The sequence below is a fragment of the Cherax quadricarinatus genome, chromosome 82 (assembly GCF_038502225.1).
Source record: "Cherax quadricarinatus isolate ZL_2023a chromosome 82, ASM3850222v1, whole genome shotgun sequence".
NCBI classification, from domain to species: Eukaryota; Metazoa; Arthropoda; class Malacostraca; order Decapoda; family Parastacidae; genus Cherax; species Cherax quadricarinatus.
Genome location: NC_091373.1, coordinates 3,848,577 through 3,920,665, shown reverse-complemented (window position 1 = coordinate 3,920,665; position 72,089 = coordinate 3,848,577). Strand labels below are relative to the sequence as shown.

General features: G+C 39.2%; 2 protein-coding genes across 10 annotated transcripts; one reads left to right on the top strand and one right to left on the bottom strand.

Moving 5' to 3' along the window:
- Nucleotides 1-12,072: 12,072 nt before the first annotated feature.
- Nucleotides 12,073-45,714, top strand: Sfxn1-3 (Sideroflexin-1-3). 5 transcript variants are annotated; one of them, XR_011394294.1, is made up of 9 exons: nucleotides 12,073-12,154; nucleotides 14,823-14,978; nucleotides 16,642-16,809; nucleotides 18,432-18,530; nucleotides 27,146-27,221; nucleotides 27,684-27,769; nucleotides 30,760-30,887; nucleotides 41,673-41,803; nucleotides 43,766-43,951. XR_011394294.1 is itself a non-coding variant. In XM_053797351.2 (9 exons), exons 2-9 carry the CDS (start codon nucleotides 14,830-14,832, stop codon nucleotides 45,407-45,409), a joined length of 954 nt encoding a protein of 317 aa, XP_053653326.1. In that variant the 5' UTR covers nucleotides 12,073-12,154; nucleotides 14,823-14,829; the 3' UTR covers nucleotides 45,410-45,714. The 5 variants fall into 5 exon arrangements, 4 of the variants coding, with proteins under 4 accessions (XP_053653326.1, XP_053653329.1, XP_053653325.1 ...); XM_053797351.2 differs by lacking the exon at nucleotides 30,760-30,887 and adding an exon at nucleotides 45,350-45,714 and having other exon boundaries at nucleotides 43,766-43,950; XM_053797354.2 differs by lacking the exon at nucleotides 41,673-41,803 and adding an exon at nucleotides 45,350-45,714 and having other exon boundaries at nucleotides 43,766-43,950.
- A 4,331-nt stretch (nucleotides 45,715-50,045) lies between these two features.
- CycH (cyclin H) lies at nucleotides 50,046-70,510 on the bottom strand. 5 transcript variants are annotated; one of them, XM_053797345.2, is made up of 8 exons: nucleotides 70,382-70,510; nucleotides 67,086-67,220; nucleotides 66,177-66,227; nucleotides 64,696-64,859; nucleotides 60,146-60,347; nucleotides 57,269-57,376; nucleotides 51,931-52,057; nucleotides 50,046-50,826 (listed from the first exon to the last, which is right to left on the bottom strand). In XM_053797345.2, exons 2-8 carry the CDS (start codon nucleotides 67,200-67,202, stop codon nucleotides 50,597-50,599), a joined length of 999 nt encoding a protein of 332 aa, XP_053653320.1. In that variant the 5' UTR covers nucleotides 67,203-67,220; nucleotides 70,382-70,510; the 3' UTR covers nucleotides 50,046-50,596. The 5 variants fall into 5 exon arrangements, with proteins under 5 accessions (XP_053653320.1, XP_053653322.1, XP_053653321.1 ...); XM_053797347.2 differs by having other exon boundaries at nucleotides 70,435-70,510; XM_053797346.2 differs by lacking the exon at nucleotides 70,382-70,510 and adding an exon at nucleotides 67,725-67,838.
- Nucleotides 70,511-72,089: the final 1,579 nt, after the last annotated feature.

Below are 72,089 nucleotides of genomic sequence, written 5' to 3'. Positions count from 1 at the left end.
GGCGCTGACTGTCATCTTATTGCAGTTTCTCTCCAGCATGCGGTCGACCGTGTTTCCACTTGGGCCACCACGCATGGGTTTAAATTTTCAAGTACCAAAACTCACCAAATTACTTTCACTAGACGCTCTGTTATCTCCGATCATCCTTTGTATCTCTATGGCTCCCGTATCCCCGAACGTGATACAGTCAGGTTTCTAGGCCTTCTCTTTGACCGTAGGTTATCCTGGAAACCTCACATTACCTCTCTGAAGGCAACTTGTCACAGCCGACTAAACCTTCTTAAAACCCTTGCTCATCTTTCCTGGGGAGCTGATCGTCGAACTCTGCTTCGCCTACATTCAGCCCTCGTTTTATCGAAACTCGATTATGGTGACCAGATTAATTCCGCGGCCTCTCCTGCTACTCTCTCTAGCCTTAACTCTATCCATCACCAAGGAATACGTTTGTGCCTTGGTGCTTTTCGCTCTTTCCCTGTTGAGAGCCTCTATACAGAAGTAAATGTTCTATCCTTGTCTGATCGCCGTGATGCCCATTGCCTTCGCTACTATGTACGCTCTCACGATCTACACAATCCTTCCATTTATAGAATGGTCACCGATATTAGTAGACATTCTTTATTCGTTCGCCGCCCGTTTGCTCCATCCCTTTTCTCTTCGCCTACATTCACTCTTGTCTTCCCTTCAGTTACCACCTTTATATGTTCATGTAGCATCTCACTTTTCCCTACCCCCTGGGAAGTTCCAGTTGTTCGGGTCTGTTCTTTCTCACTCCCTTGCTCGAAAGCTCAACTGCCTACGGTGGCTTCCCGCTCTGTTTTTCTTGATCACTTCCACTCCCATTCTCGTGCCACCGCTGTGTACACAGATGGCTCTAAGTCTTCAGACGGCGTCGGATTCGCAGCAGTGTTTCCGGACAGCGTCGTGCGGGGGCATTTACTATCTTCAGCTAGCATTTTTACTGCTGAACTGTATGCCATTCTTGCAGCACTTATTCGTATCGCATCTATGCCTGTGTCATCATTTGTAGTAGTCTCAGACTCCCTTAGTGCTCTACAGTCTATATGAAAATTTGATACATCTCATCCCCTAGTTCTCCATATCCAACTTTGGCTATGCCGTATCTCTACCAAACATAAAGATATTGTTTTTTGTTGGGTCCCTGGTCATGTCGACGTACAGGGCAATGAACAGGCAGACACTGCTGCGCGGTCAGCAGTACATGACCTACCAATTTCCTATCGAGGTGTTCCATTTCTGGACTATTTTGCTGCAATAGCTACCCACCTTCGCACCCGTTGGCAGCAACGTTGGTCAACTCTGCTCGGTAACAAACTTCATTCTATTAAACCGAGCATAGGTTACTGGCCGTCTTCTTGTCATCAGTGCCGAGGTTGGGAGACCACTCTCTCCCACCTTCGCATTGGCCACACTCGTCTTACTCATGGGTATCTCATGGAGAGGCACCCTGTTCCTCTCTGTGAGCAGTGTCAAGTTCCAGTATCGATTAGCCACATTCTGTTAGACTGCCCTCTCTATCAACGAGCACGCAGAATTTACCTCCAACGTCGTCTTCGTTCTACTACTCTCTCTTTACCTTCCCTTCTTGCTGATGGACCCTCCTTTAATCCTGACTCTCTCATTGACTTCTTGACAACGACTGATTTACTCCACAAACTCTGATGATACTTTTCGCACTCCCCTCAACCCTTTCTAGTTCAGTCTCTTGCTGCCCTTTACCCTTTCACCATCCACTACCCCGCTGTCATCCGTAACCTATTACTCATCCATCTCCCTTTTGCCACCTGATGCCCTCACTTCCTTCCTGCCCTGCAGTGCTGTATAGTCCTTGTGGCTTAGCGCTTCTTTTTGATTATAATAATAATAATTAACATATTTATTATGCACCACATACCCATCCTGCGGGCGGTAGTCAAAGGATTAGAGAGATACATAATGGGTTCAGGGACTGGACCCCAAAGTTTTGATAGCTGAACACGTTAGTGGTAATGAACTATTTACATATTTATATCCGGTCATAATCGTAATGAGTTATTTATGGAGACATGTGGATGGGCGCACACCGCTCTCACGCTATCTTAATAATGCAAGACAAGCCTCGGGGGATGAAAATCTTCAGTTCAAGATCTTTTACATGTCTCCGTGCATCATCAGGAGCTATGTAATGTTGCAAGAGTAGGAACAGCTGGAATAAGAGGAAGGCAGTGTGGTGAGGCCAACCATTTCTGAGAGGAGCTGGTTGTATTGTTTGTTTCTTGGAAAGGGCAGGTGGACGAAGTGATATAAAAATGTTATCTGCCAGTGTGGGAGGAAATGCTTGTCTCCTAGCATTATATAGTTCATATAATTAAAATATTTTACACGTGTTGCTGTAGTTCAGTGCATATTGATTCACTTATCCCATAACTTGTATGCTCTAGCAATTCAAAACACACTCCTGTTTTTTCTGCGCCTCTGACCATTTTTACAACCAATTGGTCGTATCCGGGGCATCTTATAAACGTATGTCGGGTAGGTGTATAATACCTTCATACCCAGGACATCTTGTCTTGTTGACCAGGTACACCTACTTGAACATCATTTCACCTCTGCCTTTGGCTTTCCCGTCTTTCAAATACAAAACCACCTGTTGGGAATTCCTGTTATTTTGGGCTGCCTTTCCCTGAACACTTGATGCAAACCTTCGTCTATCAAGAACTTGAATCATCAGTTTCGTGTCTTAAGATAATTCTGTCAAAGCTCCTGATTTAATCAGCAATTCCACTCGGTCACATCTTCCACCAAATGTTCTTTATTTCATAATAGAGAGTTTTAACAATAACTGCATGTTTTCCCTGGACAGGAAATGTGCCCAGAGGAAACACGCAGCAACGCAACCGTTTTCAAAACCAGGCAAGGATGTCCCGTAGCTCGATTGCTAGCGTACTCAGCTCACATACTGAGGTCCGGAGTTCTAATTTCCGGTATGGCTGGAAAACATTAGGGACGTGTTTCCATTAGACACCTGCTGTCCCTGTTCACCCATCAGTAAAATGAGTACCTGGGAGTTAGTCGACTGGTGTGGGTCGCATCCTGGGACAAAACTGACCTAATTTGCCCAAAATGCTCGGCATAACAAGGGGTTTTCTATATAGTAGTATGTCAGCTAGGCCTGTATACCATATACATGTACTTGTAGTAAATAAAGATATTATTAAGGATACCTCCGTCATCTCGCCATACCACTCTTAGAGCGGTATGGTGAGATGATGGAGGTATGGAATGGTGTCTGACTGGAGGTAGTGAAGGGAATCAAACTCCATTCTCAGTCTCAAGTTTGCTTCCGACAAGGTCGAAGTTTTATAGATACTATGAAATTCCCCTAGCTTCATTCATTAGTTTGCAAAATACGTTCATCTCTGCTCCACATTTAGTAGTGTTGCAGTCTGACTCGTCTTGGATGCACAGGGCAAATCCTGGGATGTGTTGCAGACATTCATTTACTGTCTATTTGATGGATATGGCTGTGAATACGTGTTCCTTGTTGTGTTGTGTTCCACAGTGATCAGTCCTTGACCCCATCTTTTCTCTTTCGCATCTTCTTAATCCCCTTATACTTACGTTATAACATGTACGAATGACAAAACTGTCTTCTGTCGTTTTACAACTCTTGCTACTGTGCAGCAGCGTCTCAAATTAGCAGTAGAACATAGTATTGGATGGTTTCTTACTTTGGGTCTAATGGTGAATGTTGTAAAGTGTAGACTAATGTACTTTCCTTCATAACGCCTCAGGAGATTACCCAGGATATCATTGTATTCCATACTGTATTGTGTACATTAACTATATGAAGTAATTGCAAAATGTGAAATGGCTAATATTTCTTTATAGTGATGTAACAAAGCTCTGGAGTCTGACAGACCCATTGTGACCTGTGTAATCCTGATTTTTGCGCTACCGCTCACGGGAAGAGCATGGGGTGCACAATAAACTAGCCTCTTAAGCGGCACAACTAATCCACTGTTTACTCTACATCTTTACAATTAATATCGTTTCACAAACGACTTGGAATGTTGCTAAACAGTCTTAATTTAACATAGGCAAAGCATATTCACGTACCGTGAATGATGTTCAAACCACCTGAACATCATTCACGGTACCTGGAGTTTACCTGGAAAGAGTTCCGGGGGTCAACGCCCCCGCGGCCCGGTCTGTGACCAGGCCTCCTGGTGGATCAGAGCCTGATCAACCAGGCTGTTGCTGCTGGCTGCACGCAAACCAACGTACGAGCCACAGCCCGGCTGATCCGGAACTGACTTTAGGTGCTTGTCCAGTGCCAGCTTGAAGACTGCCAGGGGTCTGTTGGTAATCCCCCTTATGTGTGCTGGGAGGCAGTTGAACAGTTTCGGGCCCCTGACACTTATTGTATGGTCTCTTAACGTGCTAGTGACACCCCTGCTTTTCATTGGGGGGATGGTGCATCGTCTGCCAAGTCTTTTGCTTTCGTAGTGAGTGATTTTCGTGTGCAAGTTCGGTACTAGTCCCTCTAGGATTTTCCAGGTGTATATAATCATGTATCTCTCCCTCCTGCGTTCCAGGGAATACAGGTTTAGGAACCTCAAGCGCTCCCAGTAATTGAGGTGTTTTATCTCCGTTATGCGCGCCGTGAAAGCCCTCTGTACATTTTCCAGGTCGGCAATTTCACCTGCCTTGAAAGGTGCCGTTAGTGTGCAGCAATATTCCAGCCTAGATAGAACAAGTGACCTGAAGAGTGTCATCATGGGCTTGGCCTCCCTAGTTTTGAAGGTTCTCATTATCCATCCTGTCATTTTTCTAGCAGATGCGATTGATACAATGTTATGGTCCTTGAAGGTGAGATCCTCCGACATGATCACTCCCAGGTCTTTGACGTTGGTGTTTCGCTCTATTTTGTGGCCAGAATTTGTTTTGTACTCTGATGAAGATTTAATTTCCTCATGTTTACCATATCTGAGTAATTGAAATTTCTCATCGTTGAACTTCATATTGTTTTCTGCAGCCCACTGAAAGATTTGGTTGATGTCCGCCTGGAGCCTTGCAGTGTCTGCAATGGAAGACACTGTCATGCAGATTCGGGTGTCATCTGCAAAGGAAGACACGGTGCTGTGGCTGACATCCTTGTCTATGTCGGATATGAGGATGAGGAACAAGATGGGAGCGAGTACTGTGTCTTGTGGAACAGAGCTTTTCACCGTAACTGCCTCGGACTTTACTCTGTTGACGACTACTCTCTGTGTTCTGTTAGTGAGGAAATTATAGATCCATCGACCGACTTTTCCTGTTATTCCTTTAGCACGCATTTTGTGCGCTGTTACGCCATGGTCACACTTGTCGAAGGCTTTTGCAAAGTCTGTATATATTACATCTGCATTCTTTTTGTCTTCTAGTGCATTTAGGACCTTGTCGTAGTGATCCAATAGTTGAGACAGACAGGAGCGACCTGTTCTAAACCCATGTTGCCCTGGGTTGTGTAACTGATGGGTTTCTAGATGGGTGGTGATCTTGCTTCTTAGGACCCTTTCAAAGATTTTTATGATATGGGATGTTAGTGCTATTGGTCTGTAGTTCTTTGCTGTTGCTTTACTGCCCCCTTTGTGGAGTGGGGCTATGTCTGTTGTTTTTAGTAACTGTGGGACGACCCCCGTGTCCATGCTCCCTCTCCATAGGATGGAAAAGGCTCGTGATAGGGGCTTCTTGCAGTTCTTGATGAACACAGAGTTCCATGAGTCTGGCCCTGGGGCAGAGTGCATGGGCATGTCATTTATCACCTGTTCGAAGTCATTTGGCGTCAGGATAACATCGGATAGGCTTGTGTTAATCAAATTTTGTGGCTCTCTCATAAAAAATTCATTTTGATCTTCGACTCTCAGTCTGGTTAGCGGCTTGCTAAAAACTGAGTCATACTGGGACTTGAGTAGCTCACTCATTTCCTTGCTGTCATCTGTGTAGGACCCATCTTGTTTAAGTAGGGGCCCAATACTGGACGTTGTTCTCGATTTTGATTTGGCATAGGAGAAGAAATACTTTGGGTTTCTTTCGATTTAATTTATGGCTTTTAGTTCTTCCCGCGATTCCTGACTCCTAAAGGATTATTTTAGCTTAAGTTCGATGCTTGCTATTTCTCTGACCAGTGTCTCCCTACGCATTTCAGATATATTGACCTCTTTTAGCAGCTCTGTTATTCTTTTCCGTCGCCTGTAAAGGGAGCGCCTGTCTCTTTCTATTTTACATCTACTCCTCTTTTTTCTTAGAGGAATAAGCCTTGTGCATACATCGAGTGCCACCAAGTTAATCTGTTCTAGGCATAAGTTGGGGTCTGTGTTGCTTAGTATATCTTCCCAGCTTATATCGGTTAGGACTTGGTTTACTTGGTCCCACTTTATGTTTTTGTTATTGAAGTTGAATTTGGTGAACGCCCCCGCGGCCCGGTCTGTGACCAGGCCTCATGGATCAGAGCCTGATCAACCAGGCTGTTACTGCTGGCTGCACGCAATCCAACGTACGAGCCACAGCCCGGCTGGTCAGGTACCGACTTTAGGTGCTTGTCCAATGCCTGCTTGACGACAGCCAGGGGTCTATTAGTAATCCCCCTTTATGTATACTGGGAGGCAGTCGAACGTAGTACACATCACGCAGAAGATATCTGAAGTGAGGTGGGGTACGGATCACTCCCTGCTTCTCACTCTTTATAAGGCACTAATAAAAAGCAAACTTGAACATGGCACTGTAGCACATGACTCTACGACGCCCTATTAAAAACTAGACCCTTCATATAGCATTAGGAGCGTTACCTTCCTTTCCAGCGGTAACTTTCGGACCTGAGTCTGGTATTTAACCACTTCACTATGTCCGAAGACCAACAGGCACAATACTGCGACTGAAACAGTACACAAATAAGCCGCACATATGAGAGAGAGAGGTTTATGACGACGTTTCGGTCTGACTTGGACCACTTACAAGCCAGTGTAACTTTTTAATGTTCCAAGTCGGGCTGAAACGTCGTCATAAGCTTCTATGTGCAGGTTATTTGTGCATTGTACACTGTCCGACTACAGACGGAGTACCTGCACTAAAAACTCCTTACCCTGCTACCTACCTACCCTATGCATTGTGCACTGATAGATATGCACCGTCTTTTAGCCTCAACGTGGAGATCCCGCTGTATGCCATTTTTTACCTGGTCGTCTCCTTGATATCGAAGTGCGTCCACATATTAGACATACCCAGCCCGTCCTCTTTACTACCAACATCATGACAGTGTTGTTAAAATACTCAAACAGGCGACTGTAGAAGACACCTTGGATAGTAGTTATCTGACTGTATTGCTCTAGCCACACACAGTGGCTGCCTGTTTTCTGTTCCTACCGCAGACTTTTTTATTACATTTTATCTTATATTTATAGTTGTGATGTTATAATTTATTACTTTTATGGATATTGGACAACCTAACCTTAGATGGTGAATTAGACACATGTGCAACATCTGGATGTCTTTATTTTGTAGACGTTCCGCCATCCAGTGGTTTTATCAATACGTAAACATAATCTGAAGACTGCAGAAATATATACAGAAGACAGTAGATAAGGTAATCAATCCCTTTGCCTAGGAGCAGGTGATGAGCACCGTGGTCTTGAAGAATCTGAAGCACAAGAAGACTGGCGCTTATACACTGGAGTCAGATAAAGTGCAGCAGAAGAAAGTAAGGCGAATGTCTACAAAGTAAAGATGCCTAAATGTTATACATGTGTCTAATTCATCATGTCGGTATTGCATACCAGTAATATATAACCTATCATAATTTAAAAATGTGTTGTGAACCGATGTAAAGTGCCTCAAGTGCTCAGAGGACGACTGGCGGCTGGCGGCTGGCGGCTGGCGGCTGGCGGCTGGCGGCTGGCGGCTGGCGGCTGGCGGCTGGCGGCTGGCGGCTCAGTCCCTGAACCCATTATGCACCTCTGTAATCTTTTGACTACCGCCCACAGGATGGATATGGGGTGCATAATAAAGACGTGAAACTAACTAAACCTTAGTGTCCCATGCTGGACGATACTGCACCAGATTCCGTCGGGATTTAGCTTAGGATCATGGCAAGTTAATGAATTAACTAAACTAGCATTAAATAAAGAGAATGTCGAGTATTATTTGATTTTCAAATACAAATTTGAGAAACATTGCCAGAAAAGAGAGGAACTTGTAAACGAGCTTGAAAATAGTAGAACAGCACAGATAGGAACTAGAAGATCAATTTTTCTATCATTAAGAAATGTGTCAGATTAAACATATCTGTGGAGAAAGTAACAATATGATGTTACTGCTAGACTAAGGCTAGGTTATAAGTATCTCTGCTGTATAGCCCTTGTGGCTTAGCGCTTCTTTTTGATTATAATAATATAAGTATCTCTGGCAGTAGAGACAGGGCCATACACTAGAGTACTGTATCTTAGTGTGCCCAATTATGATTATTATAATTAAAACCAAGAGCTAAACCTTACCGTGCTCGAACATCCAACTTTTCAGAGACACCTCTATGCAAACTCTAAAGGATATGACAAATCATTCCACTGTTGATAGTAAGATATCAGAGATTTTGAGATTGTATACACATTTTGCGTCTACTAGATGAGAGAACTGGTTTTACTGATGAGACTACACCCAAATTATGGCAAATGTTTTAGTGGTAATAAGATAGCAAGTTTTCTTGAGATTGTATTTACATATTGTATTGCTAACATTTTCTGTATAAAGTGAATGTAATATATGAAGTAACTATCATTTTTTGTGCTTAACTATGTCCATTGTGGCTTGATGAAAACCTATTGTGACCACGGGGATCCTGTTTCGTGTGTCAGGCGGCACAACTGAAACAGCCCTTCTTTCGACCTAGACATTCCTGACCAAGTTCTACGTGTTGCTTATTTCTCTCTGCGCTTCACGGGTAGTTGGGCAGTAAACGCTAAGGAAATGCATAGATACAGACTTCTGGGAGAGATCATACGGCATATGCCACTGTATCATACGGCATATGCCCCCCCCCCCAAAAAAAAATGCAACAACGACAGGAACAAAATCAGCTCCCTCTGGGTTTGAAAACAAAAAAGCCCGTTGTAGGTGTGTGTGCCTACTGGAGCTTAGGTGAGGGATCCACCTGACTGAATTAGGAATGTATTCTTCCCGTTTTTTTCAGGATGAAATGTTCTGTCTTTATACTTCTCGCTCAAATTTGAGCGACATATTTTACTAAGGACCAAAGACACCAGTGGAAATAGGTAAATTTGTCTGACTTTTAATTTTGTTATCCTAGGTAATTTATACATAATAATAATCTTTATTTCTACAAGTACAAGGTATACAGGCCTAGCTGACGTCAATGACATACTGCCATATTGTTATTTACCTGGAGTTTACCTGGAGAGAGTTCCGGGGGTCAACGCCCCCGCGGCCCGGTCTGTGACCAGGCCTCCTGGTGGATCAGAGCCTGATCAACCAGGCTGTTACTGCTGGCTGCACGCAATCCAACGTTATGCAGAGTATTTCGGGAAAATTAGGTCAATTTTGTCCAAGGATGCGACTGACACCCAGGTACCTATTTTACTGATAGATGAACACGGACAATAGGTGCCTTATCGAAACACGTCCTAATGATTCCACCCGTACTGGGAATCGAACCATGGACGTTAGTGTGAGAGCTGAGTGCACAAACAATCGAGCTACGGGACACACACCCTTATGTTGTCCCGTGGCTCAGTTGGCAACGCATTCACCTCACACTGAATGTCCGTTGTTCAATCCCCAGCATGGGATTGTATTAACTTACGGGTGGAAACGTTGTGCATGTTTCCTTACACCTACTGCCCTAGTTCACCTAGCAGTAGGTAGGTACCTGGGTATTAGTTGACTGGTGTGATTCGCATCCTGGAGGACAAGATTAAAGGAACACAATGGACATAGAACAGACGGTCTTTGATGATACACTGACTTATCTTGGGTAACTAACTCTCTCCAGAGTTAAAAATCAGAACAAATCTAATATGTAAGACAATTGCAATCACCCAAAACTTGTGTCATTGTACCTTGCTAAACTTACTTCACAGTATAGACCAAGTTTTTCCCATACCTCACCTATGCTATTTGTGCTTGGGGATCAACTGCAGCAACACACCTAAAGCCAATAATAACCCAACAAAAAACTGCAGTAAGAATAATCACTAAATCCCATCCCTGGAAGCACACCCCCCCCACTCTTCAAAGATCTAAACTTACTCCCAGTTCAGTACATCCACACTTACTACTGTGCAATCTATATCTACAGGGCCTTAAACTCTAATATCAACCTTGACCTAAAACGCTTTCTTGATAGTTGTGACAGAACCCACAGGCATAACACCAGACACAAACATCTCTACGACATTCCCCGTGTCCGACTAAACCTTTACAAAAATTCAATGTATGTCAAAGGCCCTAAAATCTGGAATACCCTACCTGAGAACTCTAGAACTGCAGACACATTCATCACCTTCAAAATTACCATTAGAAAACATCTTATCTCCCTGATACACCCCGTCAACTAACTACACGAATACCACCTGGTGGTTCACACTTACACTCGCTCACTCATTTGACCATAAACAGAAATATTAATCTCAGTCTTAAAATAATGAATCCTGTGATACTCCAATACTGAAACTATATACTGTGCCAAAACAAAAGCATTCACATTGCTAAACTCATAAACTAGTATTTAGTCACTTAGCCATAATACCAACTTACCTCATAATTTGTAATATTTTACAATTAAGAATAAAACTAAGTATGCCCGAAATGCCTAGCCATGCTAAGCGTTCTAGTGGTACACTCTGTAATCACAATTTTACTACATGTAAACCAAACAATAACCAAATTTCTGTAAACTCAGCATTGTAATCCTTATAGAGAATAAACTTTGAATTTGAATTTGAATTTGAATAATGCTACTCGCTCAACAGGCCTTCAGATTACTGCATATTTTATACGGTAATTTTGAAATAAAGGCTTATATGTGTATTTGTACTTTATTTACCTGGAGGTTGTTGTGGGGATCAAAGCCCCTACAGTTCAGTCCATGACCAGGCTTCGCGGTGGATCAGAGCTTGATCAACGAGGCTGTTACTGCTGGCCGCATGCAATCCAACATACGAACCACAGTCCGATTGGTCAGGTACTGACTTAAGGTATCTGGCCAGCTCTCTTTTGAAGACAGTCAGGGGTCTATTGGTAATTCCCCTTATGTATACTGGGAAGCAGTTGAACCGTCTTGGGCCACTGTCACTTACTGTGTTATGTCTTATTGTACTCATGGTAGCCCTGTTTTTCATTAGGGGGGATGTTGCGACACCTACAGTCTTTTGCTTTCGTAGGGAGTGATTTCCGGCGGCACATTTGGGACTAGTCCCTTTAGGATTTTCCAGGAGTCAATTATGATGTATCTCTCTCGTCCCCCTTTCTCGCTCCCCAATGGAAATAAGTTACTTTGTCTATTTTTTTGGGTTATCCCAGGTTCTGTACACATATGCTGCTATGTATGATAATCTATGTAACTGTTTTTGTGTATACCTAAATAAACTTAGTTCCAAGGGGTACAGGTCCAGGACTTCAACCGTTCCCAGTAACTGAAGTGCTTAACTGTACTTATATATGTAGTGAAAGTTCTCTGTATATACTCCAAGTCTGCAATTTCGCCTGCCTTGAAAGGGTCGTTAGTATACAACAATATTCCAGCCTAGAAAGAGCAAACGATTTGAAAAGAATCATCATTGGCTGGGCATCCCTAGTTTTGGAGGTTCTCATCATCCACCCTATCATTTTCCTAGCAGATGTGATAGAGATATTGTTGTGATCTTTGAAAGTGATATTCTCCGACATTATCACTCCCAAGTATACTTCACATTAGTTTTTAGCTCTAATTGCATGGTTAGAATTTGTTTGATACATATATCCAGGTTTTATTCCTTAAGTTTTACTTATCCGAACTCCCAGGAGGAAGGATTCAATAAAGAGTAAGTTTTAGTGGCCCTTAAACCCCCAACATCAACAACAACAAGAGTAACAGAACTTAGTCCAGCCTTGTCAAGCTGCGCTAATTGTAAGAAAGATGGGTATAATTTACACTAAAAAAGAATTCAGTTAACGGAAGATAACATCAATTATAGGTCATAATCTGGAACCTGAGACATTTGGTTAAACTGGTCAACAGCTGTTGCTAGGGGAGCAGACGACGCCCTGTTGAGACACCGGCTTATTACTACAAAACCAGGTGTCATTTTGATTATAATAATACAAAACCAGGTGTTATGTAGCCACTGTGGTTTTGGAACTTTGTTACGAGTATAACAATGATAGCTACAGACATTGTACCCGTCGGTGGAGGTTCCTTGATGCTTGATCATGAATGGAATCTGAATTCCTTCCATTCCCTCAGGCGCTGGATGACCCATACGGGTTAAGCGCTTCCCCATTACTGCAATAATAATAGACATTGGTCATATGCCAAGTTACAATCGACATCATAAATAGCTGCTCAGACACACAATGTAGGTCTTAATAGTTTTCACTTGGTTTAGCACATAGTTTTGATTGTAATAATAATAATAATAGTTCTCACTAATTAAGTCATATAATATCAGTAAAACAATAAATCACGGTTCTGAAAGAATTAAAAGGAATATATAACACTCCTCCAAGGAAAAGAGTGTGTCTTGATGTTTGGGAGGTTCCTTGATGTTGAGGATGGAGTGCCTTGATACTGGGAAAGTGCTTGATGCCAGGGATGGGGCACTGGGAGGTTCCTTAATGTTGAGGATGGAGTGCCTTGATACTGGGAAAGCATGCTTGATGCCAGGGATGGGGCACTGGGGAGGTTCCTTGATGTTGAGGATGGAGTGCCTTGATACTGGGAAAGTGTGCTTGATGCCAGGGATGGGGCACTGGGAGGTTCCTTGATGTTGAGGATGGAGTGCCTTGATAATGGGAAAGTGTGCTTGATGCCAGGGATGGGGCACTGGGGAGGTTCCTTGATGTTGAGGATGGAGTGCCTTGATACTGGGAAAGCGTGCTTGATGCCAGGGATGGGGCACTGGGGAGGTTCCTTGATGTTGAGGATGGAGTGCCTTGATACTGGGAAAGTGTGCTTGATGCCAGGGATGGGGCACTGGGAGGTTCCTTGATGTTGAGGATGGAGTGCCTTGATACTGGGAAAGTGTGCTTGATGCCAGGGATGGGACACTGGGGAGGTTCCTTGATGTTGAGGGAGTGCCTTGATACTGGGAAAGCATGCTTGATTCCAGGGATGGGGCACTGGGGAGGTTCCTTGATGTTGAGGATGGAGTGCCTTGATAATGGGAAAGTGTGCTTGATGCCAGGGATGGGGCACTGGGGAGGTTCCTTGATGTTGAGGATGGAGTGCCTTGATACTGGGAAAGCATGCTTGATGCCAGGGATGGGGCACTGGGGAGGTTCCTTGATGTTGAGGATGGAGTGCCTTGATACTGGGAAAGTGTGCTTGATGCCAGGGATGGGGCACTGGGAGGTTCCTTGATGTTGAGGATGGAGTGCCTTGATAATGGGAAAGTGCTTGATGCCAGGGATGGGGCACTGGGGAGGTTCCTTGATGTTGAGGATGGAGTGCCTTGATACTGGGAAAGTGTGCTTGATGCCAGGGATGGGGCACTGGGAGGTTCCTTGATGTTGAGGATGGAGTGCCTTGATAATGGGAAAGTGTGCTTGATGCCAGGGATGGGGCACTGGGGAGGTTCCTTGATGTTGAGGATGGAGTGCCTTGATACTGGGAAAGCGTGCTTGATGCCAGGGATGGGGCACTGGGGAAGTTCCTTGATGTTGAGGATGGAGTGCCTTGATACTGGGAAAGTGTGCTTGATGCCAGGGATGGGGCACTGGGAGGTTCCTTGATGTTGAGGATGGAGTGCCTTGATAATGGGAAAGTGTGCTTGATGCCAGGGATGGGGCACTGGGGAGGTTCCTTGATGTTGAGGATGGAGTGCCTTGATACTGGGAAAGCGTGCTTGATGCCAGGGATGGGGCACTGGGGAGGTTCCTTGATGTTGAGGATGGAGTGCCTTGATAATGGGAAAGTGTGCTTGATGCCAGGGATGGGGCACTGGGGAGATTCCTTGATGTTGAGGATGGAGTGCCTTGATACTGGGAAAGCATGCTTGATGCCAGGGATGGGGCACTGGGGAGGTTCCTTGATGTTGAGGAAGGAGTGCCTTGATACTGGAAAAGGGTGCTTGATGCCAGGGGTAAGGCATCTTTTGGTACCTACTTCAAACTGGAGTACAGTACTGTATTTGTTAAAGACTTATGATTCATGCATCTTGCAGGATGCACTGTCCTGCATATTCAGTGCACAGAAAATGACAAATTTTTATGCTTAAAGGATTTTTAGGTGAGGGGGGAAATAAAAATCTATACTTTTGTAATTTTTATTTAGTTTTGGTATATAATAATAGTTGGTATTGATTTTGAAATGTCTGTTGAGCACAGTACGTATTGTAAAAGGTTTCAGTTGTTGCTGTAATTCTCATCTCACAATTACAGTATTAGTGAATTTTGCTTGTGGCAAAACCTTAATAACTTGTAAATACTGCACTTCTTGTAAATACTATAATGTGCAGACTTCATGTTATTGGACTGTAATGAAAAAAATTCAAGTTTGATGCAATTATTTAAGATGTACTGTACCAGTAGCATTTTTTTATTAGTTATGTATACTGTATTCTTTATTGCAATTTCAGAAACAAGATGAGCAGAATTAACATTGATGAGCCAAGGTGGGACCAGAACACTTACGTGGGCCGTGCCAAGCATTTTTTCACCATTACCAATCCTCTTAACCTTTTGTGTACACCAACTGAATTAGAGAGAGCCAAAAGTGTTGTAACCAGCTACAGGTGATTATATATCCAGTAGCTATGGTTAACTTTAGTTTTGACTCTATAAATCTAGGTACCATTACCGTCTCATATACTGTACATACAGTAATGTTTGGTCCCCAACTAACAAATGAAATGTGTTCTTGAAAATTGTTTGTAACTTGAGTGTCCAATGCCCTGGACCTGCATCCACATAGAAACCCATTTTACAATTATGGATTCATTCCAGGACATTAATATCCTAAATGTAGTTTATTTTTAACACTAAAATTAATACACAGTGCTCTCAGCTATTTTATACAAGCAGCACTAAGCCTTTGATGTCCCTTCTTCAGTATTTAGTCGATCTTAGTTTAAAGTTTCCATCAGTAGCATTGATCTATCACTCTGCAAAGGAAAGCATTCTAATGTCATTTCAGCAGCAACTCTTTCATAGTTTGTAGTCATGACCTTATCGCCGAGATCGCTAACTTCGCGAGAGAGTAATTTTTTTAAGTTTTCCATCAAATTTCGTACTTTTGGTGTCATTACCATCAGGAAAAGATTCTCTATCATTTTTTTTTGGGGGGGGGGGAATTTTTGAACACAGTGATATAAGGATCAGGGGTCTGAACAATGAAAGGGTTAAAGATACTCACTAATATTGACTAGCCAGCCATTAAAGAATTAACCTGTAATTGAGAAATGGAAGATAGGTTATATGATATATAGATCTGATTTTTGTCCTACTGTATAATGAAATCAGAAAAAAGTTTAATACAGCCTCTCCTTGCTTAATGATGGAGTTCTGTTACTAAGACCATGTTGGTAAATGAATTCGTCACTAAGTGAGGAGCATACTATAATGATAGTGGGTTTGTGTCATCCATCTCTGATGTTGTTTTAATGTCACCTTTACACCATTTATAACATTTCTGATATAATTTTAAATGTTTATACCATAGTGTACTGTATATTGTAATAAACAGAATAGAGGAAGTCAGCTCTAATATACATTATTTAGGTATGCAAACTGGTCAGAGAGCCCATTGTAAGTCCGAGTCGTCAGTAAACGACTACGTCCCTAAGTGAGGAGAGGCTGTATATTATTGCTTTCTTTTCTTAAGAAATGAGACAAGTCAAAGGTATCAAGCCTATCATTCACCTTGTACTTAATGGAAAAGGATCAACCCATATTATATTCCTTTCACAAATGTGACCTTGGGTTGTAATAATGATAGGGACAGATCTTGAACCCAGTTGCTAAAGTAAACTGATTAATACATATATTTGTCAGTGGGAATAAATTATTTGATAAATTGGGTATTCATAAAAGGTAAATTGGCAGTGAAAACCAATAATTTGAAGGTTCATTAACTTGTCAAAAATTTACCAGGTTTAGTTCCCCTCCTGCAACTATGAATTGGTAATTACTACTTCCTGTCATTACTCATAGATCTACCACCTTTGGTTTTCTCTGTATTTTTCACCATTTCTTTAATAATATTTTCTGTTACCTTTTCTATATTGTCTACATATTTCATTGTTTATTTTAGTTTAAAAAGACACATGAGCAAACATATGTCTTTTTAATTAAACCAATTTTTCGGTATCAGTTACCAAGGTTTATACCATTGTTTATTTTAATACAAATGATATCTATTAAAATATATATAAAGTCTAATATACCATAATTTTTCAGGAAAGGTGAGGCATTAAATTTATCTGAAGATGATATATGGAAGGCCAAAAGTATATATGACTCAGCATTCCACCCTGACACTGGAGAAAAGATGATGCTCATTGGCCGTATGTCCGCACAAGTTCCCATGAACATGACTATCACGGGTTGTATGTTAACCTTCTACAAGTAAGCCATTTAATACACCTTAAATTTTTCCTTTAGTAATTGTCTGTTAGTGCATGTGTGTGCACGTGTATAGTATTGTCTATGCTAAAATTTAATATCAAATATAACTAAATTCAGCCATTTGTTTTCATTTGATAATTCAGTACATACATACAGTGACTTTTGGCTTAGTGGTAGCATATTTGTCCCACAGCCACAGGAACTGGGTTCAATCCTGAGCAAGCTGATAAGCCACACTGCTTGGCTTTCTTGGGTTATCTTGGGTTAGTAGCCCTCCAGAGTTAACCAAAAGAAATTTTTCTTTTACTCTGAAAATTGGGGAGCACTGGCAAGGAGAGTAGAGTAGAGTATAGAGGGATGCAGTACCATTTTTAGCAGATAAAAAGAAACATGGCAATATGATTACCACATTCAAGATTATAAAAGGCTACAAAAGAATTGACACTGAAGACATCCTAATATCATAACAAGAGACCATAATTACAAATGAAAAGAAGTGCTGCATTTTTCCTTCACAGTGAAGTAGTAGATTAGTGAAAAGTACTACAATGGGAGATAAGAAGTGCTATGTTCACTGTAAACTTTTAAGAAACTTTACAGAGCACTTAATGCCATTATATCTGATTATTGCTAGATTCAAGGTGTACAATATGAACAAGTTGATGAATAAGATACAGATGCCTTATTCATCAACTTGTTCGTACTGGCATACCTTTGATCTAGCAATACTTGTCTGCCATAGCAACACCAGGGAATCTTGGAACAAAGGATAGCTATCCTGTGGCCCACCTTGTAGACGTGACCTATTTCTTCCAGTGGGTCCCAGCCATCTGTGACCACATCTACAACTGCTGCAACTGCCCACCTATTCCACTGGCTCCACCATAAATGTCTCAGATATCATGTCCCTCTATTATATTAAAAAAATAGCCTGCTGTGCAGGCACATCATCTCCTATAAAGATCTAATGATACATTGTGCTCAGTTTTAAGGCTTAAGGAATCTCTCATTTTACATATAAATTTATTCTCTATGTAAAAGTAGTTAGTATAGTTGAACAAATAGTTTTATCTCCTTAGTTTTGGATCTTGTTATATATTATTTCAATTTAATTGAGTATTTTATTTTTCTTAGTAGAATTTTGTGCCATAATCGATTTTCTGGCAGTCCAGTATTATTCAGTGGTGTTGTTCAGTCTGACCCATAAATAGATAAGTGGTAAAATGTAATGTGCAGGAAACGGAACCATAAAAAAAAAAGAAGGGATCATCGTGTTGAAAATCTGTCATACGTTTCCTCTCCAAAAATGCTTTATAATTAACAATTAATCTACTGTATTAATTTTCTCATTTTCTTTCTCCACTCAAAGATTTTCTTTTTAACTCTTATTTTTGTTTAATATTTATTCTTCCAATTTTGTTTGTTAGATATATGATAGCAATATTATTAAGTACTGTATGTCTTTTATTTTTAAAGCCAGTGCTACATGATCCTTATGGATTTAACACTTCTCCATTATAAAAAATTCTCTTTTTTTGTGTGTATTCATTTGTTTTTGGGTGTGCTATATGCAAAATTTTAGTTTATTATAGAGCATTTAATGTAAACATTTGCATTTATAGGACAACTCCAGCAGTTGTTTTCTGGCAGTGGATCAACCAGTCGTTCAATGCTATTGTCAATTACACTAATCGTTCGGGAGATTCACCTATTAGTGTCAAGTAAGTACAAGAAATTATCTTAGATGTAATTATGTGATTAGTTGAAGAATAGATGTAACAAGACCATGGCTGGAACATTTTACAACTCGCCAACAGCATGATGGCCAAAGCATTTAAAAACTAACTCATAATTTGGGTCAGAATGGAACAAAATTATGAGTTGTGAAATGTAATTAATTTATATCTACTATGCCATGGGATTTGGCTAATTATGATACAGGCTAACATAAAAAGTACCAGTATGTTGACATAAATATATAGTATAGTACTGGCACTAAATAGTATTTGTAAAAAAAAAAAATTAAAGCACATATATGTATATATTTTATTGTTTTTGTGTATAACTTAAATTTGTTTAAACTTTTAAAGAGTACTAAAGAGCTAGATGAAGATTTTAAAAGAGCAGGCAAGGAGTTACCAAAAGTATAATTGAGAGGGCTGAGGAGGGGTTGTTAAAATGGGTTGGCCATTTAGCGAGGATGGAGCAAAATAGGATGACTAGGAACGTATATAAATCTGGGGTGGTCCCAGGAAGGGTCGTAATGAGGGAGTAAAGGGTGTTTTGAGTGCCAGGGAAACATTCAACAGGCATGCATGAGCACATTACATTGGAGTGAATGGAGGACAAGTGGTTTTAATGACTTGACATGCTGTTGGAGTGTGAGAAAAGTAACATTTATGAAGAGATTCAGAAAAGCCAGTTCGCCAGACTTGAATCCTGGAGGAGGAAAATGCAGTGCCTGCATTCTGAATGAAGGGTGGGAATGTTGCAGTTCTGAGGGCTAATTGAACTGTGATGTCAACATGCTTCTGCCAAGACAACAATTGAATGAATGATGGTGAACGTGTTTCCTCTTACCTTTCAGATCACCCTATCTCAGTGGGAGATGACAATTGCATTAAAAATATTTTTTTCTTAAACTAAACCACTAAGTAGGGTTATTTTTTTATTATTATTATCACACTGGCCGATTCCCACCAAGGCAGGGTGGCCCGAAAAAGAAAAACTTTCACCATCATTCACTCCATCACTGTCTTGCCAGAAGGGTGCTTTACACTACAGTTTGTAAACTGCAACATTAACACCCCTCCTTCAGAGTGCAGGCACTGTACTTCCCATCTCCAGGACTCAAGTCCGGCCTGCCGGTTTCCCTGAATCCCTTCATAAATGTTACTTTGCTCACACTCCAACAGCACGTCAAGTATTAAAAACCATTTGTCTCCATTCACTCCTATCAAACACGCTCACGCATGCCTGCTGGAAGTCCAAGCCCCTCGCACACAAAACCTCCTTTACCCCCTCCCTCCAACCCTTCCTAGGCCGACCCCTACCCCGCCTTCCTTCCACTACAGACTGATACACTCTTGAAGTCATTCTGTTTCGCTCCATTCTCTCTACATGTCCGAACCACCTCAACAACCCTTCCTCAGCCCTCTGGACAACAGTTTTGGTAATCCCGCACCTCCTCCTAACTTCCAAACTACGAATTCTCTGCATTATATTCACACCACACATTGCCCTCAGACATGACATCTCCACTGCCTCCAGCCTTCTCCTCGCTGCAACATTCATCACCCACGCTTCACACCCATATAAGAGCTTTGGTAAAACTATACTCTCATACATTCCCCTCTTTGCCTCCAAGGACAAAGTTCTTTGTCTCCACAGACTCCTAAGTGCACCACTCACTCTTTTTCCCTCATCAATTCTATGATTCACCTCATCTTTCATAGACCCATCCGCTGACACGTCCACTCCCAAATATCTGAATACGTTCACCTCCTCCATACTCTCTCCCTCCAGTCTGATATTCAATCTTTCATCACCTAATCTTTTAGTTATCCTCATAACCTTACTCTTTCCTGTATTCACCTTTAATTTTCTTCTTTTGCACACCCTACCAAATTCATCCACCAATCTCTGCAACTTCTCTTCAGAATCTCCCAAGAGCACAGTGTCATCAGCAAAGAGCAGCTGTGACAACTCCCACTTTGTGTGTGATTCTTTATCTTTTAACTCCACGCCTCTTGCTAATACAGGTGAAAATAGAGTAAGAACTTTTGATAGTAGTGCACAATGTAATGATAATGAACTAATGATTCCATAAAAGAAATAAAAAATGAAAATAAAAACTCAAATAAATAAAGATGTAGTATTTATGAAGGAAATAAAATGTAAAGTGAAAAAAATACTTTGGTAGAGAAATTGAACCCAGGTAAAAAGAGATCTGTTTTTTCTGTGGTACATTTTTCTGTCTAGATAGTTTCTCACATTTTATTGTTCAATTTTTGACATTTTAATAAAAGTAATAATCAGTAAATTATTACTGGTTGGTAGACAGCAACCACCCAGGGAAGTACTACCGTCCTGCCAGATGACTGTGAAACAAAAACCTGTAACTGTTTTGCATGATGGTAGGATTGCTGGTTTCTTTTTCTGTCTCATAAACACGCTAAGATAACAGGGATATCTTGCTACTCCTACTTACACTTTGGTCACACTTCACAGACACGCACATGCATATATATATATACATACATCTAGGTTTTTCTCCTTTTTCTAAATAGCTCTTGTTCTTTTTTATTTCTTCTATTGTCCATGGGGAAGTGGAAAAGAATCTTTCCTCCGTAAGCCATGCGTGTCGTATGAGGCGACTAAAATGCCGGGAGCAATGGGCTAGTAACCCCTTCTCCTGTATACAATTACTAAAAAAGAGAAGAAGAAAAACTTTATAAAACTGGGTTGCTTAAATGTGCGTGGATGTAGTGCGGATGACAAGAAACAGATGATTGCTGATGTTATGAATGAAAAGAAGTTGGATGTCCTGGCCCTAAGCGAAACAAAGCTGAAGGGGGTAGGAGAGTTTCAGTGGGGGGAAATAAATGGGATTAAATCTGGAGTATCTGAGAGAGTTAGAGCAAAGGAAGGGGTAGCAGTAATGTTAAATGATCAGTTATGGAAGGAGAAAAGAGAATATGAATGTGTAAATTCAAGAATTATGTGGATTAAAGTAAAGGTTGGATGCGAGAAGTGGGTCATAATAAGCGTGTATGCACCTGGAGAAGAGAGGAATGCAGAGGAGAGAGAGAGATTTTGGGAGATGTTAAGTGAATGTATAGGAGCCTTTGAACCAAGTGAGAGAGTAATTGTGGTAGGGGACTTGAATGCTAAAGTAGGAGAAACTTTTAGAGAGGGTGTGGTAGGTAAGTTTGGGGTGCCAGGTGTAAATGATAATGGGAGCCCTTTGATTGAACTTTGTATAGAAAGGGGTTTAGTTATAGGTAATACATATTTTAAGAAAAAGAGGATAAATAAGTATACACGATATGATGTAGGGCGAAATGACAGTAGTTTGTTGGATTATGTATTGGTAGATAAAAGACTGTTGAGTAGACTTCAGGATGTACATGTTTATAGAGGGGCCACAGATATATCAGATCACTTTCTAGTTGTAGCTACACTGAGAGTAAAAGGTAGATGGGATACAAGGAGAATAGAAGCATCAGGGAAGAGAGAGGTGAAGGTTTATAAACTAAAAGAGGAGGCAGTTAGGGTAAGATATAAACAGCTTTTGGAGGATAGATGGGCTAATGAGAGCATAGGCAATGGGGTCGAAGAGGTATGGGGTAGGTTTAAAAATGTAGTGTTAGAGTGTTCAGCAGAAGTTTGTGGTTACAGGAAAGTGGGTGCAGGAGGGAAGAGGAGCGATTGGTGGAATGATGATGTAAAAAGAGTAGTAAGGGAGAAAAAGTTAGCATATGAGAAGTTTTTACAAAGTAGAAGTGATGCAAGGAGGGAAGAGTATATGGAGAAAAAGAGAGAAGTTAAGAGAGTGGTGAAGCAATGTAAAAAGAGAGCAAATGAGAGAGTGGGTGAGATGTTATCAACAAATTTTGTTGAAAATAAGAAAAAGTTTTGGAGTGAGATTAACAAGTTAAGAAAGCCTAGAGAACAAATGGATTTGTCAGTTAAAAATAGGAGAGGAGAGTTATTAAATGGAGAGTTAGACGTATTGGGAAGATGGAGGGAATATTTTGAGGAATTGTTAAATGTTGATGAAGATAGGGAAGCTGTGATTTCGTGTATAGGGCAAGGAGGAATAACATCTTGTAGGAGTGAGGAAGAGCCAGTTGTGAGTGTGGGGGAAGTTCGTGAGGCAGTAGGTAAAATGAAAGGGGGTAAGGCAGCCGGGATTGATGGGATAAAGATAGAAATGTTAAAAGCAGGTGGGGATATAGTTTTGGAGTGGTTGGTGCAATTATTTAATAAATGTATGGAAGAGGGTAAGGTACCTAGGGATTGGCAGAGAGCATGCATAGTTCCTTTGTATAAAGGCAAAGGGGATAAAAGAGAGTGCAAAAATTATAGGGGGATAAGTCTGTTGAGTGTACCTGGTAAAGTGTATGGTAGAGTTATAATTGAAAGAATTAAGAGTAAGACGGAGAATAGGATAGCAGATGAACAAGGAGGCTTTAGGAAAGGTAGGGGGTGTGTGGACCAGGTGTTTACAGTGAAACATATAAGTGAACAGTATTTAGATAAGGCTAAAGAGGTCTTTGTGGCATTTATGGATTTGGAAAAGGCGTATGACAGGGTGGATAGGGGGGCAATGTGGCAGATGTTGCAAGTGTATGGTGTAGGAGGTAGGTTACTGAAAGCAGTGAAGAGTTTTTACGAGGATAGTGAGGCTCAAGTTAGAGTATGTAGGAAAGAGGGAAATTTTTTCCCAGTAAAAGTAGGCCTTAGACAAGGATGTGTGATGTCACCGTGGTTGTTTAATATATTTATAGATGGGGTTGTAAGAGAAGTAAATGCGAGGGTCTTGGCAAGAGGCGTGGAGTTAAAAGATAAAGAATCACACACAAAGTGGGAGTTGTCACAGCTGCTCTTTGCTGATGACACTGTGCTCTTGGGAGATTCTGAAGAGAAGTTGCAGAGATTGGTGGATGAATTTGGTAGGGTGTGCAAAAGAAGAAAATTAAAGGTGAATACAGGAAAGAGTAAGGTTATGAGGATAACAAAAAGATTAGGTGATGAAAGATTGAATATCAGATTGGAGGGAGAGAGTATGGAGGAGGTGAACGTATTCAGATATTTGGGAGTGGACGTGTCAGCGGATGGGTCTATGAAAGATGAGGTGAATCATAGAATTGATGAGGGAAAAAGAGTGAGTGGTGCACTTAGGAGTCTGTGGAGACAAAGAACTTTGTCCTTGGAGGCAAAGAGGGGAATGTATGAGAGTATAGTTTTACCAACGCTCTTATATGGGTGTGAAGCGTGGGTGATGAATGTTGCAGCGAGGAGAAGGCTGGAGGCAGTGGAGATGTCATGTCTGAGGGCAATGTGTGGTGTGAATATAATGCAGAGAATTCGTAGTTTGGAAGTTAGGAGGAGGTGCGGGATTACCAAAACTGTTGTCCAGAGGGCTGAGGAAGGGTTGTTGAGGTGGTTCGGACATGTAGAGAGAATGGAGCGAAACAGAATGACTTCAAGAGTGTATCAGTCTGTAGTGGAAGGAAGGCGGGGTAGGGGTCGGCCTAGGAAGGGTTGGAGGGAGGGGGTAAAGGAGGTTTTGTGTGCGAGGGGCTTGGACTTCCAGCAGGCATGCGTGAGCGTGTTTGATAGGAGTGAATGGAGACAAATGGTTTTTAATACTTGACGTGCTGTTGGAGTGTGAGCAAAGTAACATTTATGAAGGGATTCAGGGAAACCGGCAGGCCGGACTTGAGTCCTGGAGATGGGAAGTACAGTGCCTGCACTCTGAAGGAGGGGTGTTAATGTTGCAGTTTAAAAACTGTAGTGTAAAGCACCCTTCTGGCAAGACAGTGATGGAGTGAATGATGGTGAAAGTTTTTCTTTTTCGGGCCACCCTGCCTTGGTGGGAATCGGCCAGTGTGATAATAAATAAATAATAAATCAGTAAATTGAAGTGACATTAAATCATGAGACTGCAGATTGTTTAACAATGATGGCTTTGTAATTATTGAATATTAGTAATACTCCTAGGTAGTAGGTTGGTAGACAGCAACCGCCCAGGGAGGTACTACCGTCCTGCCAAGTGAGTGTAAAATGAAAGCCTGTAATTGTTTTACATGATGGTAGGATTGCTGGTGTCTTTTTTTCTGTCTCATGAACATGCAAGATTTCAGGTACGTCTTGCTGATTCTACTTACACTTAGGTCACACTACACATACATGTACAAGCGTATATATACACACCCCTCTGGGTTTTCTTCTATATTCTTTCTAGTTCTTGTTCTTGTTTATTTCCTCTTATCTCCATGGGGAAGTGGAACAGAATTCTTCCTCCGTAAGCCATGCGTGTTGTAAGAGGCGACTAAAATGCTGGGAGCAAGGGGCTAGTAACCCCTTCTCCTGTATATATTACTAAATTTGAAAGGAGAAACTTTCGTTTTTCCTTTTGGGCCACCCCGCCTTGGTGGGATATGGCCGGTGTGTTGAAAGAAAGAAAGAAGATTAGTAATACTCCACTATTGTAGTGTTGAATATTAGTAGTACTCCACTATTATAGTAGTATCAGATAGTAGTTGCATAGTACTACTGTTTATATTACATTACTTCAAGTGTTGTTTTTATCACTGGCTATAAAACAAAATCAGATTAGTATGTATGTACGTTTTTGTTTGAGGATTCCTGCCATTATTACGATGATTAGTTACTAGTTGATTGTAGTGAGGACGAATCACTGCATTACAGTTGCTGTAATATATATACTTTAGTTCTGTACTGTTGACTGTTACCATTGTACATTTGAATACTTCTTCTTTTAACAAACCGGCCATATCCCACCGAGGCGGGGTGGCCCAAAAGGAAAAACGAAAGTTTCTCCTTTTAAATTTAGTAATATATACAGGAGAAGGGGTTACTAGCCCCTTGCTCCCGGCATTTTAGTCGCCTCTTACGATATGCATGGCTTACGGAGGAAGAATTCTGTTCCACTTCCCCATGGAGGTAAGAGGAAATAAACAAGAACAAGAACTAGTAAGAAAAATAGAAGAAAACCCAGAGGGGTGTGTATATATATGCTTGTACATGTATGTGTAGTGTGACCTAAGTGTAAGTAGAAGTAGCAAGACGTACCTGAAACCTTGCATGTTTATGAGACAGAAAAATGGACACCAGCAATCCTACCATCATGTAAAACAATTACAGGTTTCCGTTTTACACTCACTTGGCAGGACGGTAGTACCTCCCTGAGCGGTTGCTGTCTACCAACCTTCTACCTAGGACATTTGAATACATTCTAGATTAAATTATTTGCTTTTAATTAAACAAGCTTGCCAGGGTGTTTCTTAGACATCATGTCACAGTTAACTGACTGCATATGTGAAGAATAACTTTCATAATACCATGGCTGGAACAATTGTAACTTGTTGATGACCTGGGATTGCCCGAAGCATAGTCAAAAGTTTTCTCTCCAAATTCTGGGTTCCTTTTTTTTTTTTTCAACATACCAAACATTTCCCACTGAGTCAGGGTGACCCAACAGAGAAGGAACAAAAGATTTTATTCTTTTTACATATAGTAATTTATGCAGGAGGAGGGGTTACTAGCCCTTTGCTCCTAGCATTATGGTCACCTTGTATGACATGAATGGTTTATGCTGTAAGGATTCTTTTCCACTTCCTCATAGTAACTGCAGATGTAGTTAGGTTACCCGGAGGGTGTTCCGGGAGATCAGTGCCCCCTTGGCCCGGTCCATGACCAGGCCTCATGGTACATCAAGGCCTTATCAACCAAGCTGTTACTGTGGGCCACACACAAACCAATGTATGAACCACAGCCTGGCTAGTCAAGTGTCTGTCCAGCTCCCTCTTGAAGACAGCCAGGGGTCTATTGGTAATCCCGCTTATGTATGTTGGGAGGCTGTTGAGCAGTCTTGGGCCCCTAACACTTGCGTTGTCTCTAAATGTACTCATGGCGCCCCTACCTTTTATTGGGGGGGAAGGGATGTTGCACTGCCTACTGAATCTTTTTCTTTCATAGGGAGTGATTTCCATGTGTAGATTTGAGACTAGTCCCTCAAAGATTTTCCAAGTGTACATTATCATGCATCTTTCTCACCTGTGTTCCAAGGAGTATAGGTCAAGAGATTTCAACCGTTCCCATTAATTTAGGTGCTTTGTTGTACTTATATGTGCAGTGAAAGTTCTCTTTATATTCTCCAAGTCTGCAATTTTGCCTGCCTTGAAAGGGGCAGTTAGTGTACAGCAATATTCCAGCCTAGAGAGAACAAGCAATCCTATCATTTTCCTAGCAGTTGTGGTAGAAACATTGTTATGATCTTTGAAAGTGAGATTCTCTGATATTACTCCTAGTTTTTTGTTCTATTGTGTGGTTGTCATTTGTTTTGTATTCTGGTCCAGTTTTTATTTCCTTGAGTTTTTCATAGCAGAGTAATTGAAATTTGTTTTCATTGAACTTCATATTGTTTTCTGAAGCCCACTTAAAGACTTGGTTAATGTCCGTTTGAAGATTTGCAGTGTCTTCAATGGATGACATTAGTTTTGATAGCATTTTGGTAGGGAAGTCAAGCTAATAATCCTGGATTCTCAAGGGGCAGTCTTTGTAATGAAATTTTGCTGTTTTACAGGCAGCTTGGGACATCGTATGTACTAGCAACTGGTGGAGCTTTAGTTACAGCCCTTGGACTCAATAGTTTAGTTAAGGTACAGTGACACATTGTATCAGAAAATTTCTCCTCAAATTATGTTATTACTCATATTTCAAAATATCTTTTTTTTTGTGATTTGAACTGCAGAGCTTGTTATAGTTGTGTAGTATTATTACCAAATACATACTGCAGCCATTAAATTTTTCAAACCCATCTAAAAAATTAAATACACTTAACCCCCTTGTGTAACATTCCATTACAATTTTGTGCAGCACAATTGAAAAATATGTGACCAAAAAATTCATAGCAAGCTTTTAATTTTGTATGATATTGTCCCTCAAAGGAGGTTCTTTTATGATGGTAAAGGACTCTTAATCTAAGGAATTGGATCAGTGCTTCATTCCTTGAATCAAACCTGAATGCCCTCCATTACCTGAAGCATTGTATGACCCATATGGGTTTAGTGCTCTCCCATGAATATAATAATAATAATTGTATGATTTGGTTTGACTTGCAGAGTATGCCACCTTTGATTGGACGGCTAGTACCCTTTTCAGCTGTAGCAGCTGCCAATTGTGTTAACATTCCATTGATGAGAATGAAGTAAGTCAACTATAAAACTTTTTTTTCACTGATTTTTTTTTTCTTGTGTGTGTGTGTGTATGCACACACACACACACACACACACACACACACACACACACACACACACACACACACACACACACACACACACACACACACACACACACACACACACACACACACACACACACACACACACACACACACACACACACACACACACACACACACACACACACACACACACACACACACACACACACACACACACACACACACACACACACACACACACACACACACACACACACACACACACACACACACACACACACACACACACACACACACACACACACACACACACACACACACACACACACACATGGAGAAGATCATCAGGAGGAGAGTGGTGGGGCACCTGGAAAGAAACAAGTGTATAATTGACAACCAGCATGGTTTCAGGGAAGGAAAATCCTGTGTCACAAACCTACTAGAGTTTTATGACAAGGTGACAGAAGTAAGACAAGAGAGAGAGGGGTGGATCGACTGCGTATTTTTGGACTGCAAGAAGGCTTTCGACACAGTTCCTCACAAGAGGTTACTGCAAAAGCTAGAGGACCAGGCACACATAACAGGAAAGGCACTGCAATGGATCAGAGAATATCTGACAGGGAGGAAACAACGAGTCATGGTACGCGACGAGGTGTCAGAGTGGGCGCCTGTGACAAGCGGGGTTCCACAGGGGTCAGTCCTAGGACCTGTGCTGTTCTTGGTATACGTGAACGACATAACGGAAGGGATAGACTCAGAAGTGTCCTTGTTTGCAGACGATGTGAAGTTAATGAGAAGAATCGAATCGGACGAGGATCAGGCAGGACTACAAAGAGATCTGGACAGGCTACAAGCCTGGTCCAGCAACTGGCTCCTAGAATTTAACCCTGCCAAATGCAAAGTCATGAAGATTGGGGAAGGGCAAAGAAGACCGCAGACACAATATAGTTTAGATGGCCAAAGACTGCAAACCTCACTAAAGGAAAAAGATCTGGGGGTGAGTATAACACCGAGCATATCTCCTGAGGCGCACATCAATCAGATAACTGCTGCAGCATACGGGCGCCTGGCAAACCTACGGATAGCGTTCCGATACCTCAGTAAGGATTCGTTTAAGACTCTGTACACCATCTACGTCAGGCCCATACTGGAGTATGCAGCACCAGTTTGGAATCCACACCTAGTCAAGCACGTCAAGAAATTAGAGAAAGTGCAAAGGTTTGCAACAAGACTAGTCCCAGAGCTACGGGGATTGTCCTATGAAGAAAGGTTGAGGGAAATCGGCCTGACGACACTGGAGGCCAGGAGGGTCAGGGGAGACATGATAACGACATATAAAATACTGCGCGGAATAGACGAGGTGGACAAAGACGGGATGTTCCAGAGATGGGACACAGACACAAGAGGTCACAATTGGAAGTTGAAGACTCAGATGAATCAAAGAGATGTTAGGAAGTATTTCTTCAGTCATAGAGTAGTCAGGCCATGGAATAGCCTAGAAAGTGATGTGGTGGAGGCAGGAACGATACATAGTTTTAAGGCGAGGTATGATAGAGCTCATGGGGCAGGGAGAGAGAGGACCTAGTAGCAATCAGCGAAGAGGCGGGGCCAGGAGCTGTGACTCGACCCCTGCAACCACAAATAGGTGAGTACAAATAGGTGAGTACACACACACACACACACACACACACACACACACACACACACACACACACACACACACACTGATAAAGGTAGTTGTAATGGTATACCATTTCTCTAATTCAAGTTTCATGATCATATGCTTCTGTAGCAGTTGTATTAATATTTTTCTTTTCATTAATTTTGAAAAAATAGATATAATTTTATAATCTATATACATGTATAAGAAAAAAATTTCCTTAAGTTTCACTATGCTAATAGTATAGTAACTTAATTATGACTAATTAAATTTTCAGATTCTCTGAATAATTTATTATTATTACAAAACTTTTTTACAATACTTGTGAAGTTGGTGGTTTTATGATGGTAGTAGTAGTAGTAGTAGTAATGGGGTGATAATAGCAGTAGTAGTAGTAATGGGGTGATAATAACAGTAGTAGTAGTAATGGGGTGATAATAACAGTAGTAGTAGTAATGGGGTGATAATAACAGTAGTAGTAGTAGTAATGGGGTGATAATAACAGTAGTAGTAGTAATGGGGTGATAATAACAGTAGTAGTAGTAATACTGTAATAATAATAGTAATAGCAGTAGTAGTATTAATAGACAAAATAAAGCATGACATGTGATTTTGCTCTAATTAACCCTTAAACTGTCCAAACATAGATCTACGTTTTTTCAACATTAAAAAACATAGATCTACTTTTGGAGTGCTACGCATGTGAACGTAGATCTATGTTTGGACAGTTTAAGGGTTAATTAAAAGTATGATAAGGTTGATGAGCTTAATTAATGCTAAGTATTAACCTGTAAAATATCCAGTAACCATTTGTTTTTCTACATTTGATAATGAATACTTTGCTAAAAGAATGCAGGTTATGTAGTCCCAAATAAATATTGCACGACCAAATGCGAGATGGAGGAAGGCTTGTATAAACAGGATGATTCATATTGGCAAATGGTGATTAGTATTCTTTATTAGGTTACATGCTTAGGTTTATTTGCTAATTATATTATAAAATTATTTTGTATTTATCTTCTTTGATGTTAATTTAGTTTTATCTTTGATTAGTGTTGAAAGAAATATTTTTGTTTTGTGTCTAATATAATTTTCTGTGTGAAAAAATCAGTGTCATCATCCAGTCATATAAAATAGTATGTACCTGAAAGGCTGAGTGTACTTGATTAAAATATTGTACAGATTAGTATTGAATATAGAGCTTAACTTAAAAAAATTAATCTTGAGAACTATCAGCTGCAGTGATTGAATATAAAGTTTGTGTGTCCCATCAAATGTGTAAATCACCACATAGGGAGCTTCAGGATGGGGTGACACTTCTCGACCAGAATGGCAACAAAGTGGGCCAAAGCATGACAGCCGCCAAATGGGGCATCGGAGCTGTATGTGTTTCCCGAATCTTGATGGCTGCACCTGGCATGGGTTTGTACCACTTTTTCCTTTGACACTGGTTGTTTTAGGAAAAGAAGCACAGAATGAAAATGATACCACAAAATTAAGAAATGGACACATCTATAGAGAGTTTGAATCTGATGTCAAATGATTTCACAGGTGAGCATCCAGCATGCCGCCAGTCACCCATGTGTCAGTGATGGTGTGTTTACCAACAAGTGTTGATTTGAAGAATAGCGCTATACATTAATAATAATAGTGAAATTCCAAGAGCTTTTGTGATTTCTCACATTTTCATAGTTCCTTGATAGTGTGAGATATCACGAAAGTGCTTGAAATTTCACTGTTTTTTCACAGTGGTTATTCTGCATATTGTGATATCACCTGTTGACTGTGACCTTGTTGAATTAATAATAATAATAATAATAATGTTATAGTTTGTGATGAGAGTACAGGAAGGCTTGTCCCCTCATTTTGGCATTCCTCTTTTTGGCATGCCACTGTTTCAACAGTTTTCAATTGAGTCATTGTTCATTATGTTTGGCACTTTTTCTGCTTTTTCGCTGTTTTTGCGCAACAGTTGCATCAGGGAAGGGTGTCTGACACCGTATTTTAGAGTAAGTATTGTATGTACTGTATATTCATTTTACTTTTGTATTTTTTTGTTTTAGGCCTGGTTGGATTGAACACTTAATGTATGATAGTGTAAACATGTTATCAGGTATTTTTTTATGCATTCAATAATGAAAAAAAAAATGCTGTTTTCCACTTGTCAGTGATTTTTGCTTATTGGTAGGGATCAGGAACCTAGCTGCTGAAAAAATGGGGCCATCTTGTACATAGGATAGTTTTTAAAATGTGCAATTTTTTTTTTTTGTGTGTGTGCACGTGTGCGTATGCGTGCATGCGTGCGTGCATACGTATGTATGTACGTACTCACCTAGTTGTACTCACCTAGTTGAGGTTGCAGGGGTCGAGTCCTAGCTCCTGGCCCCGCCTCTTCACTGGTCACTGTGTGTGTGCGTGCACGCGTTTGCTCCATTTTTTTTAAGGAGACAAAGTTTACCCACTGCCACTGTTAACATTCGTTACTTACTAATGTTGGAATCTCATACAATAAGTTCATTCATCTAACCATTGTGGACATATCAGTATTTTAGGGAAGGGGTCGTCCTTGGAAAGGATGGAGGGATGGGGTAAAGGACATTTTGTGTGCAAGGGGCTTGGACATACATCAGGTATGTAGGAGCATGTTGGATAGGAGTGAATGGAGACAAATGGTTTTTGGGACTTGACGAGCTGTTTGAATGTGAGCAAAGTAATATTTTGTGAAGGGGTTCAGGGAAACTGGTTAGCCAGACTTGAGTCCTGGAGGTGAGAAGTACAGTGTATTCACTCTAAAGGAGGGATTTGGGATATTTGCTGTTTAGAGGGACATCTAAACTGTCGTATCTGTGTGCCTCTGGCAAGACAGTAATAATGTAAATGATGGTGAAAGTGTTTCTTTTTTGGATCACCCTGCCTTGGTGGGAGACAGCCATTGTGTTAAAACAAAAAATTATTTACAATACAGTGATTTACTCTTTTGTGTACTGCTTGTTTGGATATCCTGTTAATGGTTGAATGTTTGGACACTATAGTAGTATAGTGTTTGAGTGTGTGGCCCCTGTCCATACTCTGTACATTCCATGCGACTGATATCTCCATATAAACTGAATTGCAATACTTATATTATTATATTTAGGGTGCAGTTCTAAACCCATAGGGGTCATACAGTACCTGGAGAATGGGAGGAAAGGTTCAATTCAAGTAATGAGAGAACTTGTCCAACTCCTGGCATCAAGAACCCCTCATCAGCATTAAGAAACTTCCCTTGAGGAAAAAAATATTTAAAGCCTAGTCTTAATATAGCAGGGACAATGTCATGTAATCTGTACAATCAGTAGATCTGCTAGTTACTGTCTATTCTGGTATAAACCTTGGTAATAAATACCGACAAGTTGGTTTAGAAAGACACGTAAGCAAACACTATAACATATTTATTAGAAAACGTTTCGGTCCTGGGACCTTGATCACTTCTAACATGCAGAGGTAGGAAGACATTATATATAGGCGGAGAGTGAGGTGTGACGCACGTGACCTGAGGAATGTCATAAGAACATAAGAATGGAGGAACACTGTAGAAGGCCTACTGGCCCATGCGAGGCAGGTCCCCATCAAAAACAACCTCCGCCCATGATGAGGACGGGCAGACGATGAAATCACGTGACTCCTGTGTTGTTGGGTTGGTGCTGCTTAAGTATCATGTATGCCAATGTTTTTGAAATTTTGTAGTTTCCAGTGTTGCGTTCTATAGTGTCGGTGACGGCGATTAGTGAGGCTTCTAGGCACCGTCGGCATCTGAGGTCTGGTTCGGTGAGAACGAGTTGTGCCTCATTCCAGTTCATCAAATGCCCCGTGGAGTCTCTGTGGAGGACACATGCGTACCTTACATCGTCTCTGAATGAGCATCGAAATGCCTCTAACAGAGACGATGTAAGGTACGCACGTGTCCTCCACAGAGACTCCACGGGATTGTACAGGTCGGCCATCACTAATATGGCATCATTAGGACCTGTAGTGTGCCAGTTTAGTGAGTTTGCTGGATTATAGAGTAGTTAGGTTAGAATACACTTAATTAACCTATCAACAGAGAGACTTTCTGATACATCCTCATTTTCATCACTGCTTTCTCCTCCACTGGCTTTCTGCTGTGGATTTACAACCATCTGCACAATTACGTATTACAGATGCTTCACATGGTTAATCTACAAAATGCAGTATGGATTGAAATCAATTCAAATAACAGTTCAATCATATAGGTAATGCAAAATACGAATAGTCACAAATTTTCAAATATATGACAATTATTGGGTTATCCTAGGCTAAATTTATTTGATTATCCTAGGTTAAATCTATTGAGTTATCCTAGGTTATGTAAACATAATTTTTCACAGGTGTATGCTTATAACATCTATGTGCCTTCAGAACCATTACATAAATTTATGCTACTTTCTGTTAAATCATGTGCGAATTTCCTGAATAATGCTTATCTTACCACTTGAGATCTGATATCACACTGAGTGTGGACTGACCTTAATGCCAGATGGGGGTTACCTAGGCAACCACTGAAACCTGTTGTACAATTAGCACCTGTGATAGTCGTGTACTTTCGTTGCAGGACTGCAGAGACCATGTTCAAAATATGTCATACCTCTCCCTACCAGTTACTTCCCTGTCTGTTGTGCTCCAGTAAGCCCTTAATTTGTCCCATATCTCATCTTACCAGAGTGAGGCTTTAAAATACTCTGCATTTAGTAATAACAGTAGAATTACTATGTTAGGTAAAAGGACACATGCAACTAATGTGACATTTTATTGTAGCAATGTTTTGCTCTTCAGAAGCAAAATGTTGACACAATAAAATGTAACATTCGTTGCACATGTGTCCTTTTACCTAACATACTTTGCATTTGCTTATTGTAGAAAAAAATAGATGCGTTTTATTCAGAAAAAATCTCAAAACAAATCTTTGCAAAGCAGTTCATGTTTTATGAGGGAAAACTTATTGTTCCTCAAACATAAGCAAGGAAAAACCTTGTTTAAAAAATATTGGCCATTTCCTACCAAGGCAGGGTGACCCAAAGAAGGAAACAAATTCATTATTACTCATTCTTGTTGCTTTTTCAGAAGGCAGTTGAATGTAATGAAATATTGTACAGTGTGGTTGGAGTGTAAGCAAGGTAATAGAAGGGATTCAGGAAAACCAATTAGCCAGACTTGAGTCCTAGAGGTGGGAAGTACAGTGCCTGTACTCTGAAAGACAGTGGGGATATTTTCAGTTTTGAACTATAGTTTCAGAGCCTCTCTGGTAGGACAGTAATGATGAAAGTGTTTCTTCATTTTTAGGGTCACCCTATCTTGGTGGGAGATGGCCAGTTTGTTTAAAAAAAAAAAATTATGTTTTATGTGGTTGCAGGGGTCAAGACATAGCTCCTGGCCCTACCTCTCCACTGATTGCTACTAGGTCCTCTCTCCCCCCTGCTCCAAGAGCTTTATCTTACCTTGGCTTAAAACTGTGTATGGTTCCTCCCTCCACTACATACTTGCCAGACTACTCCACCTCCTGACAACTCTATGACTAAAGAAATACTTCCTAACATCTCTTTGACTCATCTGAATCTTTGACTTCCAATTGTGACCCCTTGTTTCTGTGTCCCATCTCTGGGACATCCTGTCTCTTTCCACCTTGTCAATTCCTCGCAACATTTTGTATGTCGTTATTATGTCTCCCCTAACCCCTCCTGTTCTCCAGTGTCGTCAGGCTGATTTCCCTTAACCTTTTTTTGTAGGACATTTCCCTTAGCTCTGGAACTAACCTTGTTGCAAATCTTTGCACTTTCTCTAATTTCTTGACGTGCTTGACCAGGTGTGGGCTCCAAACTGGTGCTGCATACTCCAGTATGGGCCTGACGTACACGGTGTACAGAGTCTTGAATGATTCCTTACTGAGGTATTGGAATGCTATTCTTAGGTTTGCCAGGCACCCATATGCTGCAGCAGTTATCTGGTTGATGTGCACCTCAGGAGATGTGCTCAGTATTATACTTACCCCAAGATCCTTTTCCTTGTTTGAGGGTTGGAGTCTTTGGCCACTTAGCCTATACATACTCTGTCTGCGGTCTTTTTTGCCCTTCCCGATCTTCATGGCTTTGCACTTGGCGGGGTTAAATTCGAGGAGCCAGTTGCTGGACCAAGCTTCAAGCTTGTTCAGGTCTCTTTGTAGTTCTGCCTGGTCCTCGTTCGATTGAATTCTTCTCATCAACTTCACATCATCTGCAAACAGGGACACTTCAGAGTCTATTTCTTCCATCATGTCTTTCACAGACATCAGCACCACACAGGATTGTGTGGTCCTGTGGGTTAGAGCATCATGTGATTTTTGCTCACCTCAACATAAACAAAACATACTTCATGCTTTTTGGAAACATAGCCTTAAATATCCAACTTAATATATTGATAAACGGTTCCCTTATTTCAAGACATACTGAGGGTAAATTTCTAGGCCTTCTCCTTGACTGTAATCTTAAATTCATTCCCTCATCCAACATATATCCAAGAAAATTTCCAAATCAGTAAGCATCCTTTCCAAGATAGATACTATGGACCACAAACAACACTCCTTACCCTATACCACTCCTTAATATATCCCTACCTCACCTTTGGTATTTGTGCCTGGGGATCAACCACAGCCAACCACCTTAAACCTTTAATAACCCAACGAAAAGCTGCTATGCAGGTGATTACCAGCTCCTGTGCTAGACAGCACACCCCACCACTTTAGAAAAGCCTGATGTGGCCTCTAATCTTTTAAACTTCTGCCAATCCATGAAATATTACTACTTGAATCATTAATTGTAATATTGTTTTTATTATGTGCAACTTCAAGATTATTATTTTTATAAACCTCCACCTTGACTACCTTGCATAAGTTTTAAGATTAAATATGATTTTAATAAAGTTAACCACTATTATCTTGTCTAGTTTTAAGTAGTTACTATGTACTAGGATTAGTCTACCCAAAATGCTCCAGCATGATAGTGGCTTTCTTTGTACTTAGCAGACCAAAATTGTAATTACACATTGTAATCTTTTATCTTTATAAACCTAACAGACCAACAGATTCTCTTGGTTTTTCTGCTACTGCAATCCTTCAATGACCATTTGAAACTCATTTAGGATGGGGTGGAATGTAAACTCATGTTATATCTGGCAAAATAAAGCAATATATGTATTGTACTTGTAACACTCACATGGGGTCCTAACTGTTTTGAAAGCACCAGAGAGCAAGTCTGTACTAGTGAGACAAGCACAAGAGCCCAGTGAGCAATGTACATTAGTGAAACACACCTTTGCTGAATCGAAGCGTGTTCTTGCTAGGTCAAATCACATGTAGTGTTGGCTAATTTGCATCATGCATTTACTGAACCGAGTCATGCATTGCTAAACTGAATCACAAATGTCACTAAACTGAATTATGCCTTTGTTGAACCGAGCCATTCATTTGCTAAGCCAAGTCAAACATTTACTAAAGAGAATCATGGATCTGTTAATCTTAATCATTCAGTTGCTAAACAGAATCATGCTTTTCCTACACTGAATTATCCCAATGCTAAATTGAATAATACGTTTGGTAAGCTGAATTATGCATTTGCTGTAACAGTATGGTATTTTTCCTTATATCTCCCACTTGCAGAGGCACACAAATTAGGAGCTATTTGTACTACAAGCTCATTTTTTTTTTTTTCATAATACCTCTTTTCCACCTTTTATGTTCTGCAAACATTTTGTTTTGGTTTTGACAACTTATCTCATGGATAAAACTTTATTTTTACTTAAGCCAAAATTTGGATGTTATATGCCTTTTGCAGTACTTTTCTGCTAATGATTTCCTAAAGTTATAGGAAGGTAAATACAGTATATACCCATAATTTTATATTGTTTAAATGCAGATAAGAAACAGTTTTTCATCGCTATGGTTACTGGATAGAATACAAGTTATATCTGTTTTATTAACTCTTAAAACCCTTTCAATCAGTTTGTTTGTGTTCTTCAGTTACAAGCTCACTCTTCTGTATAGATATTTCCATGGTTCATATTTTCAGTTATTAACCCGTAAACGGTCCAAGCAGATCTACGTTCACATGTGTAGTGCTACAAAAGTAGATCTACGCTTTTTTTAAATATTTTCAAATATAACAAAAAAAAAAAGTAGATCAAAGTTTTTTACACATTTTCAAATGTAAAAAAACAAAAAGAAGATCTACTTTTTTTACATTGGACCCCCGCAGAACGCTATTAATCCGTTCCTGAGAGCTCAATGTTATGCGAAATTATCGTTATGTGAATTAATTTTCCCCATAAGAAATAATGGAAATCAAATTAATCCGCGCAAGACACCCAAAAGTATGAAAAAAAAAAAAATTTTACCACATGAAATATTAATTTTAATACACACAAACTTAAGAAAACATGCACAGTTACATGACACTTACCTTTATTGAAGATGTGGTGATGATTGATGGGATGGGAGGAGGGGAGACTTGATGGTTTTAGTGTTTAGAAGGGGAATCCCCTTCCATTAGGACTTGAGGTGTCAAGTCCTTTTCTGGGGTTGCTTCCCTTCTTCTTTTAATGCCACTAGGACCATCTTCAGAGTCACTGGACTTCTGTCGCACAACATATCTGTCCATAGTGGCCTGTACCTCTCGTTCCTTTATGACTTGCCTAAAATGTTTCACAACAGTGTCAGTGTAATAGTCACCAGCACGGCTTGCAATAGCTGTCTGAGGGTGATTTTCATCCATGAAGGTTTGCACTTCAAGCCACTTTGCACAGATTTCCTTAATCTTTGAAGTAGGCAACTTCTTCAATTTCTCTCTCCCCTCCTCCGGTGTGGCCTCTTGCTGTTGAAGTTGATCTAGCAGCTCATCAGTGGTTAGTTCTTCATTGTCCTCCTCCACCAACTCTTCCACATCCTCCCCACTAACCTCCAACCCCAAGGACTTCCCCAATGCCACAATTGATTCCTCAACTGGCATAGGATTCTCAGGGTTAGCCTCAAATCCTTCAGAATCCCTTTGGTCTACACATTCTGGCCACAGTTTCTTCCAAGCAGAGTTCAAGGTCCTCTTAGTCACTCCCTCCCAAGCCTTACCTATAAGGTTTACACAATTGAGGATATTAAAGTGCTCTCTCCATAACTCTCTTAGAGTCAATTGAGTTTCTGTCACTACAAAGCACCTTTCAAACAGAGCTTTTGTGTACAGTTTTTTGAAGTTTGCAATAACCTGCTGGTCCATGGGCTGCAGGAGAGTGGTATGAGGAGGCAAAAAACTTCACCTTAATGAAGCTCATGTCCCCACAAAGTCGCTCTGCCAAGTCTGTAGGATGACCAGGGGCATTGTTTAACACCAGGAGGCACTTAAGGTCTAATTTCTTTTCAGTTAGGTAATTTTTCACATTGGGGGCAAATGCTTGGTGTAACCAGTCATAGAAAAAGTCCTTAGTGACCCATGCCTTATTCTTTGCCCTCCACAGCACACACAAATTAGCCTTGAGGATATTCTTTTGCCTGAACGCTCTGGGAGTTTCAGAGTGATACACTAATAAAGGCTTCACTTTGCAATCACCACTAGCATTGGCACACATGAGAAGAGTAAGCCTGTCTTTCATAGGCTTATATCCTGGGAGTGCCTTTTCCTCCTGAGTAATGTAGGTCCTGCTTGGCATTTTCTTCCAAAACAGGCCTGTTTCGTCACAATTAAACACTTGTTCAGGTTTCAGTCCTTCACTGCCTATGTACTCCTTGAATTCATGCACATATTTTTCAGCTGCTTTTAGGTCCGAACTGGCAGCCTCACCATGCCTTACCACACTATGTATGCCACTACGCCTCTTAAATCTCTCAAACCAACCTTTGCTGGCCTTAAATTCACTCGCATCACCACTAGTTGCAGGCATTTTTCTAATTAAATCCTCGTGCAACTTCCTAGTCTTTTCACTTACGATCGTTTGAGAGATGCTATCGCCTGCTATCTGTTTTTTGTTTATCCACACCAATAACAGTCTCTCAACATCTTCTATCACCTGCGATATGTGTTTCGAAAGCACAGTTAAACCTTTGGCAAGAACAGCTTCCTTGATTGCCGTTCTCTTGGACACAATAGAAGCGATGGTTGATTGGGGTTTACAACCTGGCCAGCTCGGAGACACGCACTCCACTTTCATACTTAGCAATGATCTCTTTCTTCATCACCCTTATTCCTGTAGGGTTGGCACTAGAAGCTTTCTTGGGGCCCATGGTCACTTATTTTTCAGGTGAAATTACTATAAAAAGGCTGTAATAATACGAAATGTTCCGATTGTATGCTTGAATGTTACTGCGGACGCTGGCTTGTAAACAATGCCACTGGCAGAACAAGTGAGGCTGGCTCAGGCCGCATGGACGTGTCTCAGACGAATCGCGTTGAGCGAATTTTTTAGCACTATGCGAGGCAAAATTTTAGCGATTAAATGTATCGCTATGCGGATTTAACACTATGCGATGTCAGCATTATGCGGGGGTCCACAGTACTTTCAAATGTTGAAAAAACGTATATATACGTTTGGACCGTTTACAGGTTAAGGTGTATGTTCTCCAAAGCACCAGAATCACTTGTGTATTCAGTGCTTTTAACATGAAAATTTGCAAAAAATCATTATTAATTTGCTGCAGTATGTTGTTACCAGTTTTTAGCTATCAATAATAATTTGTTGCAGTTGTGAACAATTTACTGTCAAAACATCATAATCAAAATATAATCAAAATAATTCAAAGTGAATTAATCACAATACAAACCATATTCATAATTTATTCAGAGTTATTGGCTGTAAGTCACAGCCAAGTTTCACAATAGGGAAAATCTCCCCACTTATTTAGGCCAAAACTTGGGTTACTTGGCACATATTCAGGCTGTTCAGTCAGAGAAAGGATTATTTTAGCATTTCATATTTTCATTTAATCTAAATTTTTAAATTTTTTACTCATAGGTTATCCTTAGATCCTTCAGTATGTTTTCAAAAAGTTTATTAATAGCTACCTGACAAAAGAAACCTATCATGACACTCTAATATGTCTGAAATTGTTGGGACTCACTCATATTCAGTGTGACTGAAAAAAACGGGAAGTTTGGTACATTAGGAATTACAATGAATAAAATATATTACTCCCAAATTTCTGAGGGTTTCATTCTTATAAGTCTCACATTATTTGTTAATCTGGAATCCACAGATAATTCAAAATTGTGTTTTCAGCACATTTTGTTTGTTTCAGAGCCAATATATCTTAAATATTGCTCTAATATTATAAAGACATTCCTAAGAAAAAATGTCAAGAAAGAAAAGAAACTTAGACTTGTGAAAGTCATTGTTAGTTTAAGGGATGTGCACCATGCCAAAAAAAAAAAAAAATGGGTATTGCAATAACAGCCTGCTTAATCTGGCAGTCAACAGAGAAGTCAGGGTAAGCTGTGAAAAGCAACAAACTCTCAAAACCTGTAACAGGTATTTACTGCCAGAATCTTTCTTGAGGCAGAATACAAAAAAGTGTAGCAGAAATATCACTGAAAATGGCAACAACTGTATTATCCAGTACCACCTCCATCTTAGCCCTCCATGTTCTGGTCCCCTGTGTGGCTCCAGGTTTTCCCAGTCAGTCTTTAATCATGGAGAAGCACTGACCATGTACAAGTCATGCAACACCTAGGGAATGGGAGATATTGTGGTTTGCAGATATTCTAGTTTGATCCAGTGAGTGCTTCCCTGTGTTCAAGGTACCTCCCTGGAAGGGACAGCAACAAAGACTTTGTATTTAGTGAATTTAACAGAGTACTTTCACCATCTTGGTCACCATGTGTATTTAGTCAGAAGAAGACTAACCTGCTTGACTGGGGCAAACTACCGAGACATTTGTAATTCAGTAACTGGGAGGGAGAGTTGGCAGTATATACTATTGGTGTCTTTCCTTATAAATTCATATTTATACAAGTTTCATATTTCTTTTTAAATACAGTATATACTAGTAATAATTTAAGCAGATTTATGTTAAACAGACTCATTATGTAGGGGGCACCTGTGTTAGTACTGCATTGGCTTCAAGAGAAACTACAATTTAAACAATTTGACAAAATGCTGATTCTAAATTACATAAGATATCCTTTACTGTATGTGATATAGAGAGTGGCGTGAAATGGGTGTGGTACTTCTGGACCAAGATAACAACATAATGGGCAATAGTAAGAAGGCAGCACGACAGGGGGTAGCCATGGTGACCCTCTCTCGCATCCTCATGGCAGTACCCAGCTGTGGTAAGGTTATCACCTGTAACATGTGCATTGAAACCTAGACAGACTTAGTGGAGGCAAGTCAAAGTAATATTAATCCATAAGTTACAATTGCCAATGTTTTTGTAGGCTAGCTAGCTAATTAACTTGAGTAAGCTTTGGTGTATTGTAGAGTATGACTTTCTTATAACATACACTTGATATCTTTTATGTACTGTATAACTAAATGCATTGCATGACATAATCATTTAGATGACAGCTTTTTAAACTCTATTTTTCTCAAACTACGTATATTTAAAATAAGTATGTAGATGACATTTTTACACTAATACTAATGAAAAAAAAAAATTATAAGAAACAGTAAGGACATTCTCCCTCTTTTGTACCTGTGAGAGATGTAATCCACAAGAAGCTCCAAGAAGGTGAACTCATGGATATGCAACTGTGGTACCATTATATTAATGGAGAAAATGCAAAGTACAATTACACAATTTTAATTCATAAAAATATTAGTAATAGGTGTGTATTGGATACACAGTAATATTTTTACAAAGCTGATACTGTATCTTTCAGCTTTTCAGGCTAGTCTTTAGCTAATACAGAAACTAGTTAAAGGTGTACAAGGGTAAACAAAATACATATAAAACAATTTATTGAAAGAAAAAAAATGCAGAATAATGTATGGTAAGTACATCATAGTTATTACAATTTATCCACTGTATTACTCTACATATACGAGTACAGAAATTATAAGATAAAAAGGAGAAATACTTTCCAAATGTCTGTGACTCCTTTAACTCAAACATAAAATTATTCAGACAATTTATAGATCAGTTGTAATACAAGTAGGTAATGTGATACATGCTGTATAATACAATACATATAATGTGTATGGTGTGAGGCTTGGGTTTTAAACATTGCTGTAAGGAAGAAACTGGAGGCAGTGGAGATGTCGTATTTGAGAGTAATGTGTGGCATGAATATTATGAAAAGAATTTGGAACTTGGAGATCAAAAGCTGTGGGATTACCAGAAGTATTACTTCGAGGGCTGAGAAGGGGTTGTTGAAATGGTTTGGGCCTTTAAAAGGAATGAAGCAAAATAGGATGACTAGGAGGGTGTATGAATATCATGTGGAGGGAAGGAGGGGTTGGGGTTGTACCAAGAAAGGTTGGAAGGTGGTTAAAAGAGGTTTGAGTGCTAGGGGTTTGGACCCCCAGCAGGTTTGTGCCAGCATGTTAGATAGGAGTGGAGGCAAGTGTTTTTTGTTTTTAATCTGATGTGCTATTGGAATGTAAGCAAGATAACATTTATGAAGGGATGTAAGGAAACCAGCTCATCGGACTTCATTCCTGAAGTTGGGAGGTACAGTGCTTACACCCTAAAGGAGAGGTGAAGATACTGCAGTTTGGAGGGTCATCTGAATGGTGATATCAGCATGCTTCTAACAAGACAGTAATTGTCTGAATGATGGTGAAAATGTTTCTTATTTTTCAGGTCACCCTACCTCGGTGGGGAATGGCTAGTGTATTAAAAAATATACGTATATAGGGTCCAGAAGCCAAGCTTGTGGATAATACTGTAACATAATGCATATCGTGTATGAGTAGCAGATCCATTAACCCACCTCTCATTTATTGTCATATTATAATACTGTATGCAGGTCCTGGTTCTATGACCCATGATTTGATAATATTGTATGAACAGAAAATAAGAGGAGTACAGTTTTAGGCTGTGCTCCTCTTATTTTCTGTTCATGTTTTCCATGTGGGTTTTCTTTTATTCAGTATTAATTGCAATTTTGGATTTGGATATACAAATACAAGTTTATTTCAATACGATACATTGTTTATACTGTTCAGTACAGTACTATAAATAAATAAATGTTCATTTTCTTTTTCTTCATTCAGCTAAATGTGATGCATAATTATAAATTGCTGCTATTAAGCACCACGAATGCACAGCATTTTATTTTTGTTCTTTACAGTACTGCCGCCGATTGTCATGAATATTCTTGAGAAGCGTGGTACTTTGCGCCGCATGCCATGGATATCTGCCCCATTACAAGTAATTATGTGTGGTGTGTGCCTCACATTTGCCACTCCAGCTTGCTGTGCACTCTTCCCTCAAAAGTCTTCCATTGCAGTGTCTAGCCTGGAGCCAGAAGTACAGGTTAGTAATACAAATGAGTTATCCTTTGATTTCAGCACCGTGCAAAAGTTTGTATTTATTAAAAATGTTTTTAGTTTCAAGGGAAGTTTCCCATCCAACTGAAGAATGAAGTGTGACTTCTTATGACAACATAGATATTTTTATCTACGGTAATGTTTTATTTTAAATTGGCTATGGTGAAAATAGTTAACTTAACCAATGAGTGTCTAACAGGACACATCCTGAGAGCATTAAAATCTTGGCATGTTATGGCCCAGATATATAAATAAGAATAATGTGGCTTTATGACTGTTCAGTGAACCAGTATTGCTAGGCTAGATAGACTGGTAAGACCTAACATTGGTAACTGAGAAAAATTGACCTGTTTTGACTCATTTTCTCTTATTCTTTTTCATATCTGTATGCAATATCTTTGCTCCCTTCTCTCCTTTTTCCTTCCTACCTTTCATCCCTTTTTTTTTATTTCACTGTAATAAAAGAAATGTCTTGTAGGATTAAAATTAGGCATTTCTATCTCTATTTTGCTAGTTAAGAGCTATTACCCTTTTCAGTTCTATTTGAAAAAGAACCATGATTTTTATTTTAATGCTGATTATTTTATGCAAAGTATATATATTTTTTTTTATTATTCCATAACATTGTATTTCCATTATTTGTTGTGAAAATATGTCCAAATAAAAAGGATAAATGATCACTTATGAAGGGATACCCTCATGTAAGATAGAGAAGCTCATCCTAATTGGTATATAAGAGAATAAAAATGATTAAATGAGTCCTTCGTGGAGAGAGTAGAGAAAAGGAGAAATAGTTAGGAAGGTAAAAAAAAAAAAGAGTGAAAAACCAAGAAGATAGAAGTAGAGAGAATAAAAATGATAATAGTCTCTGTACTTGAGTCCTAGAGGTGAGAAGTATAGTGCTTGAACTCTGATGGAGGGGTGGGCATATTTGTAGTTTTATACTGTAGTACTAATTGGCACCCCTCTGGCAAGACAGTGGAGTGAATGATGGCAAAAGCATTTCTTCTTTTTTGGGTCACCCTACTTCAGTGGGAGATGGCCAGTTTGTTGAAAAAAAAAATAGTCTTTCTAATTTTTTGTCAATGTTTATATTAATACAGGTGACCCCAGACTTATGACCTTTCATCTTACATCCATCCACATTTTTACCAGTTTTTATTCAGCAAGATCTCCTAAAATATAAGAATTTTAGGGTACTTTGTCATTGATTCTCAAGAACAAAACTCCTATTTATAACATTGCACCTATAGGAAATAAGTTTGACTTACAGTGGTATGAGTAGCAAGAGATCTGAAACCAAACAGGTTGTAAGTCTGGGAACCACTTGTATCTGTCATTCTGTTTTTCCTTGGCTTTAACTATTGGTTTTATATTACCTACAGGACAAGATTCGTCAGCTGCCCAATGCTCCTGAGACAGTATATTACAATAAAGGACTGTAGATACTACTGTATATTCTTCAAATGACAAGATCTTTAGTGCAAGATTAATGTTTCACCATACACATTGTACATTTTTTTTACAGGTGAACAAATGGGTTCATTTTAGTTTTTCCCTAACCTAAGAATTTTTTTTCTATGTCTACCTATTAAAAATTGCAAAGTACATATCTAACAGTCTGTTAAATGGAAAATAATCAGCGAGGATAATGATAATGAAAGGACAGCTTTATATTGCAAATGTGAAGTTAAGATGAAATTGTTCTCTGAAGAAAAGTTGACATATCTAATAAATAGTTGACTGAAAACATTTATCTTTGTTATCCAAACATAAGAAACTCTGAGTGCCATAGCATACTTCTAATTCCAAAGTTTCTCAAAATAAATGATTGTTCAAATTTAGGGTGAGAGGTATTGTTGATAAATGGGTAAAATAGATACTTAGGATAGACCCCCTTTCATTTTTTTTCTTTTTTGGAAATGGAGCAGTATTTCACTCTGGAGTGTTCTTTTATCCAGCATTATTAAGCTGGCATTTAACTGAAATATTTTCTTGAATGCTCACATTAACAAACTTTGTTTTTGTTAGAAGTTTAAATGTCTGAAATTCTGCATATAATTAAGGGCTTATATTTATGTACACACACAATTTGTTAATCCGTGTCAACATATGTATTACTGTTGTTTTCACAAAAATGTGCCTTAGCAGTGCGAGTTATACAGTACCATATCACAGAAAAAAAATAAAAGCAGGGAAAAAAGTGTGAAGTATATTTGTAAGTCCAAGTTGGTGTACTGAACCAGTTCAAGTTGAGAATTCATAATTAATATTGAAGGTCAGGTCATTGTAAATGTATGCAGTCCAACCCCCCAATTCATGGAGCTTATGTACCTAGAGGTTCTGCAAATACTATATAATCTGTGAATTATACATTTTTTTTTTTTAACACGGCCATCTCCCACCGAGGCAGGATGACCCAAAAAAATAAAAAATCCCCAAAAAGAAAATACTTTCATCATCATTTAACACTTTCACCTCACTCACACATAATCACTGTTTTTGCAGAGGTGCTCAGAATACAACAGTTTAGAAGCATATACATATAAAGATACACAACATATCCCTCCAAACTGCCAATACCCCAAAACCCCTCCTTTAGAGTGCAGGCATTGTACTTCCCATTTCCAGGACTCAAATCTGGCTGTATAAAAATAACTGGTTTCCCTGAATACCTTCACTCAATATTACCCTACTCACACTCCAACAGCTCGTCAGGTCCCAAATACCATTCACTCCTAACACGCTCATGCACGCTTGCTGGAAATCCAAAATTATTATATATTTTTATTATCACACTGGCCGATTCCCACCAAGGCAGGGTGGCCCGAAAAAGAAAAACTCACCATCATTCACTCCATCACTGTCTTGCCAGAAGGGTGCTTTACACTACAGTTTTTAAACTGCAACATTAACACCCCTCCTTCAGAGTGCAGGCACTGTACTTCCCATCTCCAGGACTCAAGTCCGGCCTGCCGGTTTCCCTGAACCCCTTCATAAATGTTACTTTGCTCACACTCCAACAGCACGTCAAGTATTAAAAACCATTTGTCTCCATTCACTCCTATCAAACACGCTCACGCATGCCTGCTGGAAGTCCAAGCCCCTCGCACACAAAACCTCCTTTACCCCCTCCCTCCAACCTTCCCTAGGCCGACCCCTACCCCGCCTTCCTTCCACTATAGACTGATACACTCTTGAAGTCACTCTGTTTCACTCCATTCTCTCTACATGTCCGAACCACCTCAACAACCCTTCCTCAGCCCTCTGGACAACAGTTTTGGTAATCCCGCACCTCCTCCTAGCTTCCAAACTACGAATTCTCTGCATTATATTCACACCACACATTGCCCTCAGACACGACATCTCCACTGCCTCCAGCCTTCTCCTCGCTGCAACATTCATCACCCATGCTTCACACCCATATAAGAGCGTTGGTAAAACTATACTCTCATACATTCCCCTCTTTGCCTCCAAGGACAAAGTTCTTTGTCTCCACAGACTCCTAAGTGCACCACTCATCCTTTTCCCCTCATCAATTCTATGATTCACCTCATCTTTCACAGACCCATCCGCTGACACGTCCACTCCCAAATATATCTGAATACATTCACCTCCAAAATTATATCCATATAACTTTTATTTTGGTTTTGAGCTCACAATTTTTTTCAAAGGATATATCTCTTTTAAATATCTCTCTGATCTTTAGAACATTGCTGCTCATAAGAAATAATGATAAGAAAGAAATGAGATTTGGGTAGAAAAGCCACCGAGCACATTATGAACAAAATTCCTTTGTTATGAAATACAGTGAACACCTCCCAGAATCTTTTTGACATCTTTTCACATCTAAGTACAAGAAGTGACTACTGCTCATTTCTCTCACATAAACCACTCAATTCTTGTATTAAAAGAAACCTTTTATTTCCACAATTGCTCATCATCAATGAAACTACACCTTTAGCTTTTACGTCAGGTACACAGGGCTGAAGATCATTGCCTCCTTGCCATTCAAACTCTTCCCACTGTTTGGTTAGTGCCAGAATACCTAGCTTCCTGTCAAAACATCAATAATTCTTTCTTTACATCCACACAATAAAATGCTACCTTCAAAATAACCTTTTTTCCGTTCAGTTTTTATAAACAGCAAAAGAAAACGTGAAACAAGGCCTTTATCTAGTCAGCTATATCAGAACATGCATAGTTAAAGGATAAGAATTCTAACCTGCTTTCTGAGGGAAGTGCAAAGAAAAGTTACAGATCCGAAAACCAGTTTAAGAAACACAGGAAAGCAAAAATTACAGTAGAACCCCCGTATCCACCAATTCGGTATCCGTGGTTTAAGTTATCACTGGTTTACTGTGGCCCAAAAATACCTTCTAATTTTGCATAATAATGGCCCCAGAGCACAAAAGTAGACAAGCTGGCAGTTCTTCAAAGCCTAAGAGAAGCTGTGAGGTGCTTCCCATCAGTGAAAAAGTGATAATTCTTCACACTTATTGTGCATAATTTATCAATTAAACTTTATAATAGGTATGTATAGGACTTATATACAGGGTCTGCTACTATCCAGAGTTACAGTTTCCATGGCTGGTCCTTAGAATGTATCCCCACGGATAAGGGGGTTCTACTGTATACAGATAAAAAGACTGTAAATAGGAGTTAATAATATTAGCCTGTTTCCATAATGTTTATGAGGCAAAATAAGCATAAATGATCCTGTTAAAGTGCAAAACGTTTAACGAGTATTTTTTTTTCAACATGTTGGTCGTCTCCCACCAAGGCAGGGTGACCCAAAAAGGAAATAAAATCCCCAAAAAGAAAAATATTTTCATCATCATTCAACCCTTTCACCTCACTCATACATAATGTCTCTGCAGAAGTCCTCAGATACGACAATTTAGAAGTCCCTCCAAACTGCCAATGTCCCAAACCCCTCCTTTAAAGTGCAGGCACTGTATGTGCTTCCCATTTCCAGGACTCCAGTCTGGCTAACTGGAATGTGTATTTATCACTCATAATTTTATCATTCATACATCAAAGGACTAGACCTTAGATGGTTGTTGTTCACCAACTTCCTATCTATATATAAATGCAGGTACCAAGTATTGTACGTATTAATTGGGTAGATCAAGAGAGGAAAGACAATCTTGACTTAATAGCCTTTTTGCTAATGATTTAATAATAAGCTCTCTTATAAAGCTCCTCTATACAGTGCAAATTTTTGTAAATGCAACTGAAAGAGTACATCCAAAGTTGAATAGTGCATGGAAAGATCTTCACAGTATGTGCTAATGAATTCTGATTACACTTTTTCAATTGCATTTACAAGTAACTCTCAATATAGGGTAGCTTTATAAGAGAGCTTATTGTTTATGGCAAGTGAGGAACAAAAAGTTACAAAATAATAACTCAAAGTTAGCAGTAAAAGCAAGTAGAAAGTACTCTACATGCTCAAGAAAATAAAATAATTCCTGTGAATAGGTAGGGAAAGGAAACAGCAAAAACTTTTCTGCCTTACGTAATAACCTATTCTGGATCTTGCATGACTAATTAATGCTTCCAGATGGCAAATAATTATTTTCTTCTATTATTTATCAGGATAGAAAGTAAGGTTGAAATGTGTTGAGGCTACAGGAGGTATTATAAGTACCTTATACCATATTTAGCTAGTCTTATACAAGATAAACCAATGTCATTATTTACACAATACCAAAAATCCCAAATAAAGCCAATATAGAACTTTAGCCATGGATTACATGGCAACCAAATGTTCATTTTAATTTAGAAAATCACATACATATGATAAAAAATTCATAACATTCATTGCATTGTCACTCAATAAAAACTGGAGGTGAAATCAAGAAAAATGATGAAATGTAAATGAGCATGTGAAATGATATAGTGAATACAGGTTATTTTCTTTGAGATTTTTTAAATTCAAATTATTTACAAATGTGTAGATAAGGTAATGTAAATAAATTTAGTAACATTCTATAAAAACTTAAATATCGCTTTTAAGAAAGATATCCAAGAAATAAATACACATGCTATAGAGAGGTTGGTACTTAATACCAGGAGTGAGTTTAAAATATATTTTGAGGTTCAACATTTTCACTCATCTCACTTGGGGATACAACTTAGCACAGCCTACATCAGACAGTCAACTTTTGTCAACAGTAAGCTACTAATTTCTATATAAATGTAGCAAGTAGCTTTACCATAAAGGTCTGACAAATGTTCCAAGGGTTATAGTCAAAACATCATTCTACTTCAGTTGAAAACTAACAGAACTGCAGAGGTTTAAAATAAATGTTTTAATTTTGAAAAAAAATAAAAAAAGGTAAATAATGCAGGGTTGTCAATAAAAAAAAATGATGCTGAAGAAAACGTTGACTAAAATAAGCTTGACTTAAGTAATGTAAATCATAATGACAGGTTGAAAATTCTGGAGCATACAAAAATTCAAATTCTCATTAAACTAAAAAGAGAAAAGGGATATTTGTACTGCATCTTGCTTTGCTATTCCCTGGGCATTGGTAACCCACTGGGCCTCGAACCTGCTGAGCCAACTGGTCTAATGTACTTTCTATTATATTGTATTTATTGGCAACCATATATTTGTTTCTTTTTTAGTAAGCTGATGGTGATCTAATTCTCTCAACTCCTAAACCTAAATCATCATTGTATGGTGCTGCAGCTATTGGTAGGTCCTCATCATCCCATTCAGAGTAGTTAGCACGGTACTGTGATGAGTTAGGATTATTTTGCTGATTACGGCATTTTTCCAACTTGGCTTCTATTTCACGACGCACAGTATCTGACAATGGAGGTTCCGCATTCTTTACCATTTTCTTAATCTCTGAAAATGTGAAACATTCAATAATAATAATTATTTACATTCATTTTACACATATTAATGACAGAATAGAACCTCAAAAATTTTGTCATATTAAATTCTATTAAATTTTGTATGCATTTTTTCAACTGCACTTGCAAAAAGTCCCACTATACAGAGCTGACTAACTGTGAACTGAGTGCACTAATGACACTTTTAAAATGCAAAGGAAATGAAATGTAAGCAAAATAGCCTCTGTAAAACTACTGAATTCCAGCTCAAAATCTGATTCTTTCTCTTTAAATTTAACCACAGAGTTACCACTCCAGTTTAAACAGGCTGATTTTTTTAGGTGTTACTACAGTAGAACCTCTATTATCCACTATTTAAGTAACTGCAATTCTCATTTATCTGCACATTTCTGTGGAGGGGAAAGTTCTATCACAAACAGACAAGAGTGACAGACCATACCATGGGTGGGGTTAGAACCTGCGATCAGTCTCAAAACTCTAGACCGATGCATTAGCCACTGGGCCAGCTAGTTTCAATAAGATTCATCCAACTAGGTACAGTATATCTCTACACCATAGGAAAGTTAACATAGGCCACAAATGCAAGTTTGCATTTCTGGTCATAGTGGTGCTTATGCTAACCTTCCTATGGTGTAGAAATATACCTAGTTGGAAGAATCTTATTGAAGCTAGCTGCCCCAGTGGCTAACGTGTCAGTCTGGAATTTTGAGGCTCTGATTACGGGTTCTAACCCCACCCATGGTATGGTTTGTTTGCAATCATGTCATTACAATTTTGTGAGTCAAGAGTGACGAAGTTTGGGAGTGTTGACAACAGACCCATGCACACAGAACATGAATCTCTTCCCTGCCTAACCTTGATACAGTACTTACACTATTGTCCACATATACATCTTATCTTTTCTTTTTTTAATACATACAATATGTTGTGATAATCATGGTTTCCAAGCATGCCTGGTCAGTCCAGCTCATCAGCTGTTGCTTGGAGTTGTTCGCTTCTGGAACATTGGCTATGCAGTTTTACTGCCTTGGAAATACATGAATAGTAGAAGTTCCTACATAAGTGAAATGGTACCTATTAAAAAATATGAACTTACTTCTGACTGCTTCAATTAGAACAGAAAGATGATGCCTCTGCTCACTAGGGAAAAGTATATCAGTGACATACTGATCAAGGTTCTCTCCCAATCTGCTTACTGCATTTGTAACTGCTGCAAGAGCAATCTGCCAAGAAATAATACACAATCCATAAACATATAAAGAACAAACATATATTATTTGTGAAGATATTACATGGGTGAGAGTTTGGGAAAGTTTGAATATAAAAATCTAGCAAGCCATATTATACACAGCATTTCTGGTAAAATATGAAATCACAAATTTCATCACAATTTCTTTTTATTATTAACACATCGGCTGATTCCCACCAAGGCAGGGTGGCCTGAAAAAGAAAACCTTTAATCACTCACTCATCACTGTTTTGCCAGAGGGGTGCTTTACACAACAGTTATAAAACTGCAACAGTAACAGCCCTCTTTCAGAGTGCAGACACTGTACTTCCCATCTCCAGGACTCAAGTCCGGCCTGCCGGTTTCCCTGAATCCCTTCATAAATGTTACTTTGCTCACACTCCAACAGCACGTCAAGTATTAAAAACTATTTGTCTCCATTCACTCCTATCAAATACACTCATGCATGCTTGCTGAAAGTCCAAGCCCCTCGTACACAAAACCTCCTTTACCCCCTCCCTCCAACCTTTCCTTGGCTGACCCCTACCCCGCCTTCCCTCCACTACAGATTTATACACTCTCGAAGTCATTCTGTTTCGTTCCATTCTCTCTACATGTCCAAACCCCTCCTCAGCCCTCTGGATAATAGTTTTGGTAGTCCTGCACCTTCTAATTTCCAAACTACGAATTTTCTGCATTATATTCACACCACACATTGCCCCCAGACATGACATCTCCACTGCCTCCAGTCTTCTCCTTGTTGCAACATTCACCACCCATGCTTCACATCCATACAAGTGTTGGTATAACTATACTCTCATACATTCCCCTCTTTGCTTCCACGGACAAAGTTCTTTGTCTCCACTGACTCCTAAGTGCACCACTCACCCTTTTCCCCTCATCAATTCTATGATTCACCTTATCCTTCATAGACCCATCTGCTGACACGTCCACTCCTAAACATCTGAATACATTCATCTCCTCCATACTCTCTCCCTCCAATCTGATATCCAATCTTTCATCACCTAATCTTTTTTTATCCTCATCACCTTACTCTTTCCTGTATTCACTTTTAATTTTCTTCTTTTACATTCCCTACCAAATTCATCCACCAACCTTTGCAACTTCTCTTCAGTCTCCCAGAAACACAGTGTCATCAGCAAAGAGCAACTGTGACAACTCTCACTTTGTGTTAGATTCTTTATCTTTTAACCCCACACCTCTTGCCAAGACCCTCACATTCACTTTTCTTACTGCCCCATCTATAAATATATTGAACAACCACGGTGACATCACACATCCTTGTCTAAGGCCTAATTTTACTAGGAAATAATCTCCCTCTCTCCTACATACTTTAACTTGAGCCTCGCTAGCCTTGTAAAAACTCTTCACTGCTTTCACTAACCTACCTCCTATTCCATACACCTGCAATTTCTGCCACATTGCCTCCCTATCCACCCTGTCATACGCCTTTTCCAAATCCATAAATGCCAGAAAAACCTCTTTACCCTTATCTAAATACTGTTCACCTATATGTTTCATTGTGAACACTTGGTCTACGCACTCCCTACCTTTCCTAAACCGTCCTTGTTCATCTGCTATCCTACTCTCCATCTTACTCTTAATTCTTTCAATAATGACTCTACCATACACTTTACCAGGTATACTCAACAGACTTATTCTTTCTTCTTTCAACATACCAGCCATATCCCACTGAGGTGGGGGTGGCCCAAAAGGAAAAACGAAAATTTCTCCTTTTAAATTTAGTAATATATACAGGAGAAGGGGTTACCAGCCCCTTGCTACTCAACAGACTTATTCCCCTATAATTTTTGCACTCTCTTTTGTCCCCTTTGCCTTGATACAAAGGAACTATGCATGCTCTCTGCCAATCCCTAGGTACCTTACCCTCTGCCATACATTTATTAAATAATAGCACCAACCACTCCAAAACTATATCCCCACCTGCTTTTAACATTTCTATTTTTATCCCATCAATCCCAGCTGCCTCACCCCCTTTCATTCTACCACCGCCTCATGAACTTCCCCCACACTCACAACTGGCTCTTCCTCACTCCTACAAGACATTATTCCTCTTTGCCCTGTACACAAAATCACAGCTTCCCTATCTTCATCAACATTTAACAATTCCTCAAAACATTCCCTCCATCTTCCAATACCTCTAACTCTCCATTTAATAACTCTCCTCTCCTATTTTTAACTGTCAAATCCATTTGTTCCTTAGGCTTCCTCAACTTATTAATTTCACTCCAAAACTTTTTCTTATTTTCAACAAAATTTGTTGATAACATCTCACCCATTCTCTCATTTGCTCTCTTTTTGCATTGCTTCACCAATACGGAAATTAAATTAGTTGGTATGTTTACAAATGCAATTTTTCCTAGGGGTTACTGCATAAAGTTTAAGAAGAGAAAGTGACAGTGAAGAAAGTAGTAGCACTTCTGTTCAGACACAGGCAGATATGTGAAGAATGAAAAATCAGACGAAATTTGAAGAAATGTTTTCATCTTAGTGTCCTTTCTTTATCCTACTTGTACAGTGGACCCTCGACATTTGATACTGATCCGTTCCTGAGAGCTATCGAATGTCAAAAATATCGAAAGTCGAATTAATTTTCCCCATAAGAAATAATGGAAATCAAATTAATCCATGCAAGACACCCAAAAGTATGAAAAAAAAAAAATTTTACCACTGCCTCCCAGCACACATAAGGGGGATTACCAACAGACCCCTGGCAGTCTTCAAGCTGGCACTGGACAAGCACCTAAAGTCAGTTCCTGATCAGCCGGGCTGTGGCTCGTACGTTGATTTGCGTGCAGCCAGCAGCAACAGCCTGGTTGATCAGGCTCTGATCCACCAGGAGGCCTGGTCACAGACTGGGCCACGGGGGCGTTGACCCCCGGAACTCTCTCCAGGTAAACTCCAGGTAAACATGAAATATTAAGTTTAATGCAATAGAATTATTACAATAACAATAGATTAATAACAATAGAATAATTGACACTTACCTTTAATGAAGATCTGGTGATGATTGATGGGATGGGAGGAGGGGAGTGTGTGGATGGTGTTAGTGTTTAGAAGAGGAATCCCCTTCCATTAGGACTTGAACTGGCAGCCTCACCATGCCTTACCACACTGTGTATGCCACTACGATTCTTAAATCTTTCAAACCAACCTTTGCTGGCCTTAACTTCACTCACATCACCACTAGTTGCAGGCAATTTCTTTACCAAATCATCATGCACTCCGACACACGAACTCCACTTTCGTACTTTGCAATTATCAATTTCTTCATTTCAATGCTCATTAGCATCTTTTTTCTCGAAGGGTTGGCACTAGAAGCTTTCTTGGGGCCCATGGTTACTTATTTTGCAGAAACAAGCACCAAAAACAGTGATAATATGGAATGTACCGAATGTATCCTTAGATGCGCACACACTGGCTGGCTTGTAAACACTGGCACACACGGGGCAGTTCAGGCCACACGTGGACACATCTCGTACGGATCGTATCGAATGTTGGGTTTTTCTATCGAATGTCGAGGCGAAATTTTTGCATTAAAATGCATCGAATGTCGGATTTATCGAATGTCGGGGGTCCACTGTATTTTCTGATTCATCTATATTCTTCTCTAAATGTTGAAATCATCTAATCATTTTGTAATTTCACTAATTTGTTGTACTTTCATTATAGCTCCTATGTTCTTGACATTTTTTATTTTTGGGCATTTCTGAAAAATCATAACCATTTTTGTGTTTGTTCACAATGTTCCCCTTAGTAGTGTGTGACTGTTTACAACTGTCTTTGTTTAAACTATGATGATTCATTAATTTACAGAACCTCATCTGCTTAACTGTCATGTCCTGCCACTCAAGAACTCTGAGTTTCTAGTGGATTGGGTAGACAAGAAGAGATTCTTAACTAGAAAAGAATAAAGAACAAGAGAACACAGTTGGAAATTACATATCTGAATAAGCCACAATATTGCTTCAACAATAGTGATAAAAAATGAAAAAAGTTAACAATGATACAGCAGAAGGGATTTAACCCTTTCAGGGATAGAGAATCTTTTTCCAATCATAATGACACCAAAAGTATGAAATTTGATGGAAAACTTACGGAATTATGCTCTCGGGAAGTTAGGGGTCTTGACAATGTTCACGCATCGGCGATTTTGCCCACTTTGAACCCTAGTTTCGGCCAATTCCAGTGTACTAGTCGACAAAAATCATACCTATTTAGCTAGAACTCCATTTTTTCTATCGAATGAGTACAAGAAACCACCCATTTACCGATTTCAGCTATCCAATACAGTGGTCAGAATTTAGCAATTTTGCCAATTTCACACAAATTTCAAAAGATGCCAATTTCCAAATAGGGTCCAGAATAAACAAGAAAGACATTCCTGGCACTAAAATAACATTTTCTCTGTTCATTAGTCATGTCCCCACACCCCTCTTACATTCTTTTGCTTTCCATTTTGAATTTTTATTCTCACAAAAAATAGAAGAATTACTGTTATGTATGCTGCATTAGTGTAGAAATGGTATAAATAATATCGGCGCACTTGTAAAAGAATATTAGACTCACCAGTTGACATGTATTGGATGCTTAGCATGATTTGTTTACTTTTGAACTTCGGTAAAAATCGAACATTTCTGCTACTTTGAGCTCAATTTCAAGGTACTTTTCATTGTAAAACCAGTCAAAATCATCTCAATTTCTGTAATATGTCTTCCATTCAATCAAATGAGACCAGGAAAACTAGAATACAACAATAAATACCATACGAAAACACAGTGCAAAGTCACTGTTTTAATCCAAAAACACGGTCAAAGTTTTTTTTTTTCTCTTTACGCACTGTGTGCTGCAACATTTTTTTTATACCGCGCACACTGACCACATAGACTCATTCTTTCATATGTAGGCCTACCAGCTTTCTCTCACTAGATTTGAAGGCGCTAGAATTTATGAGTACTAGTACGTCAAGGACCCTGGCACGTAAGCCGTACTAGTACGGCCGAAACCCTGAAAGGGTTAAGAGTATATATGAAGGTTAAGAGGCAGCAAATTCATAGATAATTACATATCAAGTGTGTCAGTACCTTAAGAATGCCTCATTAAAAAACCTGTCCCACTGATGCACATATTTAGGAGTAAACTCTCTTCACATAAATTTTCTCACCTGCCCTGGTGCATAGAGTAAGATGGCATCTGTAAGATTGACTCTCTCTAAAAACTCATCAATGTATGGCCTAAGTCGTTCAGGATCTCGCAGCTGCGGAAACCTCGTCTGTTGGAGTGAAAGTACGTATAATAATGAAAAAAATTATCAACAATAAATTAAATCTATTATTTTAAAACCAATAAATTGCTTTCCCCCCCCCCCCCAAAAAAAAAAAAAATCAGTCAAACAGATAATGAATACTGTATTATACAGTATATCAGAAATACATAAAACTAATTTTACTGTAATATATTACAGTCCACCACTAATTCAAAATCTATTTACGTAACTGATCAACAGTAATACAGTACGCATTTTTTTTTTTTTTTTTTTTGCCGGTGGAAATAAACTTCCCTCTACAGATGCTCCTGGTGTCTACTCTATTTCTTGTTCCTCCTGTCCTCTTCAATACTTTGGAGAAACTGGCCTATCTCTTTCTGACAGACTTAGGGAGCACAAAAGTAGTGTTAGTCTTGCCGACACTAACAATGCTCTTTTCTGTCACATCAGAGATCACAGCCATCCTATTGATTGGTCTTCTGCTAAAACTGTCGTTCCTACTTCCAACTTTAACAGTCGCCGTCTGGTTGAATCCTCCCTAATACACAACTTTCCTTGTATGAATATTAGTTTTGGCTTTGTCTCTGTAGATGCCTTCCTTTCCCACTACATTGTATAATGCTCCAAGCTTCAGAACATCTGTGACCTAACTTGATTCCTCCTTTTTCTTCTTCTCCTTCTTCCCCTTTCCTCTTTCCTTTTTCTTCTTTGGGTTTTCTTTCTTCTGCCCTGTGTATCTGTTCCTTCTTTATTTATTTATTTCAACCCCCCCCTCGGTTTTCTTGCTCTTACCCTCTGTGGGCACCTAGCTCCCTTGCAGTGCTACTCTTTGACTGGCTCCTCCTCCTCTTGCTACCTCCCCGCTACTACTTCCTTCCACCTCCACTACTACTACTACTACTACTACTGTACTACTACTACCACTTCCTGCCTATATACAGTGGACCCTTGACCAACGATGGCATCGTATAACGTTAAATCCGACTAGAGATACATTTTAACGCAAAAATTTTGCTTCGACTAGCGCTAAAAAACTCAACCAAAACGATTTGTTCCGTTCGAGACGCGTCCACGTGTGGCCTGCGCAGTGTTTACAAGCCAGCCACCGCGGCCGCATCCAAACATACAATCGGAACATTTCATATTATCACAGTGCTTTTTGTGACTGCACCTGCAAAATAAGTCACCATGGGCCCCAAGAAAGCTTCTAGTGCCATCCCTGTGATAAAAAGGGTGAGAATTATTATGGAAATTAAGAAAGATTTTGAAGGGTTTGGGGCTAACCCTGAGATGCCTATGCCAGTTATGGAATCCATGGTGCCTAATTCAAAGATTAAGGAAATGTATGCAAAGTGGGTTAAACTGCAAACCTTTATGGATGAAAATCACCCTAACACAGCTATTGCAAGCCGTGCTGGTGACTATTACAATGACAATGTTGTTGCCCATTTTAGACAAATCGTAAAGGAACGGGAGGTACAGAGCTCTATGGACAGATATGTTGTGCGACAGAGGTCCAGTGACTCTCAAGCTGGTCCTAGTGGCATTAAAAGAAGAAGGGAAGTAACCCCGGAAAAGGACTCGACACCTCAAGTCCTAATGGAAGGGGATTCCCCTTCTAAACACTAACACCATCCACACTCTCCCCTCCTCCTATCCCATCAATCACCACCAGATCTTCAATAAAGGTAAGTGTCATGTAATTGTACATATCTTCTTCAGTTTGTGTGTATTAAAATTAATATTTCATGTGGTAAAATTTTTTTTTTTTTTCAATACTTTGGGGTGTCAGGAATGGATTAATTTGATTTCCATTATTTCTTATGGGGAAAATTAACTCGACTAATGATAATTTCGACTAACGATGAGCTCTCAGGAACGGATTAATATCGTTGGTTGAGGGTCCACTGTATACCCTTCCTTCTCTCCTTTTCATTAGTGTGACTTTGTAAATGGTCCAAGTCAGACCGAAACGCCGTCGTAAGCTCCTCTCTTATATGTGCGGGTTATTTGTGTAAACTTCCTTCTCCATTAACTCAAATACATATTTCATTATAAATTTCAGAAATTTTTCTTATAATTCATGTTATTATAGACAAACTTTTGTCTCTTCTTTTTAGGGTCATCCTGCCTTGATAGGAGATGGCTGGTGTTAAAACAAAGAAATCAAACTAGAGATTTCTTAACTGAATATCAAAAATTTTACTAAAACTTAAAATCTATATTTTATTTTCTGAAATTCAAATTGAAATTCAGTATTTTTGCTCTTATGTGTATAATTTCAAATGAGGATAACAGTCACACAATAACATATTTTAAAGAATGATTACAATTGTTTGAATGTACACAGCATCTGTGAGTAGACACACAACATAAACATAAACTTTAGGCTGAGATGTGCCAAGTTCAAGTGGAAAGTGACTAAGCAACTATAATACATTTAAATGATATTAAGTATTATCATTAGATTTAAATGAGTCTAAACAGACTGTTTTGACAGTTACAATAGAGCAAATGTGAGCAGACGGGAGGCAAAACTGAAAAATGTGTTTCTGTAAAAGAAGCATTAATAAATAATTGTTGAATCTAAAACTGAAGAAACTGAATATGACTAAACATGTTCTTAAATAAAAAGAAGATACTCATATGGGCAGTGTTAGTACAGGTTATGTTAATGAGCATACAGTAATGCTTGCTTGGGAATGGTAATATAAAACCTATTATGTTCCTTGGCAGAAAGCAAGAGCAGCTGACAGAAAAATGAACTTTACAAACCTTAATATCTATAAGTAAGCCTTCAACTGGACGGAATGGTTGGTGAATAATTAAATGAAACTGTAATTCTTGGGTAAGCTGAAGCTCATTGTTAAGAATAATCTCAGCAGCTTTCTTCTTATCACCACGCACATTGTGAACGAAGTCATTGATGGTAACATAAAATTCTTCAATTTTGCATGCAAGATACACACAGGTCACTCTGAAAAGCAAAACAATATATTCTGAAAAACTGTATAGATCAATAAGCAAAATCAACATGGTATTGAAGGAACACTAATTTACATGTTATACTGGTATAGAACCTCAGTATAAAAATAGAATGCATGCATTCCTAGACAGAGTGCGCTTATTCTGAAAACATGGATTCACTCCCAAAGTAGAATCCAAAAGGGATTAGCTGTATTATATTCAACCTAGAGAGACTTTTTAACACCTTACTTTCGAAATTGCTATGGTTTTCTCTTTTTTTTTTTTTGAACACTGGCCGTCTCCCACCAACGTAGTGTGATCCGAAAATGAAGAAACACTTTAACCACCATTCATCACCATTTGGCAGAGATGCACTGACATTACAGCTCAGACACCCCTCCAAACCACAATGTCCTCACCCCTCCTTCAGAGTGTAGGTACTGTACTTCCTACCTGCAACACTCCTGTCCAACTAACTGGTTTCCCTGAATCCTTTCATATACGTCACCTTGCTCACACTCCAACAACACATCACAAAAAAACCACTTGCCTCCACTCACTCCTATCTAACACGCTCACACACGCCTGTTAGATGTCAAAGCCCCTCACATACAAAACCTCCTTTACCCTCTCTGTCCAACCTTTCCTAGGATAACCCCAAACCTTCTTTCCCTCCACTACAGATTTATGCACCCTCCAAGTCATTCTATTTGGCTCCATCCTCTCTACATGTCCAAACCACTTCAATAACCCCTCCTCAGCCATCTGAATAATACTTTTCATAATCCTATACCTCCTAACTTCGAAACTATGAATTCTCTGCACAATATTCACATCACACATTGCCCTTAGACATGATGTCTCCACTGCCTGCGGCCTCCTCTTAGTTGCATCATTTAAAACCCATGCTTCACACCATATAAAGGGTTATATTTCATACACATTCAATATTATTATTTGAGACAAACTTAAAAATTTCAAAGGGGCAAACTGAATTAATTTAAAAATAAGTATCTAAAAATATACACATTCTCTGTACTGCATGTCATTTTACATTGAACTCAAAGAAATGAGTATTAAATCAACCTAAAGAAATAGACAATAAGTTTTCAAGTAGAATTTAACTACATACATGTATTTTGCTGTACATAAGAAAGATGAACAACAGATAGCTTACAGTCTATAAAGCAGAGAATCCCAACCTTTTAGCCTCTACAATGTCATGCAATTTGAAAATAAAATACCTTATTCATTACCATATACAGTGGTACCTTGGCTTACGAGTTTTATTCATTCCGTGACTGAGCTCATAATTCAATTTGCTCGTGTATCAAATCAATTTTCCTCAATGAGATTAAATGGAATGCCATTAATCCGTAACAGCCCCCCAAAAAAAAAAACACCCTAGGGGCAGGCAAAAATACTTCAACATAACGCTAATATATAAATCTGTAGGGGAAGGAAGGCGGGGTAGAGGTCGTCCTTGAAAAGGTTGGAGGAAGGGGGTAAAGGTGGTTTTGTGGGCGAGGGGCTTGGACTTCCAGCAAGCGTGCATGAGCGTGTTAGATAGGAGTGAATGGAGACAAATGGTATTAGGGACCTGACGAGCTGTTGGAGTGTGAGCAGGGTAATATTTAGTGCAGGGATTCAGGGAAACCGGTTATTTTATATAGCCGGACTTGAGTCCTGGAAATGGAAAGTACAATGCCTGCACTTTAAAGGAGGGGTTTGGGATATTGGCAGTTTGGAGGGATATGTTGTGTATCTTTATACGTATATACTTCTAAACTGTTGTAATCTGAGCACCTCTGCAAAAACAGTGATTATGTGTGAGTGAGGTGAAAGTGTTGAATGATGATGAAAGTATTTTTTTGGGGGGGATTTTCTTTCTTTTTGGGTCACCCTGCCTCGGTGGGAGACGATGGACTTGTTAAAAAAAAAAATGCTAATATCAACTCGACAGCTTATTTATCTATCAGAATTGATCTAATATGACGTAATGAACGCAATAAGTAACACAGAAACATCATATATATACTCTAGAATGAATAAAATAGGCCAAACAGGTCCGCCATCACAAATCCAGCAATCAGTTATTCGGTTCCTTCAGTTATTCGGCACTAATTTTGGCAAGCATAATTTCAAATTTCCAGGGTCGCCACACCAACTTGCTGCTACTGTCTGGTGGTGCTACTTGCTACATAAGTCATTCCAGTTTCTTTTTCTCCATTTATTGTTATAACCTGCTTACTTTTAGCCCTAGCCATGGTTCCAACAAATAAAAGAAATGCTTCTCATTGTGTAAAGCACCTACACAGTGCATTGTCCATTAAAGATAAGGTGGTTTTAAAGCCACTGTCAGTTGCCATGAGCTCAGTCTCGTGATGCAGGGGAATCTGCTTTATTATTACATTAATATCAACACTACAGCTTATTTGCCTATCACAATTGATCTAATATGACATAATAAACAATATAAAATATTTGGCATAATGCCGAGCAGTTCGATGGAGGTATAAAGAGGATATGGGATACAAGTACAATTCTCCTATCCCTGTCTTGGGGGCTTATGTTAGAGAAAATGGAGTGTAGCACAGGGCTAACTGTGATATATACTCATACTGCACCATAAAACTGCAACAAAAAAGCTATTTTCTCAACATAGATTATCACACACAGCAGCATATGTGTAGAGAACATAGGATAACCCAAAAAAGTCAGACAAAGTGGCTTATTTCTAGTGCCTGGCTTGGGTTAGCCATATATGGTTTTTGGTAAATATTTGATTCCCAGCCAGGGAAGAAACATTGGGCATGTTGCTCTACACCTGTTGTCTATGTTTACCCATCAGTAAATGGGTACCTGGGTGTTAATGGACAGGTGTAGGTCTTATCCTGGGACACTGGCCTAATTTGCCTGAAATGCTCAGCATAACAAGGGGCTTTCTATATAGCAGTATGTCACCGATGTCAGCTAGGCCTATATACCATGTACATGTACTTGTAGTAAATAATCATTATTATTATTATTATTATTTCTCTCATTTGTTTGTTGGGCTTCTCTCAGTTGCTTGTTGGGCTATCTTATTGAAATTTGGGCAATGTATGATGCAAAGATGCTTCTTGACATACACCAAAGATGAAAAAAAAAAACGTATGATAAATGAGGGAGTTCGCCTCTTAACCATTAGCCGCCTCTTTGCGGTATATTTTCGTATGGTTTTTATGGTTGTATTCTCGTATTTTCGGTCTCATTTGATAGAATGGAAGATATTTCACAGAAATAGATATGATTCTGATTGACTTCACAATGAAAAGTACCTTGAAATTGAGCTCAAAGTAGCAGAAATGTTCGATTTTTGCCGATGTTCAATGAACTTTGTGTAAGTCAAGTTGGTTAATTTTATTAAGTGCATTCTAACCTAATCACTATGTAATCCGGCAAACTCAGTAATCCAGCACACTACAGGTCCCAATGATGCCGGATTTGTGATGGAGGACCTCTAATATGGCAAGTGCCCAGGACCAGTCCGAGCATAATAAATCATTACTGCTGCTTCCTATAACGTGTTCTTTGGTGCTGGGTAAGAGAAAACAGAGTTTTTGAGAGGCTAACTGCACTAGATCACTAGTGCATTTATATATGAACATCTCAGAGGTAAGTTATTGACTTATTTCATGAAACCCACCATTTATTGAAGTAAATGCAATAATATTGACAGGAATCATAAAAAAAATGATTGTTCTACAATTTGCTTGTGGAATGTGTGGGAGTAAAGGGCTAGATATTTAGCAAATGTCAAAAACTCAGCAACTTTATTTTTTTGTAGAATAACTAAAGATAATTACTACACGATTACCTCCAGTAAGAACATTGCACTAGCATTGTTTTATAACTAGCAAGTCCCAAAACCACCTTTCATTGTGCCATTTAGGCCGGGGTTCTTGCCAAATGTCATTTTCAGTAAATATTTTTTTTTCAGCAAATATTTTTTTTTCACTCATAACTCGGATTTTGGCTCAAAACAAAAAATCAACTGAGCGATGGACAATAACTCTGAAAACTTTTAAGTTGGGGCACTCATAAGTCAAGATACCACTGTATTAAAATTAGAACACTATGGTAAGGAAACTGCAGTTATTGTTTGTGAAAAGCATCAATCTAATTTCACAAATAATCCACACTTAAAAGAGGAAACTATAGGTAATGTTTTGGTTCATCCTGGCTGCATTCTAATGGTAATGTTGTGGATTCTAACTCTTATTAGCAACCCCATTTGGAGTCAAAATCCTGGTATTGGGAACCCCTGTTATAAGGGTATCAGAAAAGGGAAATAAATACAAAAACAAAAAACTTACAGAATTTCTTTGGGGTGGTAATCCATTACCGAGTTGTAGAGATAAAATCTTTTGAAATAATGTTGTGCTGTTGTTGTTACTGATGGAAGCATTCGAATTCGAGCATCTCTTGGGTCTCGAAATTTCTTGCAAAAATCTCTCAAAGAATGCTCATATGAACGAACCTACGAAAAAAATTAAAATAACACTTCATTCAAATACATAATTGTAAACAGATATACTGTACTATACAATACAATATCTAATGTACTTTCATAAAGAGTTGGATTTTACTTCAAAGAACTGTTTCTTTTCAAGAAAATACTATTGCCATGTTTCTGGGAATGTTACAGTCTGGAGGGAATGTGTATGTGGCATGAAAGTTATTAGTTAATGTAAATAAATACAATTATCCAACCTTATGACTGGTATTTGGATGAACAAGGAGTTATCATTAAAACCACAAAATGACCGGTTAACCATAATTTCCGACAGAGGAATGCTGAGTAATTGAGCATCTATTATTATTTTTGAAGGCTCAGTCCCCATATGAAGTACCCCTGTGAATCAAAAGTATTGTAAAGCCTATTACAGTTTTATCAAACATACAGTTCTTACTCTGTCTTTTCCCCCCTCAAGACATTTTGTGTGTATTGTTTCAATTCAGTGTTGTAATATATCAATATACCATACTGTTCAAAACATAAATACGTATTAATATTATTTATTACTGTTTTATTATTATTGCATTATTATTATTATTATTATTATTATTATTATTATTATTATTATTATTATTCTGGGGGAGCACTAAACCCATAGGATTATACATCACATGTGGGAGGGGGGGATGGAAGGTATTCAGGCTCAATTCAGGGAACTGGAGCACAGATCCAATTCCCTAGATCAAGAGCCCCTCACCAGCACCAAGGAACCTCCCTTGAGGGGATTACAGTGGTACCTCGAGTTGCGAACTTAATTTGTTCCAGAAGGCTGTTTGAGTGCTGTTACCAAACTAATTTGTTCCCATAAGGAATAATGTAAATTAGATCAGTCCGTTTCAGACCTCCAAAAATACTTACAAAAATACACTTGCATAATTGTTCATGTTGGGAGCTGTTTGAAACTCAAGGTGTACCACTGTATTATTATTATTATTATGATTATTTTTAACATAGTTGCTCTCTCCCACCGAGGTTGAATGACCCAATAAAAAGAGGAAACACATTCACCACCATTCACTTAACTGATATCTTGCCAGAAACGTGTTGACATCGTAAATCAGACTACCCTCTGACTGCAGCATCTCTACCCCTCCTCCACAGTGCAGACATTGTAAATCCAATTCCTCATTATTATGATTATTACTTCTCCCATCCACATTGAATGCCTTCCCATCACTACTCTTTTATACCAACTCAATTGTGCAGCATAAAAATGTTGCTCATTCTTTCAGACTAAATGTTTGTATTCAACAAAGAAAAATAAATAAATCATCTTACCATCAAATGCTCCTCTTCTATAGTGAGAAAATGTTTAGCTCTCTCAACACTCTGTAAAAGAGAAACATCAATTTGATAGCTCAAAATTAAGTGGAAGACAGTATAGCACAATTATTTTATGTCCTACCATCATGTACACGACACTGAATTTCATTCCTCTCAAAGTTTTCATATAAGCTTGACAACTTTATTACAGTAAGTCCCCAACTTATGATGTTCCACTTTTACAATGTTGGCACTTTGGGACCAATAATGACTTACTAGTATTTACTCTCTTCAATAAGGGGAAGCATACACTTACATTTGCTATTTTTAACAAGATTTCTTCAAATTTTACTTTAAGCTGGTTAATACTGACTATTCATAAGAATGAATGACAAGAAAGAAAAGGCTTGGGTGTGGTGAAATCTAATGAACATAGAATGAAATCATATGTTAGTTAGCAATCTAAATGCTGTGTTAATTGCTAAATCTTTTTCAACTCTTAACTTTTAATAAAGGTGTGCAGTATTAACATTAGACACCATAAGAGTACAGAGAGAGCTGATGGTAAATGATTATTTAATAGCCTACATCAAAACTTTCTGCAGAGAAGGACAATCTACTACTGTCTGGAGGGAGGACTACCTGCCATTACCAGATGGTTGAAGCCCAAAATGCCCCAGAATGATAGTGGCTTTCTTTGTACTTAACAAATCAAAATTATAATTACACACTCTAACCTTTGCAAAGAAATAAAATCTTAATCTTTATGTTTTTAAAGCAGAAGGGTCTCCCCCCACCCTCTATTTTCATCAGCCACTGCCAATATGAATGGAAAAAATACTGCATTGCAAAAAAAAAAAAATAATAAAAAAAGGCTACTTACTAGCTTTTAAAAATCTAAAATTAAAACAGAACAGTACTCACTGTCATATTTATTCCAAATTTCTCAATGAAGTCACTGTTGGCCTGAATGCGTAATTTAACCAGTTCATGCTCATCTTTAAAAGTCCAGTTCTGATACTGAGTGCTACTTCCATACATATTGTACTTAAACTGTACCTGTAAATTTGCATTTTATTTTCAGCAAACTCATAAAAAGATATAAAAAATAAAACTAAAGCTCTAAAAATAGGTTATGCTATAGACAATATTTGTATTTATAATGTATTAATAGATAGTGGAAACCCTTATAGGTCATTCAGCACTATATGGCAAGGATGAGCGGAAAAACAGACTTAAAGAGGTAAGGTATTGAGGGAAGAACGAGGGTAAAATGAGGAAGTCTTAGTCATGGAGGCAAAAAGAGGAATGTACCCAAGTATATTGGCTCCAAAACTGTTATGTGGATGTGAAGTATGAAATATAAAACACTGCAGCAAGGAGGCGGCTGGAGGCAGCAGAGATGTCGTATCCGAGGGAGATGTGTGGTGTGAATATTATGCAGAGAATCTGGAGCATGGATATTAGATGATGGTGTGGGGTTACAAAGATGCAACTCACAACAAACCAACTAACATGCAGTTATATATTTATTGCTAGGTGAACAATTGTCACGACACTTGCCCCTCCTAAGACTGAACCCAGTCTCTCTATATGCGCAGTAGTGATTGTAACTAGTGATGAACTGATTGCGCTACTTCACCACTTTGTCTACCACATCCTCCACCAGTGCTGATGAGCTAAGATTAATTGCAAGTGCAGGAAACATAGATATTATTGCTATAACAGAGACCTGGCTCAATCTGAAAGATAGAGAGATGCCCTCTGAATGTCACATACAAGGCTATAAATTATTCCACACTGACAGGGTCAACAGGAAAGGTGGTGGAGTAGCGATGTATGTCAGAGACAATTTAAATTGTTGTGTTAGACAAGATATTAAATTAGAAGCGTCAGCCACTGAATCTGTTTGGTTACAGCTTCTCGAGGGCCGAGAAAAACTAATTTTGGGTGTGATTTACAGGGCCCCAAATCTTGATAGGGAGTGCAGTAAACTTCTATGGGACGAAATTCGTAAGGCATCTACATACGAAAATGTTGTGCTAATGGGAGATTTCAACTATAGACAGATTGACTGGAGCAATTTGACAGGAAATTTAGAGTCGGGTGACTTTCTTGATACGATCCAGGATTGTTTTTTAAAACAGTTTGTGACAGAGCCAACTAGGGGAAATAACCTCCTTGACTTGGTTCTTGCCAGTAGGGAAACACTAATTAATAATCTTGAGGTTAATGATGAGCTTGGGGAGAGTGATCACAAATCACTCAGTTTTAACATATCATGGAATTCCCCTAATAATGGCAATCAAGTCTCCGTCCCTGACTTTCGCTTGGCTGATTTCATAGGACTGAAAAATTACTTAGGTGGGCTGAACTGGAATGACCTGACTAGGGGTCAGGTAGGTGGTGACGGTTGCCGATATGATGCTTTCCAGGGCATAGTTCTAGCTGCTCAGTCAAATTATGTTCCAAATAGGGAAATCAGATCTAACAAAAATGATCCTAAATGGATGAACAATAGATTAAAATATCTGATTGGTCAAAAGAGAGGCATATATAGGCAAATCAAAAGAGGAGAGGGGCAATTAAGAAATCGATATATTCAGTTAAAGAGAGAAATAAAAAAGGGAATTAGAAAAGCAAATAGAGATTATGAGGTTAAAGTTGCAAGAGAATCGAAGACTAACCCAAAAGGATTCTTTCAGGTATACAGAAGTAAGATCAGGGACAAGATAGGCCCACTCAAAAGTTCCTCGGGTCAGCTCACTGACAGTGATAAGGAAATGTGTAGAATTTTTAACACATACTTCCTCTCAGTTTTTACACAGGAGGATACCAGCGATATTCCAGTAATGATAAATTATGTAGAACAGGACGATAATAAACTGTGCACTATTAGGGTCACAAGTGACATGGTCCTTAGGCAAATAGATAAATTAAAACCTAACAAATCCCCAGGCCCTGATGAACTGTATGGAAGGGTTCTAAAGGAATGTAAAGAGGAGCTTAGCACACCTTTGGCTAATCTTTTCAACATATCACTACAAACTGGCATGGTGCCAGATAAGTGGAAAATGGCAAATGTGATACCTATTTTCAAAACAGGTGACAGGTCCTTAGCTTCGAACTATAGACCAATAAGCCTAACCTCCATAGTGGGAAAATTTATGGAATCAATAATTGCCGAGGCAGTTCGTAGCCACCTTGAAAAGCATAAATTAATCAACGAATCTCAGCATGGTTTTACAAAGGGGCGTTCCTGCCTTACGAATTTATTAACTTTTTTCACTAAGGTATTTGAGGAGGTAGATCATGGTAATGAATATGATATTGTGTATATGGACTTCAGTAAGGCTTTTGACAGGGTCCCACATCAGAGACTATTGAGGAAAATTAAAGCACATGGAATAGGAGGAGAAATTTTTTCCTGGATAGAGGCATGGTTGACAAATAGGCAGCAGAGAGTTTGCATAAATGGGGAGAAATCAGAGTGGGGAAGCGTCACGAGCGGTGTTCCACAGGGGTCAGTGTTGGGCCCCCTGCTGTTCACAATCTACATAAACGACATAGATGAGGGCATAAAGAGCGACATCGGCAAGTTTGCCGATGACACCAAAATAGGCCGTCGAATTCATTCTGACGAGGACATTCGAGCACTCCAGGAAGATTTGAATAGACTGATGCAGTGGTCGGAGAAGTGGCAGATGCAGTTTAATATAGACAAATGCAAAGTTCTAAATGTTGGACAGGACAATAACCATGCCACATATAAACTAAATAATGTTGTCTGTGGTCAACTGATGAAGCCTGCAGTGCGGGCGAAACGTTTCGTCAATAAAGATTCTAAGTGTTGCCCATTAGACTTACTCTTCAACTTGTCGACTTTATATACCATTACTATTATAATATTATTATAATCAAAAAGAAGCGTTAAACCACAAAGGCCATACAGCTTTATATACCATTAGTAACAAGAATTATTATATTTATGGGGAAGTGCTACACTCACAGGGGTCAAACAGCATCTAGTATGATCCAAGATAAAAAAAAAAAAAAAAAAAAAGAATTCAGATTCCTTGGATCACGTGCCCCCCCCATTGAAGGGTAAAACTAGCAGATGTAGCTGATTGCAATTAGTGATCATAACTATAAGCAGTAATATAACTAAGAAAATATGGTGATTAAAAGGAAGATGAGTACAATATTATCATTACACTCACGAGGGAATGCTAAACTAAGAGAGTACAATGACTACAGCTGTGCAAGTGATTACAGAATTTCAAGCACTCTTCTTGTTGTATGTTTAAAGGGCCACTACAGTTAACACCGTATACAGTCCTGAGTCTTGCTATCCGGGGGAAAAATATTGACCAAACCTAGGCGGGAACTTAGGAGGAAGCAAAAAGTACTCCAAAAATAGATACAGGATTTTTTTTTCTCTAGTTAGGCTACTGTCTTTACCAGAGACAGACGGCTACAACCCTCCAGGATGCGACCCACACAAGTCGACTAACACCTTGTAGGTACCTGGGTGTTAGTCGACTGGTGTGGGTCGCATATTAAGATAAGATAAGATTTCGTTCGGATTTTTAACCCCGGAGGGTTAGCCACCCAGGATAACCCAAGAAAGTCAGTGCGTCATCGAGGACTGTCTGACTTATTTCCATTGGGGTCCTTAATCTTGTCCCCCAGGATGCGACCCACACCAGTCGACTAACACCCAGGTACCTATTTGCTGCTAGGTGAACAGGACAACAGGTGTAAGGAAACGTGTCGGAATGTTTCCACCCGCCGGGAATCGAACCCGGGCCCTCCGTGTGTGAAGCGGGAGCTTGAGCCACCAGGCCACCGGGTAACAGTATGCCTTAGAGAGTAAGTTTATTCAGGTATACACAAATACAGTTAAACAGATTATCACACAGCAGCATATGTGTAGAGAACCTAAGATAACCCAAAAAAGTCAGAGTGACTTATTTCCATTGGGGTCCTGGAGCTTTGAAATGAGCAGGTGAGACAAGATAATGGCTCTGAGACTGTAAACTTGATTTGTGTAAAGAAAATAAACTTTCCACCTAAGTCAGTAGCCGGCTTTTTTATATTTGTCGTAGATTATTATAATAATAATCAAGGAGAAACGCTAAACCCGTAGAAATCTACAGACTAAAAGATGGTACTTCTGCGCCAGCCTTCCTCGAGTGTGAACATCTCACTTTCGCCTAAGTATTGGTGATAATTTCCTCTATTTTTCTGACACTTGTCCATCTCATTTTGCCCACTAGGCGCTTTACAGGAAGAGCGCCTTTCACCGGCTCCATTTTCCGCTCGGAGGATATTTCTTCAACGGTTTCGGATGGAAGCCGGTTGTAGGTGCCCTACTTAATAATAATAATAATAATAATAATAATAATAATAATAATAATAATAATAATAACAATAATAATAATAATAATAATAATAATAATAATTATTATTATTATAATCAAGGGGGAAGCGCTAAACCCGGAGGATTATACAGCGCCTGGGGGGGATGTGGAAGGCATTCAGGCTTAATTCGGGGAACTGGAGCACAGATCCAATTCCCTAAATCAAGAGCCCCTCACCAACATCAAGGAACCTTCCTTGAGGGGCCCTATAATAGTAATAGTATCTTTATTACTACAAGTACATGTACATAGTATACAGGTTTAGGTGGCCTGGTGGCTAAAGCTCTCGCTTCACACACGGAGGGCCCGGGTTCGGTTCCCGGCGGGGTGGAAACATTTCGACGTGTTTCCTTACACCTATATTATTATTATTATAATCAAAAAGAAGCGCTAAGCCACCCTTACACCTATAGTCATGTTCACCTAGCAGCAAATAGGTACCAGGGTGTTAGTCGACTGGTGTGGGTCGCATCCTGGGGGACAAAATTGAGAACCACAAAGGAAA

Bases quoted from the DNA above. Each gene is read 5' to 3' on its own strand.
- CycH (XM_053797345.2), bottom strand. From the start codon at position 67,202: ATGTATGGAAGTAGCACTCAGTATCAGAACTGGACTTTTAAAGATGAG. The intron at 66,228-67,085 runs GTGAGTACTGTT...TCTCTTTTACAG, and splicing joins AATTTGGAATAAATATGACA to AGTGTTGAGAGAGCTAAACA. The intron at 57,377-60,145 runs GTTTGTAAAGTT...TCACTCCAACAG, and splicing joins GCTTACTTATAGATATTAAG to ACGAGGTTTCCGCAGCTGCG.
- Sfxn1-3 (XM_053797351.2), top strand. From the start codon at position 14,830: ATGAGCAGAATTAACATTGATGAGCCAAGGTGGGACCAGAACACTTAC. The intron at 27,770-41,672 runs GTAAGTCAACTA...TATGTGATATAG, and splicing joins ATTCCATTGATGAGAATGAA to AGAGTGGCGTGAAATGGGTG. The intron at 41,804-43,765 runs GTAAGGTTATCA...TGTTCTTTACAG, and splicing joins CATGGCAGTACCCAGCTGTG to TACTGCCGCCGATTGTCATG.